Here is a 65,941-nt window from a genome sequence, read left to right on the forward strand (position 1 = left end):
ATAGGTTTTTATATTTCTCAGATTAGTCAATATGCAAATGATTTCTAATTAGAAAAAAATAAAGATATTAACCTTCAAATTATTCTCTATTCAGGCAGGCAAAAAAAAGAATGTAGTGCTTTTTGTGTTTTTTTTTTTTTTGGTGTACTGAAAATGTTTTAACTTTCATACCAAAGGCTTAAAATAAGCATTGGCTTATTTGTTTTCCTTTGGGAAAAAATCATTATCTTTTAGATCTAGAATTCATTCAGAGTCAAAACAGCTTTTGTTCATAAATGTTTCCTCAGATGAAATTGGAATGGTAGAATTTACATGTGAGGGAACTAAACAGTCTTAGAAAAAATATTTCGCTCACAAAACACACATAATTCTAAATGTTCTGGAATAATCACAAAGGTTATTTGGATTAGTTATAAACTCAAATGTACTTAGATCAGAAAGACATCTCTAAAATTGGATTAAAAAAAACGTACTGTTCCCTGGATAGAAAGATGATGCTACAGATCCCTTGTCAGAACATGTGTTTTTTGATTCTGTTGTTTAAAGTAGTGACTCATAATATGGACTGAACCCTTTGTATCCTATCAACGAATCTCCTGAGCAGTTGTATACATCATTAAATTGATGAACCAATTGTTTCTGGCCATGGAACAGAAAGAGAGAGAGTGATGAGGTTACATAGGGCCAGGGATGATAACTTATGTCTCTAAATTTGCACATTTATCATGATCTGAAGCACTTACACCATATGTCAGCACTTGGCATATGTCAATAAACTTGTCAAATTATGTTTTAACACATACCTTATGATGAAGCAAGGTGTTACTCAAGCTAACCTCACTGTCATAATTTACATCACTGATAGGCTGTGATTATACCTGGATAACTGGTCAATCTAGTCAAGATGGTGACATCAGCCATGTAAGTGGAGTAGCCTTACTGAACCATTGTTATTAAAATGAGAATTCTTTCCTGTGTCTGAAAGAAAATGTTAGAAAATTTCCTGCATTTCTAAGTCATCTTTAGCCTTATGCCTCACAAAGGATTCAAGTACAGGTCCCAAGGTATCTGTCTACTTTTATAATTACTAAGAAACAATAACAAGAAAGGCATCCTTAACTTTTTATTTCTGTAAAATATCCCATTGTTCATTTTTGAAAAATATCATTTGCTTACTTGTCCATAGAGAGAAATTATTTATATAGTACAGTAGAAAAGAATGATGACCTCATTCAATTTACTAATAACATAATACCAGTGGTGGAGTAAGGACATAGAATGGAGTTTGGTTATTTTTTTCTTCTTCCTTTTTTGTTTTAATTATTTATTTATAGGCATACAATATACTTAGTTGTTCAGTGAGTGAATCATCTTGCTGATTCTACCAAATGCTATCATCTCTACAAAATGAGAAATAACTTGTCCAGATCTCCTGAAAACTCCAATCCACTCTCTTATCATGGTCTGGAAATAACTTTGGGTTCTCAAAAGCTTTGCCAATAAAATGTATATTGGGCTCAAATACTAGCTTACAGATCTGTTGGCAAAGGCTCATCCAAGATAAATTCAGAGGGTGTCATCTGACCAAGCTATTGGCTGATGAATTTTTTGGTCATAGACACTTTTAGAGACATTATATGAATTTGTAACAGATTCATAATGTGAATTGGTGGAGGGAGTAACCACATTTACAAAATCCTTGCAATATTGTCTGGAGAGGGTATATACCAAGCAAAACTTGATAAGAATGCATTCTCTGGATGTCTTTTTTAACCAACAGGGCTTTAAAGTGAAGAGGATGGGGAAGGAGAAGACAGCCTATGCATAAACCTCCAATTAGATATCATGGAGTACCTTCAAAGGAGGAGGAAGGATAGCAGTTGAGGCATCCACAAGTTCATAGGAAACAAAATCCAAGAAAGAAGCCAGTAGTAAAAGCCATGGCCTCAAATACCTATGCACAAATCCCCAAGTTTAGGCAACAAACAAAAGTAACTAGGTGTCCTAATATAAGGAAGCAAATTTGATCATGTAGATGTTACTGAGACATGGTGGATGAAACCCATAATTGGATCATAGTTGTGGAAGGGTATAGATTATTCAAGAAGAATGTGCATATGTGTGCATGAAGGTGGTAACATTGTATATTAAGAAGGAATATTTATGTGAGGAAATCTAGGAACTAGAGAAAGGAAGAATAAAAGAGTGTATTTAGGTGAAGGTAAATAGAGGGATAAATAAATAATTTTGTCATTGGAGTATTCTACAAACATCTGGGCAGAAAGAGGGAATAGATTAGTAGTCTGAGAAACACAATAAGCCTGGCACAGAGGCATGATATAATAGTTGTGGGAAATTTCAATTATCCAGATATCTAATAGAATCTCCTCTGTCTCCCTCTCCCTCTCTTTTCCTCCTCCCACTCCATCCTCTCCCCTTCTTTCTTCCAAAGAATTATAAATAACTTCTTGATTTACCTTAATGATATCTTTCTTTCTGATAAATAGAAGTATGTACAGAATAATTTTACACACACACACACAAATTTGTGTCTAATGGTAGCCATTTCTAGGGTTGGGGAGGGGAAGGAAGAAAAAAAGGGAAAATGCATATGATAATTTTCTTGTATATTTGGAGGGAATAGTAGGTTGTACATGGTAGATTTGTGGTTTCATGTGCAATCATTTTTTTTGGTACCAGTATGGAAATGATTATTTTATTCCCCGAATTGAAAATAAAATATTTTTTTAAAGATGAAAGATCCAATAAGGGGAAATTTTATCCTAGTTCTGATTTTCAGTAACAAGAAAAAAGTAGTCACTTTAATGGAAATGGTGTGAACCTTGTTTGGGGTGGAGGGAGTGGGAAGAAGAAAGTGACCATTCTTTCCTAGAGTTTATGTTAGAGGAGAGGACATCTGTACGTAGCCTGACATACACCATAGATTTTGGGAAAGAACATTTTAACCATTTCTAAGGACAGATAGTTTCCCATGAACTAAAATTATATTGGGGAAGCCAGTCCATGAGAGATGGAAAATCCCCAAGAATGAAATTCTGAAGACACAAAGGGAAACAGCTTCAATGAGGAGGAAACATTGGTTTTGTCTAAAGAGACTGATGTACATGGAACTTGCCAACCAGTTAGATTTTTGAAAAGAAATATACAAAAGATGGAAGCAAGGCCAAGTAATGCAGGATGCATGGTATAGTACTGCAAAAGTAATGCTAGGAGTGCTAAAGCTAAAAATGAGATGAAGTTGATGAAGAAAAGCAAGGACAACAAAAATTGTTTATTATTATTTTTGTTCTATTTCAATAAAAGGGAAAAGGTAAAAGAATTGGGGTGGATGAAATGATGATAACTGATAATAGAAAGAAGGCAGGGCTTTTCTGTTCATATTTTGCTTCTGTTTTCTCTGCCAAGAAGAATGAATTTTGCATTGGAAATTAAAGAGGAAAAAATTACTAATGGAAAGTTGATAACTAAAATAAGGAAGTGGTAAGAGATTTTCTAGCTACTCTTAATGAATTCAAGTGTATTTGAACTATACATATTTAAAATGCCAGAGGTGATTTTTTGATCTGCTATTAGTAATATATGAGGGGTCATGGAAAACAAGAGGTATATTGGGAGAAAGCAATGCCCAAAATTAAAAATAGGAAGAGAATAGTGGGCAACCTATAGTCCAGGGAGCTTGACTGTGATTGTTAGAAAACTTATAGAATGTATCTTGAAAGAGATGGTTGGCAAACATCAGAAAAGGTAGTGGTGATTACAAAAAGTAATCATGGCTTCTTCAAAGATAAGTCATGCCAGGTGAATCCCATTTCCTTTTCCAACTAAATAACTAAACTAAGGAGAATAACTAGCATTAATGGGAATGGTATGGCATATCAGCAATGCAATATTCACAATGCCTACGACAATTACAGATATACTGATGTAGTTATCAATCACAAAATATATCAGGCTTTCTATATGGGGGATAAAGGGAGAACATTTATTAAAATACCAAAAGACTGAGTCCCTAAACCAGAAAGTCAAAGCCATTAGAGTAGTTATGAAATTGGCACAGGTAGATAAAGTAGAAATCACCCACATTCTCAAGCCTTTAAAACAGAACAGGCTACCTCAGGCAAAGGTCTTCCTCTCCCCACTCACAGCAACCACCCAGCATCCAGAAAGCGTGCTCCTAGCAGCTCTGGCCCCTGGCAGACCTCAGCAGGAGTCCTTAGCAGAAATTCTGGCTGGCTCAAAAAGGGGTTCGCGCCTCCACTTCGGCCGCTGCCTCTGCTGCTGCCTCTGCCACCTCCAGTCACTGCAGGAACTCTAGCTTGGCTTCCGCTTCCTCTTGCCCCACCCCTTCCTGCTACGTCAGCAAGTCCAATGGGGCATGGAAGATCTTTAAATCCCATAACCCTTACATATGGATAACTATATTTTAACAAAGCTTTGTTAAAGTATCTCATACTATTCATGTGAAGAAGATGCAGAGAAACAGATTAGAAAACACAAATCAGATGGATTCAGAACTGGTCAGATGGTCAGATTCAGAGTTAACAGTTTTATGTCAAAGTGATGGGAGACCTCCACATGTATACCCCAGGAATTTTTACTTGGCCCTGTGTTGTTTTATATTTTTATCAATGACTTGGATTGTGGCAAAGATTATACTTAACAATTTTGCTGATAGCACAATATTAGGAGAGGTAATTAACGCATTTCAATATAGAGTTGGGACCCTCCTCCCAAATCCTGGCAGGCTAGAATATCAGATTAAATGCAGCTAGGCAGCCCAGTAGATGGAGTAGTTGGGTCTAGAATCAGAAAGACCTGAGTTCAAATATAGCCTTAGACACTATCTGAGTGACCCTGAGTAAGTCACTTAACTCCAGTTTCCTCATTTATAAAATGGGGGTAATAATACCACCTACCTCCAAGGGTTGTTGTGAGGGTCAAATGAGATAGTAATTGTAGAACACTTAGTACAGTGCTTGGCACATAGTAAGGTTTATACTAGTACTTAGTAATCATGATGGTTATTATTATCAAGATCAAAGGTTAGATAGAAGTTGTTCTGAAAAAAAATTGGGGGGTTTTATTGCACTGTAACCTTAATCAGCAGAGTGATGTGGCAGCTAAAAAAGGAAATGTAATCTTGGGCTGCATTAAGAGAAGGATAGCTTCCAGGAATAGGCAGGTGATAGTCTCAAGATACTCTCATCATAACTTATCTGAAGCATTCTGTTCAGTTTGGGGTTCCACGGTGTAAAAAGGGCATAATAAATGGGAATTTCTAGAAGAAAGAATCAGGGTCGTGAAAGGCCTTTGCCCTGTTATATGAGTATAAGTTAAAGGATCTGGACATGTTAAACCAGGAGAAAGGAAAACTCAAAGGAGACATGATAGCCATGTTCAAGTATGTGAAGGGATCTTCAGTGGGTCTCAGTGGGCAGAACCAGGGTCGCTTGACCCTGTTACAAAGTTACAAAGAGTTACAAAGAGATCAATTTAGGGTAGATCTCGGGATAAATTTTCTTACAATTAGAATTGTCCAAAAGTGACATTTGCTGCCTGGAGTAGTAGTAGGTTAGACCACCTAGAGGTCTAAGTAGAGGCTGAATATGTAATAGTAGAGATTCTTTTCTTGCACGGGTTAGACCAGAGAGCTTTTGAGGTCTCTTCTCTTATTTCTGTGATTCCATGTGTCTGATTCAGCGTCAGAGTTTCTGGGGTTTAAATCCTGGCTTTCTAACTCTTTGGGTGACCTAGGAAATACTAATGAACTATTCTGTGGTCTTAATTTCCTCATCTAAAAAAGGAAGAGGCTGGGGTGGCTAGGTGGTGCATTGAATAGAGCACTGGCCATGGAGTCAGGAGGACCTCAGTTAAAATCCAGCCTTAGACACTTAATACTTACTAGCCATGTGACCTTGGGTAAGTCACTTAACCTCAAGTGCCCCTACCCAAAAAAAAGCATAAAAAGGAAGAGGTTGAAATAGATTCCTTTTTTTTGAAATTAATGTACTAGATGACTTCTAATTCTAAATCTATTATGTTCCTATGATGAGGCCATCCACATATCCCAACATTTGCAGGTAGTTAATTTCCTACTAGCTTTCTCATAGGACACTGACAAGTGGTAGATGCTGGAAACCCCCCCCCCCCCAGATTTCTTTGGGTTGCAACTAGTAGAATTCTTCTGTCCAGAAAAAACCTGCCTTCTTGTTTTCCCCTGCCATGAGAATGAAATGATATTTATCGTGCTGCTCACAAACCAAAAACCAATAATTGTTGAGCAGATAATCAGAGGAACCCTGAACTCATAGCAGGGTGCATTCGGTCTTCAGTTATCTTGTTTAAAGTAGTCTGCACATACCTGAATTTTCCTAGTCTTCCATTCAACATCTTGTGCCATGTATCATTCAGAGGCAAAGGGGTCAAATAAAAAGTTCTTTTACTAAAAACATATTCCAAGGTCCTCTATTAGTATTCTAGTAGTTTTCAAAGCAGTTAAAAATAATCTAAAAGGAGAAAAAAAGCAATTTGAAAGGATGATCCTTGGGGCTTCAGGAACCCTCCAACAAAATCCTAAAAACTTACTTTATGATCTTCTTGCACAAAGCAGCCACAGTTGGATAAGTTAACCCAAACTGGCCCAGGTCTGTACCACAACTTTTGCTTACAGCAGTACTGACTAGCATTTTAATAATGCTTGTGGGTCAACTCATGCCTCTCTTGGCCCACAACACCAAAGTATCTTGAAATCATCTGTTCTTCTCTTCGATATGTGGTCATTTTTATACATCAGAATTTTTCCATTCTTCTTCCATACCACATGTGGATGTACTACAGGATACTGTAGCAATGGTCTTGACTAATAATTCCTTCAAATAGCTTCTGAGGTCTTCTGTCTACGAGGGGTCAGATAGCTCTTGGAAAGGTCAGGAGTGAATTCTGTGCCTTGCACCACATCCCCATTTCTCTACCATTTGATAAGAATGCTTTAGTCATTTTGCTGAGTTCTGGTACCTGGTTAGCCTGGTAACTGACACACAGCACACAAAACATACTTGTTGTCTTATTGATTGATTCCTCAAATGACCCTTCCATGGTGTAGGCAGTGGAGACTTACCACAGCTGAATTCCAGGCCTTCTCTACAGGTGGAGGGTTCAGTTTTCTGTCAGCATAAACTGAAATTGGTTTTAGGCAATGCTCATACACTGGAGATACACTGAAGCGGCTTGCCCAGGGTCACACAGCTAGTATGTTTATGAGGCTGGATTTGGACTCAGGTTCTTTTTGTAATATAATTTTTTATTAGTTAATTTATTTATTTTTAGTTTTCAACATTCAATTCCATAAGCTTTAAATTTTTCCCCCTCCCTCCCCAAGATGACATGTAATCTGATATAGGCTCTACACATACATTCCTATTAAATACATTTTTACATTGGCCATGTAGCATAGAAGAATTATAATGAATGGTAGAAACCATGAGAAAAAATAATAAAAGAAAACAAAAAAGAAAATTGCCTGCTTCACTCTGCATTCTGACTCCGGATGAGGATGATATTTTCCATTGTGATGAACTCAGATCTTTTTGACTCCAGGCCTGGCAATTTCCTCATCTTCACAAAAATTCCAGCACTTCAACCTCAGAATCCAATGATTTCAGATGGAACATACCAAATGTTGGTACCTTGAGGATTACTAGTAACATTTCACAGCAGCCTCTAGTATCTGATGATACCCTATCTATTATTAGGGGTAGCTGGGTGGTACAGTGGATAGAGCACTGGGTTTAGAGTCAGGGAGACTCATCTTCATGAATTCAAATCTAACCTCAGATACTTACTAGCTATAAGTAGGCCCTGGACAAGTCACTTAACCCTGTCTGCCTCAGTTTCCTCATCGGTAAAATAAGTTGTAGAAATGGCAAACCATTCTAGTATCTTTGCCAAGAAAATCCCATCATGAAGAGTTGAATGTGACTGAAAAATGACAATATCTAGTACTTGAATGGTTTCTCCTTAGTATGACATGAGTTTCTCTTTACAAAAGAAAACAAAAACAAAAGAACTTTCCAAACTTGGGGTAATGAGGTCCACAAATTTGTATGAATATAATTTGAACTCCATCTCTAGCTGGTGCTCATCCCATAAGTATTGATCTCACAAGAAATCCTGCCCTCTCTCCTCAAATAATCCCTCATTATTTGACCATTTTTTACTCTCTGTAGGATCTTTTTATCCATGGATCTTGTGATCATTCTAGAGACACTCTTTCCAATTTTTTTCTCTCCAAGGATGCTGCAATGTACTATAGGTTAAACTAATTTATAGAAGGGACAGTTTCTTTTTCATTTTGGCACAATTTAGGAAGTGCTCTAGGTCTCTACAAATTATTCATAGGAACACAAAGAGCTCTCTTGATGTTTTTGTCCCCAATATCAATGGACACTCCAACACCCAGTGTCTTCTGTGAAACTCTAAGTACACTATTGTACACTATTTTGCTGATTTTCTTACTTAAATCACATGCAGCAACTCAACCAATGTGAAAATTTTATCATAGAACCATATAACAATGATAAGCAACACCCTACAACAATACCATATGAACAGAAGCAATAGTATAAAATTAGAGGCACAAGGAGAAATGTTCTTCACTTCATGAAAGTAATCCCAAGAGGAATAATATGACTCTGAACTGTCAATACAGTATAAAGCAGGAAAAAAATGAGAAAAATATTCCAACCAAAAGAAAAATATCTTCAGTCATGAAGAAATATAACCTGAAAACTTCTAAAGAAAATTGAATTCTAAAAAAAAATTGACCCAAACAAGTTTGCACATGTCACTGGTATTAGAGAATACTGTGGGTGTCAGTCAAGGTTAATATCCTCAAGGTACCTAGTAACTCTCTTATCAGCTCACCCATCAGCTTTGTCCCCTGCTCACTGAGGCATTTATTTACCAATCAAAATGTCTTGGCTTTTACCTACTTAACCACATCCTTCCCTTCACAGTTCTGGTTGAAATAATTTTGTATAATGGAATTATTTTAGTAAACAGTTTAATTGAATTAGATAAAAGAATAGCAAAAAAAGTGAATTCACACATGTGTGACTGAAGTGGCAATCATATCTCAATTCTTTTCTCCCAAGCAGGGCAGAATTCACCCTCACTAGCTTTAGCTTCAAGAATGAAATAAGTAGGGGCAGCTAGGTGGCACAGTGAATAGAGCACTGGCCCTGGCTTCAGGAGACCTGAATTCAAATCCAGCCTCAAACACTTAACACTTATTAGCCATGCGACCTTGGACAAGTCACTTAACCCCAATTGCCCTGCATTCCCCCCTCTAAAAAACCAAAAAATAAAATTTAAAAAGAACGAAACAAGCAGAAATTTTAGGTACTTACAAACATCCCAATTACTGTGAGCTAAGGGAGAGGGTAGATTTGTCACTGCTATAGACTATACTGCTGGGTGTTACAGTTCTTGCTTGAAACGACCAGGTGCCATATAATATCAATTTAGAGAAATTAATTTGGTCTAGAATAAATGGGAAGGTTCCTTGGAGGAACATAAAAGATGGGTAAGATATGGACCAGAAGAGAGAGAAGAATGAATTAAGCCTACCTTTGATAAACACCATAAACAGTGGTTCAGAGGCAAGAATGAGCATGCCATTTTTAGGGCTCAAAGAAGACATTGAGAAAAAGCAGAGACTCTATGTTGGGATACAGTAAAAGTAAAATTGGATAATTTTGGTGGGATTGGAATAAGAGTCTTGAATGGCAGAAGATTTTGACAAAAATAATGGAAACTTGTTAAAGGTTTTGAAGTAGGGCAATTGAAGTGTTGTTTTAGAAAGAGAACATGACATCAGTGTATGGAATTCATCCCAATAATCTGGGTTCAAGGTGAAAGAGTCCTGGACTAAGCTTTTGACAGTGATAATGACAAGAAGGTATGCATTTGAGAGATCTGTCAAAAGAAGAACCACCAAGACTTGGTGGAACTGAATAGAGTGGATGACCTTGGACAAGTCACTTAATCTCTCCAGACCTCAATTTCCCCATTTGCAAAATTAAGGTGCTGGTTATGAAGGCCTCTGACATTCCTGAAAGGGAAGCTGTATCTCCTTCTGTCCTTTCGTGCTTCTATCACCCTAGGGCAGGTCCTCATCATATTATGTTTGGACTATTGCAATAGCTTGCTGGTAAGTTGGCATGCTTCAATTTTCCCCCCTCCAATCCATCTTCCATTCAGTCACCACAGTGATTTTCCTAATAGCACAGGTCCAACCATGTCACCCCTTCATCCCCACTCAATAAAATCCAGTGATTCCCTATCACCTCCAGGATCAAATAAAAATTCTCTGTTTGGTTTCCAAAGCGCTTCATCATCTCTCTTCCCCTCACCCACTCACCTTTCCAGTCTTACACCTCACTCCTCATCATACATTCTTAAATCAAGGGACACTAGCTTCCTTCCTGTTCCACAAATAAGACTCTCCATTTTTTTTGGCTCTGGGCATTTTCTCTGGCTCTCTCCCACCCCCAGTCTGGAATGCTTTCCCTCCTTATCCCTGCCTCCTAGCTTTCTTAGTTTTCTTCTAAAATCTCATTTTCTAGAGGAAAACTTTCCTAATCCCACTTAATTCTTCCCTTTCTTAATTATTTCCTATTTATCAAGTATATAGTTTGTACAGATTTGTTTGCTCATCTCCTCCATTAGACTGTAAACTCCTTGAGAGCAAGGGTTGTCTTTTACCTCTTTTTGTTTCCCCATCACTTAGCACAGTGCCTGGGTACATTATAGACACTTAATAAATGCTTATTGACTGACCGGCTATTTGGTAACTAAGTGGAGGATGAATTGCAGATGAGAAAGATCTGGGGCAGGGAGACTAATTAGCAATTTTCTGGTTATCTAGGTGAGAAGAGAGGGCGTCTGCCAGGATTCTAGATGTTTGGGTGCAGAAAAGGGGGTAGACAGGAGAGGGTTAAGAGTGAGTTAACTGCATTGGATGGTGGTGGTGATGAGGGAGAGTGGAGGATAATGGATAAATCCAGTGTTCTAAACTAGGGTTTAATAGAATAAGGAGGTGTTTTTTTATTATTATGCTGACAGATTCTACATTTATTGGAGTAGGGAATACATTTGATGTTATATAATGTATGGTTGCTATTACAGTATGTTCTCCATGTGCCAAGTATTACTTTTCTTGTGAAAATGGGAGTTTAGGGATATGAAACATGACTCATCAGCCTGAAGCTCAAGGACATAGTAAGATTTGGGTAAGAGGAAAAGACATTTATAGATATAGATCTAGAAGATGCTTCAGAGGCCACCTAATCCAAGTCCTTCATTTTACAAATAAGAAAACCAAGCACTGGGGAATTCATTACTTGCTTAAGGTCTCAGAGGGAGCAAGAATCAGAGTCAGGATTTGAACACAAGCTCCTGTGATGCCAAAGCCAATGTTGTTTCTATTTCACCACACTAATTTAGTTGTCCAAAGTGGCATTTGCTCTAGCCACCTTAAAATTACCTGTTGACCAGGGAGACCTGGAAACTGGAATAATAAATAAACAAAAATAATAATAATTCTAACAACAATGAGCATTTATATAGTGCTTTAAGGTTTGCAGCTTTACTAATATTCTCATTTCAGGTGCTATTATCCTCATTTTACAGATTTGGAAACTGAAGCTGACAGAGATTAAGTGAACTGGTCAGGGTCATACAGCTGGCAAGTGTCTGAGACTGGAATTAACTCAGGTCTTCCTGACTCCAGGTCCAGCACCCTATCTACTATATTCCCAGGCTCTGAGGTCCAAGAAAACTAGTGAGGAGGCTAACAAGGTCCTAGGTTTTGAGCAAGAAGAGAAACTTGAAAGAGAATGGAACCCTAGAAGTGTAGAAAGAAGTCAGGCTCATTGTAAGAGATTATTGTGGCTTAGATTGAGTGACTCTGTGTCTAATAGCTTCCAGTGAGGAGCCCATAGTCCTGGATAAAATGAAAAGGGAAAACAGCTCCATGTGTATGACAGTGTCAACTATATAAGTAACTAGAGAAATTGCTGTAACTAAGATAGAAAAGAAAGAGTTAAAAGTAAGAGAGAAGGAACTACCAGGAGGGTGGAGCTCTGGGTCTTTAAAATAAGGAGAGATAATAGAGAGAAAATAGGGAGAGAGGAGGGTGTTTTTTTTTTTTGGAGGAGAGGAAGCAGGACAATTGGGGTTAAGTGATTTGCCAAGGTCACACAGCCTGTATGTATTTCAATTGTCTGATGCCAGATTTGAACTCATGTCCTCCTGACTATAGGATTGGTGCTCTATTCACTGTACCACCTAGCTTCCCCCAAGACAGAAGGTTTGAACCTCTGGGAAGTAAATCTTAGAACAGTCAGGGAAGAATGATCTTTCTCATTTAATGACCAAGGATGAAGACAAAACTTCTCTCTCAATTCTTGGTCAAGTACTAGAAAAGAGCTCACTGTTAGGAATGCACCAGAGAAATGGGAGAGGGGTATTTGTAAGGACAGAGAGTGACTAGAGGAATGGATTCTTTAAGGCTTGAGACATTTAAAACCTAATTCATTGTTACCAAGAAATGAAGAAATAAGTTAACATTTAGCTCAGACAGTGGATTGGCTGAATTTAAGGAAAAAATCAAGTGAATTTACTGGCTTCAATGATAGCATTACTAGGCTCATACTTCCAATGAGATCAAAGAAAGAAGGAAAAGAGTTATATGTACAAAAATATTTATAACAGCCCTATTTATTGTATGGAAACTAGGGGGTTCCTTTTGGTTTGAGAATGGCTAAACAAATTGAGGTATAGGAATGTAATGGGATATTGTTATACCATAAGAAATTATGAAAGGGTTAGTTAAATGTGGGAACTTGTATCAACTAATGCAGAGGGAAAGGAACAGAATGACTTATATAATAACAAAGTTGTAAAGAAAAACAGCTTTGGAGGACCTAACTCTAATCAGTACAATGACTAGCCATGATTCCAGAGGATTTGATGATGAAGCCTGCTACCCACCTCCTCATAGAGAGGTGATAGAACCAAGTAGTATACTTAGAAATACATTTTCTGATGCAGACAATTTGGGAATTTGTTTGACTTAACTATTCATATTTTATTACAAAAATTATTTTTCTTTTTTCCAATGGAGTAGGTAGGGGAGAAGGGAGGTAATGAGAAGGGAGCAAAAAATAAAGAAATGAAACAAAAGATTCACTGAATCATTTTGTTGAAAAATGCATGCATGAGTCCTGAAGTAAGGTCAGAAGTAAACATGAATAATCAGGATAGATTCGAAAGTTTTATGTTGAGGAGAGTTGAGATGGCAGAGAAAAGATAGGGACTTAACTGAGCTATCCCCCAAACTCCTTCAAAACACTTTAAAAATGAGTCAAAAGAAATTCTGGAGTGGCAGAATCCACAAAAGAATAGGGTGAAAGAATTTTCCAGCCCAAAGACAACTTAGAAGGTTGGCAGGAAAGTTCTGTTGCATCAGGGTGAGAGTAGAGCACAGTCAAACAAATAGTAGACCTTGGGGATGTCCGAATCAATAGCAGAAGTGGTAAATTCCAGACCTCTTGGCCCACAGACAATAATGGGGAGAGGGGTCAGACAGCTGATCAGAAGGATATTATTACGGGGATCCCTTTACTGACACTGAGGGCAGGACTCTGTTGCATTACCCAGATTTAAGTTTGGGTCACAGTCCCAGGGTGAGTGCAAGCATACCAGAGCTTGTGGTCACAAGGGAGCTGGGACACTGGTCACAATTCCAAGGAGAAAAGAGTGCTTGTGGTCACTCACAGACATGAACACTAACCAGGAGAGTAGTAAACACAACTGTTCCTAGATCATACCACTTCAGAGGAGAAGAAAATGTACAGTCCCCAGAATTATTTCTGAAATAGTTGAATAAAAATCCTGAAGCTTGAGACAGTGTCCCCTCCACTCTAGAAACAGAGCACCAGTTTAGCATAGAGTTAAAAGGTAAGAAGTTGGCTGGAAAAATGTTTGAATGGCAGGAAAAGCCATAGAAGGCTACTATGGTGACAGGGAAGATCAAAATGTAAATGTAGAAGAAGACAACAAAGTTAAAAATACCACATCCAAAGTGTCAAAGAAAAAATACGAATTAGTCTAAAGCCATGGAAGAGATCAAAGATATTTTTAAAATAAAGTAAGAGAAACAGAGGAAAAATTGGGAAGAGAAATGAGAATGATGCAAGAAAATAATAAAAAAAAGAGTTAGCTTGGTAGAGGAGGCACAAAAAAATACTGAAGGAAATAACACCATAAAAAAACAGAACAGACCAAATAGTAAAATTCTAATAAAGAAAAGAACAACTTGAAAAGCAGAATTGGCCACATTGGAAAAAGAGGTACAAAAATTCACTGAAGAAAAGAACTTCAAAAGAAGAATTGGTCATAGAATAGAAAAGGAGGTACAAAAGCTCACTGAAGAAAAGAATTCCTTAAAAATTAGAATTGGGCAAGTGGAAACCAGTGACTTTATGAGACATCAAGAAACAATAAACAAAATTAAAAGAATGAAAAAAATAGAAGAAAATGTGAAGTATCTTGTCAGAAAAACAACTGATCTGGAAAATAGACCCAGGAGAGATAATTTAAGAATTATAGCTTGACCTGAAAACCATGATCAAAAAAGAGCCTAGACATTATCTTTCAAGAAATTTTTGAAGAAAACTGCCCTGATATTCTAGAATCAGTGCATAAAATAGAAATTGAAAGAATCCACTGATCACCTCCTAAAAGAGATCCCAAAATGAAAACTCCAAGCAATATTATAGCCAAATTTCAGAACTCCCAGGTTGTATTAACAAGCACCCTAACACACTCAGGATGGCCTGCTAGCACAGCATCTTTGATCTGCTTTTTAAAAAAGCTTCAAAGGGGTCAACAATCTTACTTTAATTAAACATACATGTCATTCACTAGTTCCGGGGTAAGGTCAGCACCCTGAACAAGGAGAAAATGTAAGCAGAGAAACATAGAGAAATTAGCCCAGAGATCCGGTAGACATGACTCCAACTGTCTAAACAAAGTAATGAGACCAGGGAGCCCCAACATCTGAGTTCTCAAAGCTGGTAGACTCCTTAACAACAGCTACCCAGAGTCTTGTCTGGCTAAATCACAAAGAGACATTCTTCCCGTGAATGAACCCCAAAGTAAAATATCAACCTCCTAGTATATATAGTTTTAGATTAATAGACTCAGAACCAGATGGCATCACAACCTATGTGACTCGGTACACCTGTGAATTACCAGGGTTGAAAGGAGATTGATCCTTCAGATGTTTACAATTTGCATGAGGCTGGGAAACAACTCCAGAAAGAAAACAACAAAATCCCACTTTGCTTGTGTTCAAAAAGAAAATCTTGAAAGCAGTCGGAAAGAAACAATTCAAATTACAGTCAGGATAACACAAAATTTAATAAGTCCTACATTAAAAGATCAGAGAGCTTGGAATAGGACATTCCAGAAGGCAAAGGAGCTAGGGATTACCAAGAATCACCTTCCTAGCAAAACTGAGTATCATCTTTCAGAGGAAAAATGGATATTCAATGAAATAGAGGACTTTCAAGCATATTGATGAAAATGCCAGAGCTGAACAGAAATTTTTACTTTCAAATACAAAACTCAAAAGAAGCATAAGAAGGTAAACAGGAAAGAGAAATCATAAGGGATCCAATAAGATTAAACTTTACATAGTTTACATAGGAAAATAATACTTATAATTCCTAAAATGTTTCATTATTAGGGCAGCTAAAAGGAGTATACATAGAGTACATGGGTGTGAGTTGAATATGAAGGGATAATTATCTAAAAAAATGAAATTAAGGTATGAGAAAGAGGGATGCACTGGGAGAAAGGGAAAGGGAGAGATAAAATGGGTAACTTATCTTACATAAAAGAAGCATGAAAAAGAGCTTTTAGTGGAGGGGAAGATGGGGGAGGTAGGAAGGGAACAATGTTACTCTCATTGTAAATGGCTCAAAGATGAAATAGCACACATACTCAGTTGGGTATAGAAATTTATCTTATCATGAAGGAAAGTAGGAGGGAAAAGGGACAAGAGGAGAGGGTAGGCTAATAGAAGGAAGGGTAGATTGGGGGAAGTAAAAGTCACTGCCTTTAGCTATAAAGATGTTAAGGTTGAAGAACAGACAATGTGAGCCAGTTACTTGGCTAGCTGCTCCATGTTCCAAAGGCCCTAAGACTGAGGATTCTCCTTTTGGAGAGGAAAAGCTTATCATAGGCAAGGCTTTGAGAACAGAGAGACTATCCTATGGGGAGGAAAAACTAATGATTTTTCTGTAGTCCAACAACTGGATATGTAAGGACCCTGACTTTCTAAAAGATTTGAAACTTAAGCCTCTGGAGCCTAAGATACAAGAGAGTCCACACTTCCCCTAATGGAAATGGAGTGACACCCCATCTGGGAGCTCTTGTTGAAGCCAGAAACTAGAAGCAGAGAGAAATTCAACAGTATTGTATCCAGTAGAGCCATGTCTGGAAATGGCAATCAGTAATGACAGGACCAGCACAACACCATCAAGCAATGGTCATAAGAGACCAGGAGGAAGCACTAGCACTTATACACACACACACACACACACACACACACACACACAGAAACACACACACGATAAATACAGAGCAATTTTGAACTAATTGTGTCCTTCAGCTCACTGGGAAAAAAGTATATCAGTAGGCACTTGGAAGCAATGGTTTTTGAATGAGATGTATACCCATAGAGTACCTTAAACCTGGGGCAAGTTATCTGATGGCACTCATGCATGAATTGGGGTGCGCCTCCCCAGATGGTGAAATTATTTATATATTTATCTTATTTTCTTTACTAGATTATAAGTTCTTTGAGGATAAGACTCTCTCAGTGTTTAACATGATCATTTACAGAGTAGGGGCTTAAGTATATTCATCTGTTGATTTTCTTGACTGCAGAAATGACAATTTATGTAAATTTTGGAAGAGAAATCCTTTTTGTTAAACCTCTAATTTCCCTTGTATATTAGGCTGTATATAGAATAGGGGTTCTTAATCTTAACGTAAAACAAGTTCATGAACTTGTTTCTCTTTTTAATGCTTTGATTGTATTTCAGTATAATTAGTTTTCTTTGGAATCCTATGTATTTATTTCTATGCATTAAAATTACTCTGAAAAGGTTTTATCAGATTGCCAAAAGGATCTGTGAAACAAAAGTGATTAAGTGCCATTGGTTGAGATAATTCTCAAATAACCAGGTAATTCATTGAAAAAAAAAATGACCAATGGATCCGCTACTCCTAGGAATCATACCGTGTTTCCCCAATAATAAGACACTGTCTTATTAAATTTTTTTGGACAGAAAAACACCAGAAGGCTTATTTTCAGGGGAGGGCTTATTTTAATGAACATTGACAGCAATTTTAATAAACAGGTAAATGTGAACAAAAAAATGTACCTTTATTCAATAATGAATTCAATAAAGAACAGGATGACGCGCTCACTGCTGCAGCTCTGATTGGATGCAGCTTGGAGCGCGGCATGCGTTTCACCCGAGGGGGGGAGGGGGAGAGACGGTGCATACAGAGGGTACCATAATGTAGCGTGTAGCGCAGGGGATCACCTTCACTACAGTAGCAATCTCAATAGGGCTTATTTTCGGGGGAGGGCTTATTTTAGAGGAATCTTACACAGTAAGGGGAGGGCTTATTTTCGGGATAGGTCTTATTATCGGGGAAACGCGGGTAACATTTATGGATCTTGGAAGTCATTTATTCCCAGATTCTCATTTCATAGAAGGTTTTGAAGCCCAGAGTGACTTGGCCAAGCCCACAAAGGCAAAAAGAAACAGAATAAATGAGGATTCAAATACAGCATAGATGTTGTATAAGGATCCAAATGCGAGTATGACTAAGTTTTTCACTGTTTCACTGGCTTTATTGGCTCCGTAGATGCCTCGGGCTCTGGAGGGAAGGGAAGCGTTGACGAGAGACTCAGAATTGATAATGCATAACACTGGAAACCCGGGAGCAGAGCTGCCTGTGTGCTGACAGAGTGCAGGCCTGACACAGAGTTGGCCATGTCTGTATCAGCAATCACACAATACCTACCAGTTTATTTTTAAGTTGGTTTTTTTTTTCCTCTTTCACACCCTCTCTTTTCCCCCTCCCTACCCCCTTTTAGGTTTTTCAGGTCAGTGAGTCAGTAGCCTGAAAAGATCATGGGACCCTAATGAATTGTTTACTCATTTTGTGCATATTCTGAAGAACTGCTACATATAGCAAACCTTGATTCTACTATTTGTTTGCTGGATGAATTTTTCTATTTTTTTGTGAGGGAAGATGAAACTGCTTTACAAATCTGGCCCTTACTCTGGTATGGCCTTGTCACATCTAATTTTATTTCATTAACTACTATCTTATTCACCTTTTGTATTGATATTTAGCTTATTTGGGAAAATAAATGAGACTATTCTCTTAAATTTGACAGTTAAGGATAAATGATGTGGGAGGTGGGAGTATGGAGTATGTATATGTGAATGTGTGTATATGTGTGTGTGGCAGGGGAGAGATAGGAAGGAGAGGTAAGATTGTTGATTTCCTCCTTTTCAAAAATCAGAAATCACTCAGACCTCTCTAATTCTAGCTACTTGGCTGTGGGACTCCACCATTATTTCTTATTAATCTATCAAATCAACAAAGCCAAAAAGCATTTAGTAGGGGCCTTCTATGGGGCAAAGCAAGGGGCTAGGGAGGCAAAGACACAAATCAGTCTTCTCCTTCGGGGAGTGGAAATTCTACCATGGAAGACAACAGGTGTGCATTTTGTGTACATAAAGTGTATTTGAAATACAAGATGATATTCTGGGGAAGTAATAATGGCGGGGGGGGGGGTGAAGGGAGATGAAAATGTGCTTCATATAGGAGATGGCAGCCAAGCTGAACTGGGAATGAAACTAGGGATGCTGAGAGACAGAGGGGAAAAAAGGAGTGCATTCTGAGCATGGGAGACAATCTGCTCAAAGGCATAGATGTGGATTCTGGTTCCGTTTCAGAATCACCCACATCTTAAAGAAAGAAATTATATTTGACTGGGAAAAATGAGCTTTGCCTTTTTGACTATTTTCATTATATCACCAAATTACATGTTAGAAGTAACTGGGGTAGTAGAAGGAGGCCAGACTTAAAAGTTGAGTCCTGGGTTTGTACCATAGCTTTAAGACTCACTAGCTGTGTGACCTTGGGCAAGTCAATTAACATCTTTGAACTTCAGTTTTCTTCTCTGTAAAATGAAGGTAATAGAATTTGTATTATTTCTTTCACAAGATTGTATTGGGGGAAGTGCCGTGTAAAACTCAATTAGCTATAAATATGAGTTGTTGTTGCTATCACAATATATCAGGATTATCTTGACAGTCTTGATAATTAAAAGGTGGAAAGAAACAAATCCCAAGGAAACCTTTTCTTACAATTAAATTGAGAAAGACAGCATGGATTTTAATATCTAAGAACATTAATTTGTGACCATTTATGATGTGTATTTGAGCTGTGACTATAATGTCACCATAATTAATCATTAAAAAATAAGAATGAAAATAAATCACCCACAATATAGAAAGTCCATAGCACAAAAGGGATTACATTTATATGCTATGTATTTTTTTCTTTCAAACAACTGAACAGAGTGGAGTCAACATCTTTAAACATCTGATTGTGATGTCAGGATACTCAGCAGGTATCAGTATCCTTGGCAAGGTTCTCAAATATACAAACCAAGATAAAAAATGAGCATGTGGTTGAAACACTGTGTTACTGTAGAAAGATCACTGATTTGGAATCTGAAAACCGGGGTTCCAATCCCAACTCCTCCACCTGTTGTGACTTTGCAGAGATTAATTTATGAATATCGTGTTTCATCTTCATTCTTTTGGATTTGTAATTTTACATGGCTTTAGTCAGAGTTCTAACGTCATTCAAAGCCATTTTTCTCTATAATGTTGTGATTGTGTAATTGTTCTCCTAGTTCTGCTCACTTCTCTCTGCATCAGTTCATGGCAGTCTTCCAAATTTCCTCTGGAATTATCCAGTTCATCATTTCTTTGGCACAACCATATTCCATTCCATTCATATACCAGAGTTTGTTTAGCCATTCCCCAAATATGGGGCATCTCCTTATTTTCCATTTTAGGACTACCACAAAAAAACATGGCCTTAAAAGTTTTTGTACATATTGGATGTTTTCTTCTTTCTCTGATTTGTCTTGTAGTGGTCTAGGTGGGTTAAAGAGCATGTATAGATTGGTGACTTTTATGCACACTTTCAAGTTGTGTTCCAGTATGGTTGGACCAATTCAAAACTCTACCAACAAGGAACTAGCGTACCATTTATTTCTATGATTTCTAGAGTTTTTGATAAAAAGGGATGTTGGGTTTTCCAAAGCTTTTTAAACATCTATTGATATAATTATAGTTTTAATTATTCATATTGTCATGGTTATCATATTTACAATCTTCCGTATTTTGAACTAACCTTGCTTTCCTGGTTTAAATCCAACCTGGCCAAGTTGTATGATATTTCTAATAGGCGGTTGTAAATTACTTGATAAATTTTATTTAAATTTCATATCAATGTTCATTAGGGATATTATATCATTTTCTTCCTCTGTTTCTTTTTTTCTCCCTGTGGTTGCCAAGGAAGAAAGGAAGAAAAGAAGGAAGGAAAGAAAGGATTGAGGGAGGAAGGAAGGAAGGAAAGAAGAAAAGAAAGCATTTATTATATGTTTAGTATAAATCCAGTAATGTGCTATTAAGGTCATATCTTCATAACAAAAATTGCAAGGATGCTTTAAAAAAATATTTTTACAAGCAGATTATGTGGTAGTGGAATTCATTATTCTTTAACTGTTTGATGAAATTCATTTGTAAATCTACCTGGTTTGGGAGGTTTTTTTTTTCCCCTTTGAATATTCACTTATAGATAATTCGATTCTTTTTCATCATAGTGGTTATTTAAATAGTATTTTTCTTTCTTTTTATTAATCTGGGTATTTTATATTTTTGTAAGTATTAATCTATTTCTTCTAAGTTTTAAGTTTGGTTCATGTCTATGATTGGGCAAAATAATTGCTAATAATTTCCTTTGTTTCTAAGGTCTCCTTTTTCATTTTTTAAATAATCAACTTGGTTTCTCTCTCTTTTTAAGAAAGAAAAATCAGGTTTTCTGTTTATATTACTATTTTTTAATAAACAAGATCTAGTTTTATTTATGAATTCAATGGTCATTTTGCTTTCAATTATATTAATCTTTTAAATGTTCATAACGAATATGTATTGTTATTTAGTTGAAGATTTTTGATCTATTGTTCTTTCAATACATACCAAATTCATTGATATATTCTTTCTCTCTTTTTTGGACAAAAGCATTTAAAGATATAAAATTTCTCCTTAGCACTGCTTTAGCAACATCCCATAAGTTTTAATATGTTGTATCTTTTTCATTTTTGGATGAATTTTTCTATTGTTTCTTTAATTTCGTTCTTTGGCCCACCAGTTCTTTGGATTTCTGTTACTTAGTCTCCAGTTAGTTTTAATTATTTCTCTACATGCCCATTATTGAACATAATTTTATTTTGTTTTTATATGTTCAGTACTTCTATTTTTTTACTTTTTTTGCAAGGTCTTTATGCTCTGATATGAGATCTTTAAGTACCTTTTATAAAGATGTCATATACAGCCTAGTAATATCTAAATTCCTTGCTATTTTTAACTAATGATTGACAAAGATCTATCTTTTTTTTCCTTTTTCAAATGCTTTATTAACTTCCAATTTACATCATTCATTTCTGACAGATTTTGAGTTACAAATTTTCTCCCCATTTTTCCTCTACCCACCTCCCCGAAATAGCAGTCCCACAGAGATATTCACTCCTCCAATCTGCTCTCTCCCATTTTTTCTCCCATACCCCTTTCGATGTTTCCAGGAGGGCATGGTGGATCTCTATGCCCCAGTGCCTGTATATCTCATTTCCCAATTACGTGTAAAATAGTATTAATAATAGTATATATATATATATATATATATATATATATGTATATATATATATATATTTTAAACATTTGATTTTAAAACTTTGAATTCCAGATTCATTCCCTTCCTCCCTTGTTACCCACCCTTACTGGGAAGATAAGCAGTTCAGTAAAGGTTGTACATGTGTAGCTAATGCAAAGCATTAACATAGTATATTGTAAAAGACTGACTATATTTCCTCCTTCCTATCCCACCTCCCACTTGTTCTATTCTCTACTTTGATCCCATACATTTTCAAAAGTAGGTGCTTCCAACTTCCCTCCCCCTCAGCCTGCCCTCCCTTCCATTATCCCCCCTCTCATCCCCTTCCCCCCGACTCTCCTATAGGGTGAGATACCCTATTTAGTGTGTATTTTATTTCCTCCCCAAGCCAAATTCAATGAGAATAAGGTTGACCCATTCCCTTTTGCCTTCCTATTCTTCCCCTCCATTGTAACCATTTTCCCTTGCCTCTTCTGTAAGAGATAGTTTACCCCAATCTGTCTCTCCCCATCTCCTCTCATTATATTCCTCTCTCACCTCTTAATTTCACCTTTTAAGTATCATCCCTTCCTGTTAAATTGGTCCTGTACCCTTTATTTATGTATATCTGTAAACATACATACACACATTCACATATGTATTCATATGCCCATATACCCTCATATATAGACATATATATTTCTAATCCCTTCAACTACTGAGAAAAGTTTCATAAGTTACAATTATTGTTTTTCCATGTAAAAATGTTAATAGTTCAACTTTGATAAGTTCCTTATGATTTCTTTTCCCTGTTTACCTTCTTATGCTTCTCTTGCTTCTTGTACCTGAAGGTCAAATTTTCTATTCAACTCTGATTTTTTCAGCAAGAATGCTTGAAAGTCCTCTATTCCACTGAATGATCATATTTTCCCCTGAAACATGATAACTCATTTTGCTGGGTAGGTGACTCTTGGTTTTAATCCCAGCTCCTTTGACCTCTACACTCTGCAGACCAGGAGCTGAAGCTACCACATGGGGGCGGCTGCACAGCTGCGGCTCCTCCATGCCTTCTCGCCCCAGGGGCAAAAGCCAACACATTCCCACTTACTGGGTCCCATAGTCCACAGTGCACTGACCCCTCACTTTGTCCTTAGCATCTATGTGTTGATATTCTGGATCGCCACAGCTGCTGATGATCTGGAGTCCTTCCAGCTGGCAGCTGGTCAGGCCAGCCCTGGGGCTAAAACCTCCCAGAGCGCTGTGCTGGCTGATTCCTGCCAGTCTGCTGGGATGTCCTCAGTGGGAGGTTAGCTTCTCTGTGTCATTTTGTGGGTGCTGTAGCTCCAAAGTTTGTTCAGAGTCCCCTTTTACATGAATTGGGGAAGGTGGAAACTGGATCCATGCGGAGGACCTGCTTCTACTCTGCCATCTTGACTCCGCCCCTCTATCTTTTTTCTAAAATTCTATTCATGTCTTTAACTTCTTTCTTGTTTATCTCCTGGTTATATTTATCTAGGTCTGAAGGGGCACCTTAAGGTCCATTACTACTATATTTCACTATTTTTCTTCCAATTTAACTTTTATTTTAAACATTTACATATAATGGTATTGTTATCAATATCAAGTATTGATATGGATTCACTATCTGTGTGCATTTAATCATAATGTAATTTCTTCACCTATCTCATTTGATGAAATTTCTATTTATTCTAGGTATATTTGAGATTATGCTAAATTTTGCTCTAGCCCCTCACCTTAACTCTGTGGATTTTTGTTTTTCAAACATGTTTCTTGTAAATGATATATTGTCAGTTTCTGCTTTCTAATCCATTCGCATCCTCTTCTGTTTATTATGTGAGAGCTCATTCCAGTCACATTCACAGATATGACAGATAATTTCTTTCCATCCTGCTCTTCTTGTACATTTTACTGTCTTTGTTTGCATCTCTCTTTTTACTAATGGTGCTAAATGATAAAAGAATTTGCAACCATTGGTTTTTTCACAACTGTTTCTTCTCTGTTCTAGTTCTCTTCTCCTCACACTGCCCTGATTCCAGGTTTTTACTTTTTTTCTCTTCCTTTAAACCTTTTCTTCACATTCCTCCTGCTAAGATTTTTTTGTTTTTCTCCTGGCTATTTTCTTATTATCCTTTTCTTGTCCTTGTCTCTATTTCCCTTTTGAGTTTAATGTATTTATATATCAAGATCTCTGTCTTTATGTGTGTGAGGATGAGGTGAGGATGTGTAATTGTGTTCAATCTTTCTTTACCTGACTAGGGTGAAAATTGGTTTCATGGGAATGCCCATTCCCTCCATCCTTTTCTCCATGACAATATATGCTTTATCATTTGCCCCTCTATTCTATTATGCAATAGTGATTTCCTTCACCACTTTCCTTCTGTCCTCCCCAGCACAGTGCCTTGTCCCTTCCTTTTTTATCTTCTCCTAAGACCATGGAACAAAATCATCCACAGGCGAGTCCTCTATTATTTTTATCTTTCTCTATGACCCTTAAAGATATTAAGGTTCTGAAAAGACATTTATTTCTAATCCCTGCATTAACATGTAAACAATTCATTCCCACACATTCCTTTTATATTAAACAAATATAGGTACCTTTTTATGATTCTCTTGGTCCCTAAATTTCTATTTCAAAATGTTTATTCAATTCTGGCATTTTTATCAGGAACACTTAGAAATCCTCTATTCCAGTAATTTAATCAATAAATATGTATTAAGTTCCTACCATGTGCTAGATACTCCTATAGGATTATACTTCATTTTGCCAGGTAGGTAATCTTAATCTCTGGCCTTTTGGAATATCATATTCTAAACTCTCTCTCTCTCTCTCTCTCATTATAGGTGCTAAGTCTTATGTATTCCTTACATAAGTACATACAAAAAAGTCTTTTTTGGGGGGAGTGCTTGGAGATTGCTTTTCTTTGGCTTGGAAGCTGTGGATTTCAGCTCTGATGTTCCTAGGAGTCTTCATATGTGAGTTTTCTTCTGAAGTGATCAGTGGACCCTTTCTCTTTTTCATATTGTCCTCAGTTCTAAGAATTATTATCAGTTTTCATTTATAATTTCCTGAAATATCACATTCAGATTTTGTTCTGGTTGTAGCTTTCAGATTATCTAATAATTCTTACATTATCTCTTCTGGGACTTTTTTTCTAGGCCAGGTTTTTTAAAAATTATATTTCTTTGATTTTTTTTACTCCCTTAATGTTTTGGTTTTGGTTTGATATTTCTTATTGTCTTGTTAAGTTGTTTTCTGTCTGGACCATTATAATTTTCAGGGCATTTCGGTCAATCATGGATCATTTTTTAAGCACCTACTATGTGACAGGCACTATACTAACCAATGCGAAGCATTTCAGTGTTTAACTGATGTTTCCCACTGATAGTTCTAAGATATCTGTTTTCCTTGATATTCTTTCCTCCATTCTGTAGCTGTTTCATTTCTCCAGGTACTCCTATACCCTTAATGGCATATATATATATATTTATACATATATGTATCTACATGTGCACACATAGGTGTGCATGTATGCAGACATGTGCATATACACAGATTCATTCATTCATTCGTTTGTTTTTGTTTTCATCCACTTGTTTGTTTGTTAATCTCTTCCCTGAGGCTTTACTTGGATTTGCTGTGGGGTTGTTATCCTCTTCTGAGATTTAAGCCCCTGGGCTTCTCTCAAGCTAACCCAGTTCACTCTGAAGCTCAAAGACTGGACCACAATAGGTCCCTGGCCAAACTCCACTCAATGGCTGTATTTTGGGTGCTCCTTATTAAGAGTGAATGTCAATGGTACCTGTTTCTCTTTGGAACAGCAACCCTGAGGGTCTTCCCCTCCAGCTTGATTTTTTTTCTAATTAAAAGCACCATCCCTAGACTCACTTCTTAAAGAGGCCTATTCACTGAATGGGCCTTACCTCACTCTATCTGAATAAGTGAAAAGACCTTAGCCTAAAAGGGCCAGAGTCTCCCATTGCATCCTGGGACACCTCCAGTCATCCTGATGAGTATTTGGTCACTGGACCTAGAGGGTTCTGGAGGAGAAAATGAGGCTGGTGACCTTGCACAGCCCTCCCTCACTCAAATCTAAGTCAACTCCAAGTCATGTCATCATTTCCCTGATGCCATGGTCCTCTTAAAAAATGAAGGACAAACACATAACTATTTTTTCCTCATGTTATTTGGAGTTTTCCTTGATTTACGCACCAGAGGAGCTGTACTTGAGTCAAAGACGTGGTCAGGTCTTGCCTAGTCCTGAGTATAGCCAGCCAGATGAGGCCCCTCCTTCAAGAGGGTCTCCAGAGCTTTTTCTGTGTTGGGCTCTGCCCAGGGGCACAAGGCCTCTTGTCACAGGGCTCTGGGACCTCTTCCTGCTGTAAGCTCTGCCTGGAGTCCTTTCTTCCTCTGTTGCTGTGCTCAGCGGATGCTTCCATGCTGGGTTTTAACCATAGACTTCACGGACAATTCAGACTGTATTTTGCTTAGGGCCTTTCTACCACAGCTGGTCTGGAACAGCTAGTGTCTCTGTGGAATTGCCCCAAGGCCCTGAACCTAATTTCCCAGACTGGGCTCCTATAGTCTTAAGTTAGGCTTCTGGGGAGGAGCAGACGACTCTCAGGTGCTATTTGACTGAAGCAGGGAGTTCTGAGCTGGACTCCAAGTTGCTCTATCTGGCTGGGCTTTTTTCTGCCTCAAAGTTGTTCTCAATCTATGACCACAGCCTTAGGGAAGCTCTGCTGCAGATTTTAGACAGAAAGTGTTGAAAGGAAGAAGCTTCCAGGGGCCACCAGAGCTCTGCCACCTGCAACAGTAAGCAACCTAGCATACCCATGATGACTGCTAACAGAGGTTCTTTGATCTGCTTTTCTAAAGGAAAGCCACTGAAAGGAGGGTTAACAATCTTACTTTAATCAAATATATATAATTTTACTTAGTTCGGGGGAAAAAGTCAGCACCCTGATCTACAGAAAATACAAATAGAAATTACAAGCAGACAAAAATACAAAGAAAATAATACAATTCAACAGAGTAACAGACAGGGCTTCTAGCTGTCTGACATTACATACATACAGTGTTAGTTACTGGAGACAGAGGCTACATCATCTGGTTTTTCAAAGCTGGGGGGCTTAATGGTTGCCTAGAGTCTCATCTGGCCAGATTGCACAACTCCTCCATAAGGGAGCCCTAAGGCAAAGCCTTACCTCAGAGGGATATATATAGCCTTCTCCAGGGGTCAGAGAACATCACAACCTTTGAGACCCACTGCCTAATTACAAAGTAACAAAATGTGGGCCTTCCTGAAAAATAAGCCTTCCCTAAGTAAGCTTCTCTTGTTGTGCTCCAAGTGAGGCCCATTAAGTGGCAGGGAAGATCTTCCAGTTCCCTTGCCATTATACCATCCTTCCTCCATCTTCCTACTTCCTATCTCCTAAGTGACCCTGCTTCAGGATCTTTGTAGGACTCTAAGATTTGCTTTCTGGATTCCTGGTTTGCACAGGGGAATCTAAAGGTGATTTTTTTTTCTAACTCTTACAGTCATGGTTTGTTTCTGAGCCCCTGAGAAGTATTTTCAGGGTATCTCTTCCTCTCAGCAGGCCTCTGTCTTCCCACCCAAACATGTATATTCCTCAGCTTAGCCAGTTTTTAACTCCAAGGCTTGGGTTAGCATGGGCAAGGAAGGCAAAAGAATTAGAATTTTATTTTGTTATTTTAATTTTATTTTTCTCAATTAAATGGAAACAATTTTTAAAATTCTTTAAAAAATTTTGGAGTTCCATATTCTCTCCCTCTCTCCCTCCCTTCTTCCTTCCTAGATTTAAGATTTTAAATTTTAAGAGGACTTACCTCTGGTCACCAGTCCTTAAGTTCTACCATCATTCTTTCCTGATTAGAAAGATGTTTCCTTAGTCAATTAGAAGAGACTGAAAAGATTGCTCTGTGTTTTAGGGTAAAAGCACAATGGATTTGATTAGCAGGAACCCTTAAATTTTAAAAATAGTTTAGTGAAGTTTTAGTTTCTTTAATCTGATGAACAAGAGTATCCTTTGTGGCTGAGAATTCAGCAAATGCTCACCTTTCTAAAAATGTCCTGGGTGTTCATCCTAGTGAAATGTGCTATAGCTATCTTGTGTTGTTGTTATTCAGTCATTTCAGTCATGTCCAACTTTTTCATGACCCTATTTGGGTTTTCTTCGCTAAGATACTGGAGTGGTTTTGTCATTTCCTTCTCCAGCTCATTTTACAAATGGGGAAACTGAGACAAACAGGGCTACACAGCTAACAAGAGTCTGAGGTCAGAGTTGAAGTGAAGAAGAGGAGTCTCCCCAACTTCAGGCCTGGAATTCTAGCCCCTGTACCACCTTGCTGCCCCATCCATGGGAAAAGTGCTAGGTTTAGAGCCAAGAGACCTGAGTTTGTATCCCTTCTCTGCCATTTAACAGCTGCTGTATATGGTTTCAGGCAAACCCCTTAAGTTCATTGGGCCTCATTTTCTTTATCTATAAACTGTTTCTTCTGATGTGTTGTGAGAATGAAATAATAGATAACAAAATGCTTTCTCAGCTGCTAAGCAAACATCAACTGTTATTGGGCACAATATTTGCCAGTTACCTCTCAGAGCATTGATGGTGTAGAAGTGTAGAATAATGCGTAGACAGCTGGTCTTGGATAAAAAAGTCCGGGGTTCAAGTCTGACCACAGCATATTACTTAAACTCTCTGTTTCCTAGCAATTTTCTAAAATTATGAGTTTCAGAGCAGTTGCTGAGGGATTTTCTTTGCTTGAAGTCCTCAGTATTGATGAAATCACAGGTCTATTCCAACTAGCTCATCGTCACTTCATTGGGCTTCAATTTCCTTATCTGAGAAATATGAATTGGGTTATAGCTCTGAAATCCCCTTCAGCTTTAAAATGCTACATTCTGCTATCAGAATGTGTATGTCTGCATATTGAGTTTTCTTAATTTAGTCTACACCTATATTATTGCAAACCTTTTTGCATAGGTTCTCTTCCAAGGAGAATTTATATTGCATTCATGTACATATATCATACATGTGTTTAATATATATTTAATATAATATGTAAATATAAACACATTTTATATGAGTATATATATATACACGCACATATATTCATATATCCCCCTCCCCCATTTCACCATATATATGATCAGAGACTTCTTTTTCTATTACTAGTAAATATTATATGGTTTTTGTAATTGCAGGTACTGTTAGAATCTATCTCTTCTCAATGTCTAGGATCTGCCTTTTTTTTCAGAATGTAAGATCAGTGTGTAGTCTATATCGCTTCTTTCCAAGCAGAACTCCCTAAGAAATCATGTATGCTGTCTAGTGGGGTTTAGCAGAGGAGCAGAGGAAACATTGAACCTGGGAACAGAAGGCCTAAATCCAAATTCCTGTTCTATTGCTTGTATTCCAGTGTGACCTTGAGAAAATCACCTGTCTATTCCTTTTTCACTTGTTTATCACATCTGTGACCCTTTCACTGAACCTCAATTTCCTTATCCTTAAAATGAGAATAATAGTTACATCTATTGTTTTTCAAATTGTCTTAAGGATCCAGACTCTTTGGAAATAGTAAAGAGTTAAACAAATGTACTATATGATTCTGAGATTATAATGATCAAAGATTTTCTATAAGTTAAACCTTTCATATTGTCATTTCACGACATCCCCTTTTACTGAAATACAAAAAGGACTTTTTCATAGCCTGATGTAAAAAATGAAATGAATTTAAATGGTTTTATATTCTTTTTTCCTTGGGGTAATATTTGTTAAACTTTAAAGTGTATCAACTCAAAAATCAAATAGACATTGAGTTAATATAGTTCTCCTGTACATAGACTTAAAAGGAAGATACAAGTTTAAAAAAATTTTTTTTTAATTTTTTGGAGGGGTGTTTGGGGTTAAGTGACTTGCCCAAGGTCACACAGCTAGTAAGTGTTAAGTGTCTGAAGTCTGATTTGAACTTAGGGTCCTCCTGACTCCAGGGCCGGTGCTCAATTGACTATGCCACCTAGCCATCCCCTAGTTTTTTTTTTTAAAATAATACTCAAAATACTAGTGGCATACACATAGATACACAGACACACAGACACACAGACATGGACACATACACAGACACATATGCAGACTCACAGACACATACACACCCTCCCCTACTTCTCCCTGATTTTCAGCTGCCATGGTCCCAAAAAGACAGAGCAACACATATAGCACATAGTTCGAAATTTTTGTATTAAAACTATACCAATGATCTCCTAGAACTTTTTTGTGGAGGGCGTGCCCTATTCTAAACTCTAGGTTTTGTCCATTTGGTGACAACAATTAAAGGTAATGCTGAAAGAGACTTTTTCAAATGAACCCATCTGGACCTAAGTAGCGTTTGAATATACCAATCATGAGTCATGATGCAGAGTGATCAGTAGATCTGTGTATCTGAGGGTGAAAGGGTCCATAGACTCATGAATGTAGAGCTGGAAGGTTCCTTACAGGCCATATAATCCAAGCCCTTGCTTTCACTGGTTCATGATCATTCCAGCTGTTTCTGTCTGCCTACCTGTGATTATCTCTCTCCCCTCAGAGGGAAGGGGCCCAGTATGACTAGACTGCATAAACATAATTGCATTCTCCTCCAAAAAAAGTTCCAACCATTGGCATGGTTTGAATATAAACATTTAGCAACTAAATGACTTTATCCATCTACAATTCCTGTGCTCAGCAGTTCAGAAGAAATCAGTAGCTTAACCAAGGCTCATTTTTGCTGAGCAACCAGGCACCCAAAATAAAACATCATTGCATCAAACTGCAGACAAACAAAAATCTGAATACATTTGCTCTATTCTGTGCCTAAACAAGTGCAGCTGAGGCCTGTGACATCAGGATGTTCTTGGCTATTAGGCAATAGTGTCGATGATTACCAAGCAACCCAGAATGGCATTGTCATTTCTTGTGAGCTGCAGTAAAGAGAAAGGTCAGGGAAGGTAGAAAACATTTTCTAGCAAAATGGAATGCAGGGAGCTTTGACAGGTTTCTATGACATTTTCAAAGGCGGGCAAAATTCATGTGTGCATTAATTATTCCGATCAAAGCTTAGGCTGGATCTCAGTGTACCTGATTCAGTATCTGCATCTCCATGAGAAATACAATGGTGAATATGAGGGCTAGAAATTAATCAGAAACATAAGTTTTGTTACATTCTGCCTCTGTGCTCATCAATTAATTTATTTCTTTGTTCACAGTATCTTATATGTAGTAGGTACTTAATAAATGCTTATTGTTTGATTAAATCAATAGTAGCTAAGTGCCTAGTAGGATCTCTCACATGATGGCTATTTGCTGATTTGCCAATTATGATATAACATTTGGTCTTTAAAATCAGCAAAGGTAAAAAAATAATAGTCTAAAAATGTCATTTCAGATACTCAATTTTTAGAGACCTATTTATTCTGTTCATTTTTGAAACTTAAAAAATGCCATACTTGATTTATACTTTCTTGTTTTCCTGGTCTGAGAATATCAAAATCTAAAATGGATTGTTTAAATAACATGACATTTTCAAAGTCATAGACCACTTAAAATGGAAACTACATTAAAAATCACAACTCTTTTAACAGATAAAGAAACTGAGGCTGAAAGAGGTTATATTTCCTGGATAGATCCTTAAATATGAGATAAAACAGTATCTCTAATGCTATCTTCCACTACCAAAGCCCACCCAGGATATAACATTCACATGAACAAATTTAGTTTCTCACAGAATTTTCCCTTATTTGCCAAAACTTACATTACATGAGCTATTATTTTGCATATAGATATGAAACAGATTGCTGTTGTGCATAATGGAGTAAGATTTCAAAATTGCACAAATGGAAAATATTATAGAAATGTGTGAGTTAATTTTAAAAGTTGATATATGATTATCAATATCAAATAAAGTCAGGCATATATTCACCAAAGATATCCCCTGTTGTCATGGTGGATGTCTTACATAGAGTCCAAATAGAAGATGAACTTCTTATTACATAGTAAGATTTTCCATATGCCTCTTTTTACTTGTGATAATAATCAAAGAGCATATTTATGTGGAGCTTTAAGATTCAGAAGTACTTTATATAAAAATATACTAAAAAAAACAGATTTCATGTCCTACCTAAGTCTCATCCAGCTTAGGCATCCCCATTTCCTTCAACCTGTCCTCCTGAATGAAAGATTACTCACCCCCCTGGTTGCACTCCTCTGATTGCTCTCCAGCTTACCAATGTCCTCCCTAAACTGTGGAACACAAGATGGAACATGATATTCTAAATTTTCTCTGAGTAGGGGGGAGTAGAGAGAGATGATCATCTCATTGTTCCCAGAAGCAACATCCTTCTTAATGGAGCTCAGGAATACATTAGTATCTTAGGCTACGACATCAAGTTGTTAAATTATATTGAGCTCCCAGTCACTAAAACCTCCAAATGTTTCTTTAGAAACCTTAGTCATTGTAATTGATCTGAATTTAGTTGTTTTTTTTTTTTTTAAATCTCCATTATTTTTACTCCTGTGTTATTTTTTCCAATTATATGTAAAGACAATTTTTGACATTCATTTTAGAAAAGATTTTGAGTTCCATATTTTTCTCCTTCCCTCCTCAAGACGGCAAACAATCTGATATAGGTTATACATGTGCAATCATGGAAAAATATTTCCACATTAGTTATGTTGTGAAAAAAGAAATAGAACAAAAAGGAAAAAAAAACCATGAAAAACCTATCCCATAAAGTGAAAATAGAAAGCTTCAACCTGCATTGAGACTCCATCAGTTCTTTCTCTGGATGTGGGTAGCATTTGATCTCCATTATTCTAGTCAATGTGTTTATTGTTCAAGTTTTGTTGACTTCACTTTGCAACATGTCATACAAATATTACCATATTTCTCTGTTTTTCTTATGTGTCATTTTTAATTGCACGATTATATTCCCCTCATATGTGGCAACTAGTTTACTTATTCTTTAATTTCATGTTTCTTTTTCCCCCTTTCTTTTTTGCTAACATGAGAAGTTCTGTTATTCCCTCTTTGATAAATGTGTGCCATCTTTTTTGTTTTTGTCCTCCATGGGGTATATGTCCAGTGGTCAGGCACCTGACTTTATAAAACTTAACATTGATTTCCCCTGTGGATGGCAATGCTTATCACTCTGTCCATAAAGGCCTAAGCCCCATGGATGCATTTTGAAGGAAGTGACTATATTAATTACAATAGATTGTTATAACAAATTCAGATAGAAATTCTGCAATAAATGACATGACCAGCTGTAGATCAATTAAGTCATCACTTAATTTGCTAAGTTCTTGCTATGTTCTGTGCACTGTGCTGTGACCTGGGGATGCAAATACAATAAAGGAAACAATCCCTTCAATACCCAATGAGAAAAGGTAAAGAGATGAGGGGATGCAAAGGGAGCTGGAAAAAGCAGACCTCTTTGATTTGATGCCTTTGGTTGTAGTCAGTGTGGTGTAGGAGAAAGAACCATTGGTTTTAATTTCAATTCCACCACAGACTAACTTCAAGATCTAAATTACTCTGGATCTCAGTTTCATCACCTGTCAAATGAAGAAGGGAAGGTGGGTAGACTACATGATTTCTAGTTAGATTACCTTCCAACTATAAAATGTGTTCTTTATCCCCAAATATAGCAAATTATCCATACTATGTCAGCAGAGTGAAAAAATTATAGAATCTGCTTGTCTAAATAGTTCACATACCTCAACAGATTTCATAGATAAATTATTGTAGAGTAATTTATCTATATGCCACTGTACAGTAAGCAGAGGAAAATACATTACCTTGTAATGACAGGAATGCTATCAAGACTTTGGGCACTTTTTAGTGCTTTTTTAAATGCTGAATATGTAATTTACTAAATGTTATCTAGTGGCCCAAAAGAGATTCCTTTCATGCTTAATACATTTCCACATTCCAAATAATTGCTTCCCATTGTTCAGAAGGTCAAAGGGAGGCAGCATAATAGGGAGATCTCAAATTCTGTCCTTTTATAACCAAGTTGGACAGTATTCCAATGTCTGAATTTTTCAGTGCTGGTGACCTTGGAATGTCCTAGTCACTGACCACAGTAGCCTAACCCAGCTGTTGTGAGTAGAATTCTCTGTAGAAATCACATGCAAAAACTGCCTGACCTTTTCCCCCTTCCTCATAGTGAATTTGTCCTAAAGTTGTCCACTGCTAAACAATATTCCATGGTGACAGAGGATTTGAGCTTCACCACAGAGGATTAATCATATACTAGGAGCCTATATTGGCAGGCTATGTCATGACTGTTCAGGTCATCTCTTAGCATGTTTGTAACTTGTCTCCAGAGTATGTAGGTAGTATAAGGCTCTGAGTATGTAGGACTCCTGGGGATCAGTAGGTGGGTGGGTTAGAAGCTGAGAACTGTTATATGACCTGTTACAGCAGATAGAGACCTAGGTGTGGAATCTTGAGAATCTGAGTTCAGATTTGGCCTCTGACACTTACTAGCTCACTGTGTGACTCTAGGCAAGCCACAATCTGTGTCAGCCTCAGTTTCCTCAGCTGTGAAATGGGAATAACAATAGTATCTACCTCCCAGGATTGTTAGAGGATCAAATGAGATATTTGCAAAGCACTTAGATAGTGCCCTTAGTAGGCACTTAGTGAATCATAAATTTGGCCAGACTACATTAGCTTTGAAAGCAATACAAAAGTAACTTACATACCTGCTTTCTTTCTAGTATTAGTGAGTTGAGAACCTGCTGCTCTCCTTTCTCCCCCCCCCCCAAATCCTTTACTGTGATGTCCATTGCTAACATAATTAAATTTCTTAAAATCCCCTCTGAAGCAAAGATATTGATTTAGGGATAACTTATTTTCGCCAATTTTAAAATGTAATTTTAAATAATCCCTGCCTATAAATGGGCAGCTAGGTGGCACAGTGGAAGACTCATCTTTATGAGTTCAAATCCTGCCTTAGACATTTACTAATTGTGTGACCCTGGGCAAGTCACTTCACCCTGTTTGCCTCAGTTTCCTCATCTGTAAAGTAACCCGGAGAAGGAAATGGGAAACTACTCCAGTATTTCTGCCAAGAAAACCCTAAATGTGTTCATGAAAAGTCAGGCACAATTGAAACGCTCAACAACAAAGCCCACCAATATTAAATAATGCATTCAGCTGGCACTAGATTTCCTTCCCAGGTAGCTCTCAAGAGAATCAGACAGAAGAGGGATTTCTTTTCCTCCCTCAAGAACTAATTGTGCTATTATTTCTTGAAGAATTCAAGTTTAAAAAAAAAGTGTGAACCTTTACTCACAACTACTGTTTTAATTAACAGGTTAGTTTCCTCTACAGTTTTTTTTTTTTAGCAATCTGACATCCTAATTTTTTTTTTTTTTACATTTCTGCCCACTTTTGTAACACTGTTCCATTGTAACCCACGTCCTTCACTTACTAGGGCATATTTGTCATGGCTCTTGTGAGAAAACTCAGAATAAACTAAACTTGAGAAGACAGTGTAAGTCTGTTATGTTTCTAATGAGGTTTGAATCATACAGACCAACCCAGCAAACTGACAACTTCTTTCTCACCTAAGCCTTATTCTAAGTCTATTCCTGAGAGGCCCAGTAAAGGTATCTTGGGGTAATGTAGGTGGGCAGCAGCCAACCAGAGCGATATTACTTCTCCATCTAGTGGCCTAAAAGAAAAATGCAGGTTTCCTGACAAGAAATTAAATGAATTCGGCAAATATTTTTTTCCCCTCCAAGTATCTTATTCCCATCCCCCCAATTACATGTAAAGATAGTTTTCAACTTCACTTTTGTATGATTTTTAATTCCAATTTTTTTCCCTTCCTCTCTCTCCTCTCCCCTCTCCAAGATGGCAATCTGACATAGGCTATACATATATATTCATATTAAACATATTTCCATATTAGTCATGTTGTGAAAGAAAAATCAGAATGAAAGGAAAAAGACATAAGAAAGGAAAAAAAGAGAGAAAATACTATGCTTCGAACTGCATTCTAACTTTATAGTTGTCTTTTTTTCTGTAGCATTTTTCATCATGAGTCCTTTGGAATAGTCTTAAATCATTATATTGCTGAGAAGAGTCAAATTCATTGAAGTTGATCCTCACACAATGTTTTAGCAAACATTTCTCAAGGATGTTACCAAGTGGTAGGGGAATGGCATATATTGCTCTAGCATAGAATTGCTCTAATAATAAGATAATTGGCACAGAGAAAGTCGGGCAATGTTTGATGACAAATTTTGAGGAGGTAAAGATCATTTTTAACTAGGCAGGAAAGAGTGTGGGGGAGGAATCTCTCTCACTGAGGATGAGAAAGTGTTCCCTGAAGGCTTCCTGGAGGAAGTGGCATCTGTGTAATGCCTTGAAGGAAGGGAGGAGGGTCTGTATCCTATTGATAAGTGTGTGGGGAAAGAAGTTGTAAGGAGGAGGATTATTTCTGCCTTGAGGGACAGTATGCTCAAAGGTGTAGATATTGGAGGGGGCTAGATGAGAACAAGGGTAGCTAGGTAGTACAATGGATGGAAGTCAGGAATGGATGAAGTCAGGAAGACCTGAGTACAAATTTGGCCTTAGATACTTACTAGCTGTGTGACACTGGGCAAGCCACTTCACCCTATTTGTCTCCGTTTTCTCATCTGTAAAATGAGCTGGAGAAGGAAATGGCAAACAGCACCAGAAACTTTGCCAAGAAACCCCAAATGCGGCCATGAAGAGTCAGACACAACTGAAATGACTGAACAACAAGTGATGAGAGCAAAGAACAGAAAACCACTCAATTTATTTCGACTTTGAGAAAAATGGAATAGATAACTTTTGAGTAGTTTTTCAAAATGTCTTCATTAAATTCTCACCCTGTGGGTGGGAAAACAACTGAATAACAGTTATCTATCTATAATGAGCTTATGCTCTCCTGGGGAATGGGGATCTTATGGGAAACAACATTTAAACAGATCATAAATTTAGAACTGGGAGAAATGTTGTAGTGCCTACACAATATTCACAGCACCGATGTCCACTGTAAATATGCCAGTATAGTGCTCAATTGCAAAATATAACAGACTCCCCACACAGAAGACAAAAGCAAAACATTTATTCAGACACCAGAAAGCCGAATCCCCAAACCAGTAAGCCGATTCCATCATAGTAGCAAAGAAGTTAATAGGCCATAATGTCACAGAGAGTCACAACATCCTTTAGCCTTCCCACAAACCAACATTTATTCATAAGCCTAACTGTCTCCCTGGGGTGTGTTCTCTCTCCCCCACCATCTAGCTTGCTCTGACTCCCAGCTTCCTGTGGGCTCTCTGCTCCACCCTCTGCAAACTCCTCCCACCACAGGCTCTATGTGATTACATTCAGCCTTTTAGGGGGCTGCACATATCTTCAGAGCAGGGAAGGTCTTCAAATTCCCTTAGGCTTTTATAGAGGATCATGGAAGATCTTCACATTTCCATTATCCCTACAGATGTTAGAGCCATTAAAATTAAATTTAGTATCATAGAATTAGGGATGCACTGTTGCCAACTTGAACTGCTCTTTAAGCCAATTGTTAAATTATCAGTGTGAGCATTTCCACCTCTGAAACTGGGAAGCACTGCAAATCAGGACTTGATTTATTGTTTTGTTGAATGTCTAGACTTAAGAAAGTGAGGGGAAAATGTTCATAATGCAAGTTAAATTTAAAGTATGCTGTAGGTATATTTCCCCCTCAGAAAGCCAGTTGTTAAATACTTTCTAGCATCGCCCCCACTTTCAAGCAAGTTTAGAGATCAACTAGTTCAACTCCCTCAATTTATCAATTATTAAGTTATGTGAAGCCTAGAAGTAATCTAAAGGTTCTAAAGAATGGAAGTGAAGAGGGAGTGTATAGGGAGGCCAGGTATAATGGGCAGGCCTGAAGTTAGAAAGACTCATCTTCTTGAGTTCAAATCTGGTATCAGACACTTATTAGCTGTATGATCCTGGGCAAGTCACATATCCTGTTTGCCTCAGTTTCCTCATATGTAAAATTAGCTGGAGAAAGAAATGACAAACCATTCTAGTATCTTTGCCAAGAAAACCCCAAATGAGGTGATGAAGAGTTGTACATGACTAAAAAAAAAAAAAACAACTAAACAACATTCCAAGCATTATGCGAGGCACCAGAGATATTAAAAAAATATGAAACTATCCCCGTTCCTGAGGTGCTTATATTTTATTGTCCGAGACAAAAATTCACATGGATGTGTGTATTCATAATAAATATATACAGAATTTATGCAAAATTAATGCAAGGCAATTCAGAAGGAGAGCACCAGCACTGGCAGTGGTATTGGTGACAATCAGGAAAGGTTTTATGTCAAAACAAAGAGAATATGAATGGCTCAAAGACATTGTGAAGCCTGGAAAAATAATTCAAAAGAGCCATCCTGGCATGGCAGAAAGAACATGGGCTTGGAGTCAGAGGACGTGGGGTCAAATCTTGAGTCTGTTCCTTGCTACCTGTGTGAACCTGAACCCTTAAAGCAAATTTCTCTGGGCCTCAGATTCCTCATATCTGAAATGAGATGTTTGGAATAAACATCTTCTGAAAACTCTTTCAGCTCCAAATCTGTGATCTCAAATGCATCTTACAGAGATGGTGTGTAGGTCATCACAGCTTTCTATACATAACTATGTAGGCAAAGCCTCCTTTGACTTTATGGCATCATAAACATTAATTCTCGAAGGTCTTGAAAAGCAGTTGAAAGATTTCTTGTGCCAATGCTATTTTTGCCTGCTGATGAATCCTAATCCCATTTTAATCTTGGCAAGCCACATTAAACAAAAGCAGAAGCTCAAAACCTTGCAACAGATTAACCCTGACCTCACAGAAATCAGATTGACTAAGTAATCAGTAATCAGATAGTCTTAAATTGTCACTGAATAGAGGCTTAAAACAATAAGGTACACCAGTGACAAATGCAAGAGAAAAAGAGTGCATCAAATTAGGTTTGAGTCCTAAAATGGATCATGTCCATTTAGGTAGCAGGTTTGGTGAGTAGCACACTGTGGGCTTTTTGCATTCAGCACAGCTTTATCTTGGAACAATGGAATGAATATTAAGGTTATTACATAAGTAGAAGAAAATGTTTACCTATGTGGGGATGACATATTACAATGTTATTATAAGAAAGTCAATCTACTTAGGGATTTTAAATCATCCTGAGTCTTTTGAAAGTGCAAAAAATTTCACATAGGAGGACAAGGGTGTCTCTATAAACTCTCTACCCTAAAATAGGCCCCCTGCTGGGCCTGGCACAAAATTAATGTGAAATTAAGTCATGAAGACATTTAGATGGGACATATCTATAAGTACAGCTCACTAGTATGAGACACTACCAGGCATTGGATAATGAATATTTCCAGAGTCTGAAAATGATTAATGTTATGATATTGTTGATATTAATAACCACAATAATATTTATGTAGCACTTTTGATCTTTCAGATCAAGAGTTTTTTGAGTGGGTGCTGAGTCAAAGCCTACTTTGAACCTGAGGTAGCTTTCTAAGGGCTATAATTGAAGGGGGACCAAGTTACAGATGTTTAGTTAGGAATTCTATTAACCTTTAGCATCGAAAGTTTTGATTTAGAGAACCTAACTATCTTCCTATCCCTGAAAAAAAAATCTTTCTGAAAAACATAGATGATAGTTATTAAATAAATCATCTAGCAACTCTTTGTAGAGTGTGTTCTATGTGTTTGGAATTATAAGGGAAAAAAAGGCATACATAAGACACGATTCTCATCCATAAATTGTGGAAATGATACAGATATACCTGAACTAGCAAATTATACAGGCCAATATATATTTAACTTCTAAATTAATATGGTAGTTGACTTGCTGTTTTTATAATAAGTGATATTTGTAAAAGATTTTATAAACTTTAGAGTATTACTGATGAGGTGCTTGGGATCTATGTCTGTAAAATCAATTTGTAAAACCAGTCTATAAAATCACATTTCCCCCTCCCTGGCCTCGGAGCCTTAACTGCCCCTTCCCCCTGCCAGCACTCTGCCCAGCAACAATTCATGAATTGTTTATCTCTGCTTGGAACAATAACAAGCTACACCTATGAATCCTTCACTAAACCATCTATAAACATTTTAGCTTAGGCAAATGTTGTCTCCCCTTAGTATAATGCCCAGCTGCATCTATGAATCCTTCAATGCACTATCTATAGGTTAACTCCTTAGTCAATTATACACATACTGAGTCTCCTTTAGCCTCGGTTCCCAACATCCATCTTGTCAAACATGACACCTGTGGGTGGTAAATTAGGCACTTCTCAGTCAGCCTTGACAGCTATCTGACTTAGTGACGTTTCAAGCCTAAAACCACACCTCCAGGTAGCCCCCCTTTGGGCTATTTCCTAGTGAATTATGGGCAATGTGCCTGTGCAGTTGACATTAAAAGTGCATGTTCCTTTAAGCACTGACCACTATTTAACTCCTCCCTAATCCCACCCTTACTCACCTAGTTAGTATAATTGACACCTAATTTACTGTCTTGACTCCTTAAAAACTATATCTATGTCTTCTTTAAGTTTGCAGGTTCCCTAAGAACTCTTGCCCACTGTAAAGTGTAACAATAAACTTTTACAATCTTGACTTCAAAGTTTGCTTGGGCCTAGTGAATTCCTTCCAGACTCAGGGACTCTGGTCATCGATTAGAGCCTCCCATATAACCTATTGCCATTTCCCCATCATTACTACCTGTGTGAACCTGAACCCTTACAGAAAATTTCTGTAATGCTCTGAAGTTTATAAAATCTTTTACAAATATCACTTATTAAAGAAGTATTAATATTAAAAATAATAAAATAATATAATTATAAGTAAAAATATTTATAAAATATAATATATTGTAAATATATACATAAATAAAACATAATGTATCTAAAATAAACCTAAATAATTATTAAATGATTGTAAAGTCACTTAATTATAAATGTCATTTATATAGTTGATAAGCAGAAGTAGGTGCTGGATTTTCAAAGACAAAAATAATAAGAGTCCCTTGCCCTCAAGAAATTTATATTCTGCCAGGGAGAAACAACATGCACACAGATAAATACATACAAGATATTTACAAAATAAATACAAAGTAGTTTAAGGGAGATGAAGAGTACTGATAATTGGAAAGGGAGGTGTCAGTTTAAAAGAGCCTGAAGGAAGGGAGGAGGATGAAGAATGTTTCAGGCATGGGCAAAGGCAATATAGGTGGGAAATAACTGTATGAAGAGGCAATAGCAAATAGGCTGGTTTTATTGGAATGTAGAGTGTATGAGGAAGAATACTATGACCTTTAGTCTGGAAACAGAAGCTGGATCTAGATCATGAAAGGGTTTTTGTACCAAACAGAGGAGTTGGTATTTTATCCTAGAGGCAATATGGAGTCACTGAAGGTTCTTGTTAGGAGAGGCAGTGGCATGATCAGCTCTATACTTTAGGAATATTGATTTTGCAGTTATGTGGAGGATACATTTCAGGGGAAGTAGAGCAGATGTATGGCTATCAATTAAGAACTTATGGTATTTGTCTAATGAAGGGATAATGGTCAAAAGTAGGGGTGGTGGAAAGGTTTGGGGAAATTGAGAGTATCCTGCAAAGGTTGCAGAAAGATGACAGTATACTAGGAAAAAGAGGATCCCAGAGGCACTCCATGGACCTTAAACATGAAGGAGTCTATTAAGTCATAGGGAAAAAATCATCTCTAGAATCTCCACCCCAATCTAGGAATCCATAGAAGGGCTCCTGGAGTCCTGCAGAGATCCTGGGATAGGCAAAACTCTAGATCTTTGCTGGTGATGGAGTAAAGGAAGCCACCACTGAAGCTTCCAAGGTTGTTCCAGCCCTTCCTCTGGAGTACCCAAGCCCTGCAAGACTATCTGAAAATTATGATAAGAAAAAAGTCTGGATATCATTTTGGGGAAAATTAGGTGAAAGTTACCCAGCATTCTTAGAATCAGAGAGAAAAGTGATAACATAAAGAATCTATCTGTCCCTTCCAGAAATAAATTTTAAAATTAAAATCCTCAGGAATATCATAGCCAAACTTTTCCAGGTCAAAGGAAAATTACTCCAAGCAGCTAGAAACTGAGTTCAAATATACAAGACTTAGTAGCTGCCAATTTAAATAAGAGCAAATATTAGAATTTGATCTTCCAAAAGGCAAGTGATACAACCAAGGACAACTTATTCAGCAAGTCCTGTAGGAAAAAAAAATTCTGCAGGGAAAAAATATACTTGTAATGGAATAGAGGATTTCTAAGCTTTCCTGATGAAAACAACAGAAATGAGTAAGCTTTTCAATATGGAACTGTAGGTATGTGTATGTATACACCCACATTAATGAAAAGGGAATGGCTGATAATGAATTGTTTACATTTTAATAGGGGGATGAAATGGAAACATGTTCTTATAATTCTAATATCTTTAAGTGTCATAAAGAGAGGTTAGAATGATGGGTGATCTGTGGACAGTTTTGTTCCGTTTCAATAGTTTTATAAGACAAAAATAGGAGAGTCAGAGGATTATACTGTAAAACAAAGGAGGAAAGCACTATTGGATAATACAGGTACACAAGATGAGTAATATATTGACATAGAGGAAGTGTTGGAGGAAATGGACATCTCATTAACTTTGTTGTCATCTGAATTGGATAAAGGAAGATTGAACGCAATTATACACATTCACACAGATCTTGATATATAATTCCATCAGCTTCAAATGAAATACATTAAACTAATTAATACATACTAAAAATAGGAGACAGGAACAAAGAATAGAAAGGTGTCTAAGTGGGAGGGTGGGAGGGAATATTTCTAAGTAAAACAAACTCAGAAGTTGGAGAGACAAACATGAGAGGAGGATTAGAAGGAAAAGAGTAAAAATCTCAGATTAAGGCAGGGTAAGAAGAGAATTACAATAGAGAATAAAAAAGGCTGATGTACTTGTAAGATCATAAATCTCAAGCAAACTCATTCTCTTTTGCCACCTTATTTTTATTTGTAAAGAGGGAGGTGGGAGAAAAGAGAAAAAATACAAAAGGATAAGATGGAGAGAACTACTCAGTTAGTAATGGTAATTGTAAATGTGATTTACCCATAAAATGCAAGATAACAGAATGAATTAGAAAGTTGAATCCAACAATGTGTTATTTACATGAAACACAAAGATTAACAAAAAGTTAAAATTAAAGGATAGGGCAAAATCTATTATATAGCAGTTGAACTAAAAAAAAAGATGTAGATAAAATTTCAGATAAAACTAGAGTGAATATAAATAAGATAAAGAGTTACAAGCAGAGAAATTGCATCATACTTAAAGTCACCATGGATAACAAGTCAATAGCAATACTTTATATACATATATACATGTATATCTCTGTGTATGCATATATATCATATATATAGAAACACATATGTATATATATGTATGTATGCACATAAATCTATATATGTCTATATATCTATTTCTATATCTACTTAATATTGAACCAGCCCCTGCATTCCTGATATAAATCCCACCTGGTTATAGAGTATATCCTCATGATAAGTTGATATAATCTCTTTTCTAATATTTAATTTTAAAATTTTTATCTATATTTATTAGAGAAATTGGTCTATAGTTTTCTTTCTGTTTTGGCTTTTCCTGGTTTAGGTATCAGCACCATATTTTTATCGTAAAAAGAATTTTATAGGACTCCACCTATTTTTCCAAATAGTTTGTATACTATTGGAATTAATTATTCTTTAAATGTTTGATAGAATTCACAAATCTCACTTTCTATAGGACACTTTTCTCAGCCCCCAGGGGGCTGCTAGTGCCTTTCCATCTACTCTTTATCTATCTTGTATGTACATAATTATTTTCTTGTATATACATAATTATGTTCTCTATTATATTAGTTCTTTGACAACTACAACCATGCTTTTATGTTTCTTTGTGTCCTGTCAGCTTAACATATTGTATGGCACACAAACGCACATAATAAATGTTTTTTAAGGACAGCCAGGTGGTACAGTAGATAGGACGCCCAGCCTAGGGACATGAAGACTTATCTTCCTGAGTTCAAATCTGGCCTCAGACACTTACTAACTGTGTGACCCTGGGCAAGTCATTTACCCCTGTTTGTATCAGTTTTCACATCTGTAAATTGAGCTAGAGAAGGGAATTTCAAACCACTATAGTATCTTTGTTAAGAAAAACCCAAATGGGGTCATGAAGAGTTAGACACAATTGAAACAACTGAACAATAACAGATGCATTTTAACTGACTTTGTTGTAAAGTGCCTTGTCTATGGCCAAACAGTATGGATGTAGAGGATAGACAGAGACAGAGACAGAGAGAGACAGAGACAGAGGGAAAGACAGAAAGACACAGAGAGTGACAGACACAGAAAGAGACAGACACAGAGACAGACAGACACGGAAGAGAAACAGAAACAGAGAGACTGAGATAGAGGATAAGACAGAGACACAGAGAGACAGAGCGACAGAGAGATAAAAGGGAAGAGAAGAGAGAGAAGAAAAGAGTATCAAAGAAGCATTTTGAAATACACAGAAGAGACCAGAGTGGTTAGAGGAAAACACAGATAAGCAGAGAAAAGTTGGTATTACCATGTTAAATTGAATGTATATTAAAGGAACAATGTGTAAATTCTGCAGTTTCATGTACAATTCTCAGTTGCCAAATGTATGTGTACTGTGTATGAAAAATTTCACGTTTATTCAGGTCAGGAATTTTTGCACATTCAGCAAATTTTCCCCTACAAACTTCATTTATTAAATGGAAAGCAAAGCAAAAAAAAAGTTTCATGTTTGCTAATGATTTTTTAGTTCATGATAAAACATTTACTTATTCTGTGTGTGTGTGTGTGTGTGTGTGTGTGTGTGTGTGTGTGTTAGTTTTAATGATTTGGGTGCAGTTCATTTCATTTATAGTTTTCTCCAGGATATTTTGAGTTCTAATTCATATATATAGAGTGTGTATATGTATTATGTGTGTATACATACACATGTATATGTATTCATATATGTGTATTTTTCTGTATATATACATATAAACACACACATATACAGAAAGAGACAGAGAGAGAGAGACAGAATGAGCAGGTAGGTGTCACATAGGGTATCACAGTGGATAGAGTGGCAGTGCTGGAGTAAGGAAGACCTGAGTTCAAATCCAGTTTCAGACATATACTAGCTGTGTAATGCTGGGTAAGTAATTTAACCCTGCTTGCCTCAGTTCCTCTTCTGTAAAGTGAGCTAATTTTAACTTTTTCTGCTTATATTTCTCTTTTTATGCTTATGCTTTTCTTTTTTTCTGTTACTTATTTTATTTTATTTAGATCTTTGGGGTTTTTGCCACAACAATTTCTCTATATACCCCATATTGATTTAAACCTTCCAACAGTGAAAAACAATAATGAAAAATGAGCCACAAAATGATCAGAAGTGACAGCATCTGTGAAACTCTGTACAGATAATGCCTCACCTTTCTACTGAGAGGAAGGAAATGCATTTCAGCATCTGTTCTTAAGGTCTTAGGTTCATAGATTTGGAACCAGAAGGAGCCTTAGTGGCCATATAGCCCCACTCCCCCATCAAATCACTGTTTTAGAGCTCTAAATGAATCCTGAGATTATTTAGTCCAATGGTATTATTTTAAGGTGAAGGAAACTGAGGTCCAGAGAGGTAAAATAATTTGTCCAAGGTTACACAGCTAAGGAGTGGTAGAGTACGATTTCAAATCCAAGTCTTCTAAATCCCAACCCAGCACTCTTCATTGTACTTTGTGTTCAAGATTGTTCATTATAATTGAGCTGAGTTTAGTTGCCTTTTGATGTTGATTTCATTTATATTACTATAGTCATTGTGTATATTATTTTGGTTTTGCTTACTTCATTCTTTATCAGTTTATACATTTCCATGAATCCATATTTGTCCTTTTTATTACACAATATTATTAATTCTCTTCATATGCTACAATTTGTTTAACAATTCCTCAGTTGATGAAAACCTGCTTTGTTTCTAGTTTTTTACTATCACAAAAAGTTCCTCTATGAACATTTTGCCCTTTGTATTATGTCTTTAACCACCTTTGGATACTAGTATCATGTTGGTCTTCTTGAAATCATAGAGCTGAGTAGGAATTTTTCAAATATTTCTTCTTTGGAGATTTTCTCTCAACCCTCAATGACTTCTAAGGATTCTCTTTTATCTTTAGATCTCTGATCCTATGATTTCCTCATCATATGATTTATTTACTTCTCAATATTCTGTAAAAAAAACGGTTTTCAATTGGGGTTGAATTGTTTATGTTTTTCTTTGCACTGCTTTGGATCCTTGTATCATGTTAACCTTTTTGATGATTGCTTATTTCAATTCTGATTAAGAAAAGCTAGAATTTTTGATATGGTATTATTTCTAGGATTCTTTCCTCTATCTTTTTTTGTTTCCGTTTATTGAATAATATGGTGTTTGAGTGTTATTCTGCCCATACTACCTACCTATTGACATAATTTTCCAATACCTTTGCATATATCTTCACTAGTTCCCATAAGTCACATTTGCCCTGGTTGTTTTTAACACTTGCCTTTACGAGTATCATCTAATGGCTCTATTCCCCCCCCCCCCATGCTTCTTATATTGGAAACACTGCAGATACAGACATTTTTTTTTACACTTTTTGTCAAATATTGGAGAATAGCATATCCAGTACCAGCTTAAAAAATTATTATGGCCTACTATTTTGTTTCATGTCACTAAACTTTTTTTTTTTCTCAAAATTCCAACCTAAGCATGCTTATCTTTTCAAAATCCTTTGGAAACAGTTTTTTTGTCATTCATTTTTATTATTTTCCAGAGTTTGAATTAAGTGATTATTTTCAATGACTTCAGGGTATTTAGCTTTTCCATCTTCAGATTTTAATGGCTCCTCAACTTTAGGGCCACAAGAGACAGCTTAGCATAATGGGAGAGCTAATCTCAAAGTCAGGAAGCCTTGATTCCAGTTTTTTTTCACATATTAGCTATGTGACCCTCTTCAAGTCACTTAATATTTTAGTGCTGTAAACATTTTTCTCAGATTATAAATTACAAACTGAAACACTAATACATTGTTGGTAGTGTTGTGAACTGATCCAACCATTCTGGAGAGCAATTTGTAAATATATACAAAGGGCTATAAAACTGTGCATACCCTTTCACCCAGCAATACCATTTCTAGGTCTGGATCCCAGAGAGATTATAAAAATGGGAAAAGGACTCACATGTACAAAAATATTTATAGCAGCTCTTTTGTGGTGAACAAGAATTGGAAATTGAGGGGATGCTCATCAATTGGAGAATGGCTGAAAAAGTTGTGGTACGTGAATGTAAGGGAATACTATCACTCCATAAGAAATGATGAGCAGGCAGACTTCAGAAAAATCTGGAAAGAACTACATGAATTGACGCTGAGAGAAGTAGTAGAATCAGGAGAACATTGTACACAGTAAAAGCAACATTGTGCAATGACTAACTTTGATAGACTCAGCTTTATTCAGCAATGCAAGTACCTTAGACAACTCCAAAAGACTCATGATGGGAAATGCCATCTATATCCAGCAAAAGAACTATGGAGTTTGAATGCAGATGGAAGCATACTATTTGCTCTCTTCCTCTGTCTTTTTTCTTTCTCATGGTTCTTCCCATTGGTTCCAATTCTTCTTTACAACATAACTGATGTGAAAACAGGTTTAATATGAATGTATACTTAGAGCCTATATCAGATTGCATGTCATCTTGAGGAGGAGGCAAAAAAAGTAGAACTCAAAATCTCATGGAAATGAATGTTGAAAACTAAAAATTAATTAATTAAAAATATAAGATTTAAAAAAAGATTATAAGTTACAGTAAGGCTGAAATTTCCTCACCTGCGAATTCTATATACTAGTGAAACTACAATTCCAGTACCTTTTATCCCCATTCTAGGTTTAGGAATAAATTGGCTTTTTGTCTATTGATTTTTTTTGCCTTTTTTTGGGAGGGCAATTGGGGTTAAGTAACTTGCCCAAGGTCACATGGTTAGTTTTTGTTTTAAGTGTCTGAGGCTGGATTTGAACTCAGGTCCTCCTGACTATTCACTGTGCTACCCTGCCTCCTAGCCGCCCCTGTTGATTTGTTTTTAATGATTGCCCTCATTGTTGTGTTACTTAGAAATGAGAATACTACTGTCAAAAATAAGTATGGAGTCTTTGTCTATAAGTGATGACTCATTCCATTTCAAGTGTACTCTTGCTTTGCTTGCTTTAGTGGTCAGCATTATTTGCACTGAAGCATTTCTATCAGGTGTGTTAGTATTTCTTATTTGTTCCAATTTACCTTCCTTTTTTTTAGTATCAGAATGTGAAGGAGCATGCCCGTCTTGCTCTGATGTCTACCTTATTAAGCTGATCATCATAATAGTTTTGAGTAGGACCAGACTATGACTGGGGTGCCAAAGTCCAATTGCCAGTGTCTCAGGGTCCCAGACCTTGTCAGGTACATCACAGTTTCAATGCACACAGATCCCAGCTGTACATAACAATGGCTGCCATTCTCTTACTCTGTCTTTGTCTTCTCCTAACCCCTTCACAACATGGAAGATGGGTTGTGCTTTAAGGGAATTACTATTATTGTTATTATCATCATATCTTGGAACAATCAAAAGGTAAAAAGTCCTAGATGAAACAAGTCTTCTTTGATGCTGCATCCTAATATGTTTTTGAGATTTAGACCTAACTTACTGGATTCTCCTAGTGTCTGTCTGCTTTGAGTGCTACTCAACAAAAGCCAGACCAAGATTCAGGTATATGAAGACAATAATACATTGGAAGTCTTTCTGTTAATGATAGTAAAATAAAAAGTGTATCCCTACTTCTGCCTTCCCATCAACTCAGCTATCTTTGCTGAGCAGTTTTTCCAACCATGGTGCCACTGCATTAATTTCTTTGATAATAGCTTATTTCAAATCTCAGTCCTTTGGTTCCTTGGGTCTTGGTTGCTTTCTGCATTACATCTCCACATGGAGAATAAATAGAGTGAACCTGAAATAGGAAGATTTTACAAATTCCTAGCAAAGATATGAAGGGAAAAGAAATACTGGTTTCTAGGTAGAGCCAGAAAAAATAAGCCAACACTGCACTCTGTTAGCAAAGAACATGTTTACTCTGACAGAGATTTTAATTGTGTCCTACACATTCAAGAAATTGCTTGGGACTGGGGAATTTCCAAATGCCCCTTGGTACCATAGCTTGTAGATCAAGCAGAGATGCACATCTGTTCTTTAATTACATAGTCCTTCAAATAAAAAAAGGAAGCACATAAATAAAATAGGGTCGACTGCTTCCCCAATTATGACATTGGCTCCATTGGGCAGACTAGAAAGTCACATTGTACACCAAAACCCCTGGTGGTACCTAGAAACCCACTCCCCCACCCCGATCAAAACAACTTAGTTTCTTAGGTCTGGCTGGAGACTTGCTGTAGCTATAGGCGATTGGCAGCAGATGGCAGAAGAGGAATACATTTCTATAAAATGCTATTGTGCTTATTGCACATTGCAGACAGAAGCAAATACCACCTTCAATTTTTCTTTCTTTCCCAGGTCTCCTTACATATCTTCTTAGCATTGTCTTTCCATATCTTTTTTCCTGCCTTTGTTTATTTCTCACCAATGTATTTTTTGTTTTACTTTCATATAGAATGTGTATAGGGAGCTTCTTCCTTCCAGGAGAAACCTATGGCTCTATTTCCCTTGAATCAAGATACCTTTTTCCTGAACAGATGATAATGGTTTTTAGGGATATTCTCTTTCTTGAAGATTGTGTTTCCTACCAACAGTTACCAGTTTCACCCCTTTACTCAGTTATGTCCACCTGCTTTGACTTTCATTCAATTGATATAAAATGTTATCCAATTTGTGAATATCATGCTATTTTATATGGATATACAATTCAATTTTTGTTGGTTTGTAGAAAGTGGAAAATGACCTCTTCTATCACTAACCAAAAGACAGTGCTTATTTGCTCATGGGGGCAAATTGGAATAATATTAGAGACTAATTAATATTGAATAGTAGAGTAATATGTCCTAAACCAGAAATAGACATTATATTATCTTATCAATAAAAAAAATCATGTGAATAAAGAAAATAATGAAAGAAAGGATGAAGGAGGAGAAAGGGAAAAAGGAAGGAAGGAAGGAAAGAAGGAGGGAGGGAGGGAAATTTTAGGGGAGATTCTGGAGTACATAATTCAATTGTTTGTTTTTTCACTTAAAGAGAAAATATTTCTGAAGGGCATGCCATTTTTTTTCTTTCAAATTGGGTATGAAAGAAATAAAATTAAAAATTCTTTTAAATAAAAAAGTAAAATAAAAAAATTAAACCTAAAGTATGATAAATAAGAAATAAAAACAAAACAGAAGAAAAAAAAGACCCATTTTCCCCAGAAACAAGGAATAAGCTACAATATAGGACTTTGCTACCACCCAGTGGAGTGATATAGAAGAGAATTCCCCAACTCAATTGCCAAACCTCACTAATTAGAGGTCTATGTTTCCCTTGAAGCAGATGTATAACTTCCATTAATGGTAATGGGATTTATGTACATGAAGAGGAGAATCTAATGCTAAATTTACCATCTAGACTTTTCACACAACAGGAGTTATTGAATTAGATCTAGTCCTACCTTATCTTACCAGACCTAGAATCCCCAAATTATTGCAGTTGGAGTGGGGAAGACTCAGAGGTCATCTGGTCTAGTTCCACATTCAGTGAAGAAGCAAACCCTCTACAAGATGCTTAACAGATGGCCACCTAGGATCTGCTTAAGTACTGTCAATGAAGGAGAGGGAGCTCACTATCACCCATGGCAGTCTGTTTCCTGGGACATCTATTCAGACCAGAGGTTGGAAGCTTGCCTGACCAGTCAAAAACACCACATCAAATCATAAGTAACTTGGTACCAAACTGGAGACATTTTGTAATGAAAACCTGAAGCCAGGTGTGTCTCACCTACATGAAGTATGATTATTATGAAGCAGAAAACCAGTCTGGTGCCTGACATAAATCAGAACAATTTGGGTAATGTCATGTCAAGATCCTTGCCTCAGCTTAGTTCCAATTGTGCAATTTATGAAATTTGGTGAGAACCAGAACTAATTCAGCTGTTTCAGTTGAACTTCCTGGAATATTTTCAAGTTGAATATAATGGAGTATAAACTGAAACCTCAGAAACACTTGTCCAGCTTTTCTGAAAACCCAAACCACTGGTAGGAGTAAATAGAACATAGATCAGAGCAAAACATCTCTTTCTTGAAGCTCTAAAAGATCACAGTAAGTATGATGTTTTGGGAAGGATGTCCCAACCACCATGCCTGAAACAGTAATGGATTAGGGCAGTTTTGTTTCTCTGCAGCAGGACCCATATGTCAGTTAAGTCAACAAGAATTTATTAAGCACCTAGTATGTGACAGGCATTGTGCTAAATGCTAGAGATACAAAAATAAAAAATAAAAAAGAGGTACAAACAAGATGCATTCATGTTAAATCAATAGAGGGAGCATGCTGGCATCATGAGGGATTGGAAAAGACTTACTGTGCAAAGTTGGATTTTAACTGGAACTTGAAGAAAGGCAAGAGGCACAGAAGAAGAAAGGGAATGCCAGACATGGGAATTCAAGCCAGTGAAAATGCATGGAGTTGACATAGCTCATAGCTACATAGAAATAGAGGCTCACAACAGAACTCAACTCTCAACTCTCCCCTGACCCATCCCATCTCATCTACTCCATACTGAGGAAAACCAACAGGCAGAAGTTTGGTTCTAAATTTGTTCTGAGACAGTAATGAAGCAGGGCTCTGTGTTGCACCCAAGTGTAGCCAAAGGATTTGGGGATAGAAGGAGCTGAAGAAGGACACAAATATGATACAACCCTGAAGGAAACAGCCCAGCATCCAGGTGGGGCCAGATATGTCCCTCAAGAAGTCACTTGAAGACAGACAGATTGATGAAACTACCAAGTCAGAAAATTAATGATAAAATAAAGGAAAAAAAGACTGAGAATTTAGATTGAAACATATTATTTCACTTTATTTTTTGTGTTTTTTCTTTTGGTCTGTTTTTTTCTTTCACAACATGACTAATCTGAAAATGTGTTCACACATGTAGCATATATCTAATTACTTAACATCTTAGGAAGAGGGGATGTGAAGAAGAAAGGGAGAAAATTTGGAACCCATAAATTTTTTAAGAAATTAATGTTAAAATCTGTCTTTACATTTAATTGGAAAAATAATATGCTGTTAAAAATTTTCTAAAAGACTGAAATTACTAAAGATCTCAAGAAGAGAAAAACTAAATTAAACACTTTGAGGATAAACATATAAGACAACAAGAAAGATATTGATAGCAGGAGAGAATATCATACCAAATCAGGTAAACATGTCTAGATATCTATGAATAAATGTTGCAAAATTAAGAAACATGAATCAACATGTGATGAAGCAGAGGCTCCTGTGGGTTCCCAAGAGAGCATGGAATATATTCCTGAATGTTTTAAAAGGATACTAAGAATTGCAAAAGCAGAATTTATGACCTACTCTGCAAAAGTAATTGGCAGAAAAGAAAAACTCAAATACAGGGTGGCAAGTATTATTAAAGAAATAAAAGAGGAGCCCTTTCCCTGCAGCGAGATACAGTCCTTGCTGGCGCTGGCGCCAGGGGCCATCGTCCCGCCCGCTGTTATAGGTACTGTAAAAATAAGCCGTATCCGAAGTCCCGTTTCTTCAGAGGAGTTCCTGATGCCAAGATAAGAATCTTTGACCTTGGTAGAAAGAAAGCGAAAGTGGATGAATTTCCATTGTGTGGCCACATGGTGTCAGATGAATATGAACAGCTGTCATCTGAAGCCTTAGAGGCCGCTCAGATCTGTGCCAACAAGTATATGGTGAAGAGTTGTGGCAAGGATGGCTTTCATATTCGTGTGCGGCTACATCCTTTTCATGTCATCCGCATCAATAAGATGTTGTCGTGTGCTGGGGCTGATAGGCTCCAGACTGGCATGCGGGGAGCCTTTGGGAAGCCTGTAGCCCGTGTGCACATTGGCCAAGTTATTATGTCGATTCGAACCAAGGTCCAGAATAAAGCACATGTGATTGAAGCTTTGCGTAGAGCCAAGTTCAAGTTCCCTGACCGCCAGAAGATCCACATCTCCAAGAAATGGGGTTTCACCAAATTCAATGCTGATGAGTTTGAGGATATGATAACTGAGAAGCGACTCATTCTTGATGGCTGTGGAGTTAAGTACATCCCCAGCCGGGGCCCCTTGGACAAATGGCGGGCACTCCACTCCTGAGGGGTGTATGCTGTGACGTCTACCTTTTTGCAGGTATAAATAAAGTAGACATGTTACCTTCTAAAAAAAAAAAAAGAAATAAAAGAGGAAAAACTCAAATACAGGGTGGCAAGTATTATTAAAGAAATAAAAGAGATTTGAAATTCAAATATACAGAAGTAAAGGACAATCTGGAAGAAGAAAAGTAAAAGCAGTGCCATTAAGTGAAAACATGATTTCCATGCAAGCAAAGCATATTGATCTTGAAAGCAGGACGTGTCGAGAAAACCTAAGGTTTATATGTCTCCAAGAAGAATACTAGTTTAAAAAAACAAACAAACCCCTGAATGCCATGCTGAAAGAAATAATCAAAGAAAACTGCCTATAATATCTGAGACCTAAAAAATAAGTGCCAATTGAAAGAATCTGTAGATCACTTCCAGAAAAAAAGGGAAAAAAATAGATACTGAAAACTCCAAGATACATAGCAGTTAAATAAGTAATTCCCATGATCAACAACAAATTCTTCAAGTAACCAAGAAAAAAGTCCTTCAAATGTAAAGGAAAATAAAATTAAGTAACTCAAGACTGGTTTGAATCCATTAGAAGTCACCAGAGGTGATGCTTTAAAAAGCAAATGAACTAAAATGCAATCCAAGGTGCCATATCCTGCACACTTGTACCTAGCAATTTAGTGAAAAAGTGACATACAGTATAAAAGAGTCATTTAAAGAATACCTAGAAAGAAAACCAGACCTGAACAAAATATCTGCCTTTAAAACAAACTAGGCAACAGAAATATAAGAAATTATTTTGTTCAATATTCAACAATAACCAAGGAAAACAACAAAGTAACACACACTAGAAAACAATTTTTTTTTTAAGTATGGAAAGAGAAAAGGGTGAAAGCAGAAGTCAAATAGAAGGGATGGTGGAGAAACAGTCTTGAACCATCATTGACTCAACTTTAAAACACTTTGCCTGTAGGTGAAACAATGTTTTCATGGGACTAAATTACAGATATGAGAGGACACATGTAAGGAGAGAGGTGAAGAAGGTAGAAGCTAATCTATGATGTATCATAATCAAATCAAAGGTTAGAAATGAAGGGAAAATCATTCATGTAGTCCCTCAAGAAGAAGAGATCTTAAAGGAGAATAGTCAAGGAGGTAAATGGAAGGATTAAAGAAGGTGGAAAAAAGGGAGAAATTTTGTTTGTGGTGGGAGGGAGTATCACTGATAAACATTCCCATAGAAGGAGAGCAATAATCCATAAAACAGGCTGAAAACCCTTTAATGAATATCTTCTGTAAGGATTTAGAGAGACTACTCATCCTGCCTCAAAAAAAGAGAAATAACATCACCTAGGGCAATTGAAACCAAGAAGAGCATGAGGACATGGGTCCAAGAATCATATTTCATGGAAAATGGGGGAAATGATCAACAGGAGTAAAATATTAATAAAGAACTACAATTGGAGATGTAGAAAAATTTTTAACATGGTACAATATCCTCTCTGCCTCCTGTTGGAAATAGGATTTATAAGAGTGAGGCATAACAGAAAAAAAAGACTAAGGAACAAGATCTATAAAGCAATAACATAGAAACTGTTTAAAAGAGGAAAGACAAAACAGGCACCACAGAAGCTTTAATTCCATGAGGAATACAGAGACTAAAGGACTAAACATGCATAAGGACTACAAATCAAAGAATAAAAGTCTAGAAGAAACAGAAAGATAAATAATGAATAAAATGAGAGGAAAATACTTGGGAGAAAAAATGTAGAAAATAAAAAATTGAAAACAAATGAATAAAACAAGTTGAACAGGAGGAGAAAGGCAATTTCACTTACGTAATTTTTTTAAAAAAGAAAAGCATTGAATAACTGATAAAAAAAACAACAAATAAAAAATGAACTAATACATTAAGCAAAACTCCAACATTAGGGAAAGGAGCAACAAATGGGAAAGGTGAAAGAGGCACTTGTGAATGAGAGGGGGGAAAAGTTAATGGGAATAGAATTACTTTAAAGTAAATTAAGTTAAAACAACTGAAGAGACAAAGTTATGTATACAGAGAAAGATAGGAAAAAAATCATTATTTGGAAAAAAACAATTTTAGAAACAAATGGAAGAAACCATAAATCTCTCATTGCTTTAAATGTAAATGCACTAAAAATTCAATAAAATGTAAAAGAATAAATCGGATACCAAAAGAAACTTCCAGGCAGCTAGGTGGAGCAGTGAATAGAGGACCAGTGGCCCTGGAATTGGGAGGACCTGAGTTCATATTCGGCCTCAGACACTTAACACTTACTAGCCATGTGACCTTGGGGAAGTCACTTAACCCCAATTGCCCTGCCTTCCCCCCTCCAAAAAAAAAATAAACCTCACAATTTGTTGTTTAAAATAAAACCCCATATATGTGTGTGTGTATGTACATAGAATAAAATTAAGGCTTAGAAAAAATTTAGTATATATCAGGTAAATAAAAAAGCAAGAGTTGTATTCAGTCAAAGAAAAAAACTAACATTCAAAATAAGTGAAAGGAACTATAGAAAGCATACCAATATTGGTATTATATTTATGTGCTCCAAATCCCTTAGCACTCAATTTGATAAAAGAAAAGATAAATCAACTGCAAGAAGACAGCGACATTAATACAATTAATAAAATAGTATCAGAAGATTTTAGTCTTTAAGTTTTTGAGAAATCTCACAGAAAGATAAAAGAAAAATCTAGGATTGAGTAAATTGTTGGAGAAAAACCAGAGTTAATATATTCATGACATCTTCTAAATGGGTCTGCTAAAGAATATACATCTCAGCACCCAAGGAACTTTTGCAAAAATTGACCACATATTGGGACATAGATATCTAGTAAACAACTGCAAAAAAAGGCAGAAAGAGTAAACACTTCCTTTACAGACCATAATACAATAAGAATAGTAAGCTGTTCAGGTTACACAAGTATAGACTCTGGTGAAGACTTAGCAAAGAAATTCTAAATAATGAATGAGTCAAAGAACAAATCATAGAAACAGATAATAATTTGAAAAAATTATAATGACGAAAAAGAGAACAACATTTCTGGTATTCAAGACTGCTAATAAGCCTCAGAGGAGGAAATCACATTCCTACAAGCATACATTATCAAATAGGGAAAAATGAGTAAGTGGGTAATTTTTAAAATGAGAATGCCAACAATTAAACAAACCTAAAATATTTCACAAAAGACAGACTTAAAATTAGAGAATAAATAAACAAACTGGAAATAACATATAGAAATGAAAAATGAAACCAAAAGCTGGTTATTTGAAAAGATTGATAAAATTGATAAGCCAACATGACTAAGAAGTAAGTTAAAAAATCAAATCAACAAAATAGCAAACAAAAAAGCTGAAAACACAATAAAACCAAAAGAAATAAAAATAATTACCAGAACTTACTATGTTCAATTATAAGCTGACAAAACTGAAAACAACTAAAGAAATAAAGGAATACTTTCAAAAATATAAAATTCTCAAACCAATAGAGGACTAAATAGAAATCATAAATAATCCAATCTCAATAATGGAAACAGAACATTGTAAAGTAATGCTGTGTGTGTGTGAGTGTGTGTGTGTGTGTGTGTGTGTGTGTACACTTCCTGATCTTGATGGATTCTACCAGACTTTTAAAGAACAGTTAATACCATTACTACCCAAATTATTCACCCCAAAAAGATGCTGAAAGGGCCTTTGAAAAATTACAACACTCTTTTCTTCTAAAATTCTATAAAATATAGACAGAGAGGGACTTTTTTTTTTAATATAAAAAGCATCTATATAAAACTAAAAGCAAACATCATATGTAATGGGGACAGACTAGAACCTTTTCCCAATAAATATTGGGGCAAAGCAATCACTATTTTAAAAATATAATTCTAGAAATGTTAGCAACAATGATGAAAAAAGAGAAAAAAATAAAGGCATCTTCAAATTATGTTATAGGTAAAAAAGATATAAAATTATTCCTATTCTTCATATTGCTGTTTTTGTCATTTCTGCATTATAAATTAGAAGTAAAGAAAATATAAAACTATTGCCATTTTAGGACATGATGCTATACTTGAAAAATCCTAGGGAATCAGCAAAGATACTAATTAAGATAATAGCTTTAGTAAGTTGCAGACTATTAAACAAACCCTAAAAAAATTTATATACACATACATACATATATAATAGATACATATATATATACATGCATGTATGTATGTATATTCCCCAGAGGCAATATCTGGGACTACCTCTGTAAAACACACAAAAGACTATAGATTTAATTACAAAGTACTCCTCAAAAAAAAAAAGAACTTATATAACTCAGGTATATTCAATGCTCACAGCGGGGCCAGGTTACCATAATAAAAATGACAATATTTCTAAAGTCAGTTTGCATTTATAATGCTATGTCAATCAAATTGTCAAAAGGATATTTTGTAGAACCTGACAAAAATAAGCAAAACTTTTGGAAAAGCAAAGCATCTGTAATATTAAGGGAAATGATGATGAGATAGGGATGAAGGTGGAATAACACTTCCAGTCCTCAAACTATTTTATAAAGCAACGATCACCGAAACCATCTATTATTGGTTCAAAAATAGAGAGTTTGAACAATGGAGTAGACTAGATAAGGGAGAATCAGAATCGATGGAACTCAATTACCAAAGCAGAAAACAAAATTACTTAGGAAAGAACTCCCTATTTGATTAAAAAAAAACTAGGAAGGAAAACTGGAAAGTATTCTGGCAAAAATTAGGCTTAGACCAACACCTTACACCATATTGCACAATATATTCTAAATGGATAAATGGTCTTAATTTTAAAGATATACTACAAAAAAATTATAAAAGAAGCAAATAATATGCCTTTCACAAGTATGGGTAGATGATGTATTTTTGACCATACAAAGGATAGAGGCAATTACAAAAGATAAAATAGATAATTTTGATCATAGGTACTTTAAAAACTTTTACATAGATAAAATCAATGCACTTAGGATAAGAAGGGAAGTGGTAGAATAGGAAAAATAGCTGCATCAAATTTCTTGATATCTAAGGTATATAAACAAGATATACATATAGATAGATCTCTATTGAGATATTTTGTCTATATGTGTATATATAATTCATTTTGTATCAGTCTGCTTACCTATTATCAAAGGCCACTCCCCAAAAGATGTAATCAAAGGATATGAACAAATAATTCTCAAAAAAAGAGTTGTATGTTATTAACAACTACATGAAAGAATGCTTCCAATCATTAATATAAGAGACATGCAAATCAAAACAACCCCAAGGTTGAATCTCATGCCCCACAAGCTGGCAAAAATTGGCAAAAAAAAGGAATAGTCATTAATGGAGGGGTTGTCAGAAGAAAAGCACATTAATGTAATGTTGGTGGGGATGTAAATCATTACAACCATTTTGGAAAGCAATTTATGAAAAACAAAATCATTAAAATGTCCATACCTTTTGACCATGATTCTATATTATATTTGTGTGTGTGTTTGCATGTGCATATATTCCCAGTCATAAACTGGAGAGCTTTTGCTAATGTATCCTAGAGAAAAGCCATGATGAATGGACTTCAGTGCATAGGCTGCTGCACAATCAAATGAACATCTCTTCAGCGATATACTGTTATCATTTTTTAAAGACTACAGACAGCATAATAGTTTTGTTCTCACTGTTTCATAATGAATGATATCTTCAGAATGGAAAAATTGTTACATGTTTGGTGGTATTTCAAGTAGGGGATGGAAGTGGTTGAATGATTTCTTCAAAGAAAGTATTTTTTTTTCTGGTCAAAAGGATATATTTCATTGTTTTCTGTATGTTTTCTAGTATGGCTCATTTTACTAAACTGATTCTAGATCAAGCTTCACATACATTCATCCTGGACATTTTCTCATCTGCCCTGCAGCTGCACTCACCTATCTCCTTGTGGAAAGATGTCCTCCTCTAATACCCTCTATCCTCTGGACCAATCCTTCAGAGATCATGAAAGGGTTAATTGATTCAGCTTTGGAACTTCACCAGAGATTTAAGGTCTCCTCATTGGTGAATGAGTGTAAACTCACTTAATCCACTATATTGAGCCTATCTCAAATCATGCTTGTATCTCTCCATCTTGAACATCAGGGACATTTGCAGTGTTTCTATACATCTATTCTCCCCTTCCCCACCCCTTTCTACCTCCTGCTCTGAATACAGTAATCAAATCAGTACAACAATTGGAAAAGGAGTGAAAAATTGACTGCCTGAGAAGTCAGTCTTCTCAGACCAAAACTTCCCAGCCTAGCCACCACTCACCTAGATAAATTCCTCCCTCTATTAGAATGTAATATCCTTGAGGTATGGACTATCTCTCTTTTTAATTTGTATCCCTAAATACCTAGCTCAGTGCCTTCCGGGTAATAGGTACTTAATACATAATTTTCATTCATTCATTTAAGAGTCTAAAAAATTCATTAAGAACAAAAATGAAACCTAAGTTCTCAAGAATAATTTTTAGCTGTGAATATGATGATGTAATGTTAATAGATGACAGAGAGAAGATCATTCTTATCTTCTTCTAATTCCAGCAATAAGATTGACATAAAGCTTGAAAGGGCCAAATGAGTATTCTTAAGAGATGATTAGAACCAAAGATAAGTGAGAAAATAGTGAAAAAGCATCTAGTTGCTTTAAATGAAATAAAATCTTTAATTCAGATGAATTATATTTCAGGGTGCTAAAATAACGTTTGATGTGATTATAGAACAACACCAACATTTTTTGAGAGAAATAACAGAGAATGTGAAGCACCAGAAGATTGGAAGCAACAACCTATGAATGATGGACAATTAAAGATTCAGATTTTCAAAATATTTATTAAAAATTTACTCTGTGCCAGGCTCTGTGCTAAGTTCTAGGAATAAAAAAAAAAAACCAGTCACTGCATTCAAGGTGCTCACATTCTAATGGTGCTAACTGCATAATCCTTCCCCATAGAATGTCTTCCTGGGTTTCCAGAATATAATGTTGAGGTGGAATTGGTGGAAGGTCTCTATCATTTTGGGGGCATGGACAAACACTAGTATTTATATCTCTGAAAGATGAGAGTGAGTTGGCAAGGTTGTAGCAAGCCTACCACCTATTCCCACTGGGTCCTTAACCTGGACACATGATTCAGTTGGATATACTCTTCACATCATATCACAATTTAAACATAAAGTTGAAAGTGAAGAAATAGGCTGGAAAAGTGAGGAAACAAAAACAAAAAGAAACTGACCATAAAAAAGCTACTATAGCAACATATTAACACACAAACTAAGAAGATAATGATGTCAAAATAGTGCAAACAAAGCCTCAAAGAAGGAAACATGAATTAGATACAAGCCCAACAAGAATTCCTAGAAGAGATAAAAATGATTTTAAAGATCAAATAAGAGTATTAGAGGAAAAATTGGGAAAAGAAGCAAGAGCAATGCAACAAAAGTATAAAAACACTTAGTAACTTGATAAAAAAAAAGGGTACCAAAAATACTAAAGAAAATCTCTCCTTAAAAAGCAAAATTGGCTAAATGGAAAAAGAGGTACAATAGCTCACTGAAGAAAATGACATCTTAAAAATTAAAATTGGGCAACTGGAAGCTAATGACTCCACAAGACATTAAGAAAGAAAGTCAAAAGAATGAAAAAAATAGAAGACAATATAAAATATCTCATCAGGAAAAAAAATTGATCTGGAAAAATCAGTGTGTGTGTGTGTGGGAGGGGGGAGAGTCAAAATGACAGAGTAGAAGCAGGACCTCGCCACTGCTCCAGCTCCCACCTTCCCCAATTCATGTAAAAAGGGGACTCTGAACAAACTTTGGAGCTGCAGAACCCACAAAATGACACAGAGAAGCTAACCTCCCACTGAGGACAGCCCAGCAGGCTGGCAGGAATTGGCCAGAGCTGAGCCCAGCCCCATGCCAAGGCTTTAGCCCCAGGGTGGGCCTGACCAGCCGCCAGCTGGAGGGACTCCAGATCAGCAGCAGCTGTGGCTGTTTCCAGATTTATCAACACATAGATGCGAAGGACAAAGTGAGAAGTCAGTGCAGTCTGGACTTTGGGACCCAGTAAGTGGGATTGCATGGCTTTTGCCCCCAGGGTAAGAAGCCACTGAGATGCCAGCACAGCCAGCCAGTGCCAAGTGGCAGCTTCAGCTCCTGGGCTGCAGAGTGTAGGGGGACCAAGCGACCAGTCTGAAGGGTTTAACCTCTTGCTTTAACCTGCTTGGATCTAGATTGCAGTCTAGGGTGGAGGTCCTGGGGTGTGTTACCAGCTTGCCAGAGTGTGTGGAGACCTCAGAGAGGGGACCCATCTAATACCTCCGGCAGCTGAGAAAACCCCAGTGTTTGGGATGAAAGCTCCCCTGTCTGGTGGCAGTCCTACTGTGGCAAAAAGCCCAGGGGTCAAGTGACTGAGGGGCAACATGGCCAAGCAAAGGAAACAAAGCAGAGAGAAGATTCCAACATTAGACTCCGATTTTTGGGGCAAAAAGGAGCAAAGCATGGAACAGGAGGAAGACAGTGAAGTAAGAACTCCTGCACCAAAATCTTCAAAGGCAAATACGAGCTGGTTACAGGACATTGAGGACCTTAAGAAGCAGATAAGAGAAGTGGAGGAAAAATTGGGAAGAGAAATGAGAACGATGCAAGAAAATTATGAAATGAGAGTCAACAGCCTGACTGAGGAAACTCATACCTTAAAAAATAGAGTAACACAATGGCAAAAGAGGCTCAAAAAGGCAATGAGGAGAAGAATGCCTTAAAAAACCAAATTTGCCAGATGGAAAAAGAATCTCAAAAGCTCAATGAGGAGAATCATTGGTTCAGAATTAGATTGGAGCAAATGGAAGCTAATGGCTTTGTGAGAAATCAAGATGCTGTTAAACAGATCCAAACAAATGAAAGAATAGAAGGAAATGTGAAATATCTCATGGGAAAAACCACTGACCTGGAAAATAGATCCAGGAGAGATAATTTAAAAATTATTGGACTACCTGAAAGCCATGATCAAAGTAAGAACCTACAAATCATCCTCCAGGAAGTTCTCAAAGAAAACTGCCCTGATGTTTTAGAACCAGAGGGCAAAGTAGAGGTTGAAAGAATCCACCAATCACCTCCTGAAAAAAGATCCCAAAAAGAAAACTCCTAGGAATATTATAACCAGGTTCTGGAATTCCTAGATTAAGGAGACAATATTACAAGCAGTCAGAAAGAAACAATTTGAATATTGTGGAAACACAGTTAGGATAACCCAGGATCTGGCAGCTTCTACACTGAGAGATTGAAGGGCTTGGAATATGATATTCCAGAGGTCAAAGGAGCTGGGATTAAAACCAAGAGTCACCTCCCTAGCAAAACTGAGTATCATGTTTCAGGGGAAAATATGGTCATTCAGTGGAATAGAGGACTTTCAAGCACTCTTGCTGAAAAAACTGGAGTTGAATAGAAAATTTGACATTCAGATTCAAGAAGCAAGAGAAGCATGAGAAGGTAAACAGGGAAAAGAAATCATAAGGAATTTATCAAAGTTGAACTATTAACATTCCTACATGAAAAACCAATCATCATAACTTATGAAACTTTTCTCAGTAGTTGAAGTGTGTGTGTGTCTATATATGAGGGTATATGGGCATATGAATACATATGTGAATGTGTGTATATATGTTTACAGGTATACATAGATAGAGGCGACAGGACCAATCTAAGAGGAAGGGATGATACTTAAAAGGTGAAATTAAGAGGTGAGAGAGGAATATAATGAGAGGAGATGGGGAGAGACAGAATGGGGTAAACTATCTCATATAGAAGAGGCAAGGGAAAATGGTTACAATGGAGGGGAAGAACAGGAAGGCAAAAGGGAATGGGTCGACCTTATTCTCATTGAATTTGATTTAGGGAGGGAATGAACTAAATAGGGTATCTCACCCTCCAGGAGAGTAGGGGGGAAGGGGATGAGAGGGAAGATGATGGAAGGGAGGCCAGGTTGGGAGGAGGGGAGTTGGAAGCACCCACTTTTGAAAAGGGACAGGATCAGAGTAGAGAATGGAACAAGTGGGAGGTGGGATAGGAGAGAGAGAAATATAGTCAGTCTTTTACAATATATCTACTATGTTATTGTTTTACATTAGCCAAACATGTACAACCTATACTGTACTGCTTATGTTCCCAGTAAGGGTGGGTGACAAGGGAGGAAGGGAATGAATTTGGAATTCAAATTTTTAAAATCAAATATTTAAATATATGTATATATATATATATATATATATAAACTTTTATTAATACTATTTTACATGTAATTGGGAAATAACATATACCAGCACTGGGGCATAGAGATCCACTGGAAAAGTCAAAAGGGGTATGGGAGAAAATATGGGAGAGAGCAGATTTGAAGAGGGGATATCCTGTGGGACTGCTATTTTGGGGTGGTGAGTAGGGGAATAACGTGGAGAAAATTTGTAGCTCCAAATCTGGCAGAAATGAATGATGTAAATCAGAAGTTAATAAAGCATTTGAAAAATAAAAAAAAAACACAACACAAAAAAACAAAAAAAAAGAAAAGAAAAGAAAAATCAATCCAGGAGAGAAAATTTAAGAATTATTGGGCTACCTTAAAGTCATGATTAAAAAAAGTCTAGAAATAATATTTCAAGAAACTATCAAGGACACCCACTTTTGAAAAGGGATAGGATCAAAGTAGAGAATAGAACAAGTTGGGGGTGGGATAGGATGGAGGGAAATATAGTCAGTCTTTCACAATATATACATTATAGAAATCTTTTGCATAGCTACATATGTGCAATCTATATTGAATTGCTTATCTTCCCAGTGAGGGTGGGTGACGAGGGAGGAAGGGAAAGAATCTGGAATTCAAAGTTTAAAAATCAAATGTTAATATATATATACATATACATACATACATACATATATATATATATATATATATATATATATATAACTTTACATGTAATTGGGAAATGAGATATACAGGCACTGGGGCATAGAGATTCACCGTGCCCACTGGAAACTTGGAGTGGGGATGGGGGAAGATATGGGAGAGAGCAGATTGGGGGAAGGAATATTCGGTGGGATTGCTGTTTTGTGGTGGTGTGTAGGGAAAATGGGGAGAAAATTTATAACTCAAAATCTTGTGGAAATGAAAGATGTAAACTAAAAAAGAGAAACTATCAAGGAAAACTGTCTTGATATCCTAGAACAAGGGAGTAAAATAGAATTTGAAAGAATCCACTGATTACCTCCTGAAAGAAATCCCAAAATGAAAACTCCCAGGAATATTTTAGCCAAATTACAGAATTCCCATGTCAAGGAGAAAGTATTGCAAGCAGCCAGAAAAAAACCATTCAAAAACATGGAGCCACAGTCAGGATCACAAAAGATTTAGTAGTTGCCACATTAAAGGAAGAGAAGACTTGAAATATGATATTCCAGGAGGCAAAAGAAGTAGGATTGCAACCAGTAACAAGTTACATAGCAAAGCTGAGTACAATCCTTTGGGGGGAAATATATATTTAATGAAATAGAAGACTTTCAAGAATTCCTGGTGAAAAGACAAAAAATGAATAGAAAAATTTCTTTCAAATATAATTCAGAAGAAACATAAAAAGGTAAGCCTTAAGGAAAAATCATAAGGTACTCAATAAGGTTAAACTGTCTATATTCCTAAATGGGAAGATGATAAATAGACTCCTAAGAACTTTATCATTATTAGGGTAGTTAGAAGGAGTCTATATGGACAGAGCATATGGGCATGAGACAATTATTTTGGAATAATCTCAAAAAACAACAACAAGGATGAATGAGAAAGAGGGATGAACTGGGAGAAGCAGAAACAGGGAAGAAAAATAGGGAAAATTCCTAAATAAAAAAAGGAATGCAAAGAGGAGCTTTTATTGTGGTGAGGAAGGTAAAGGGGACAATGTTTGAGCCTCACTCATTGGAATTGGTTCAAAAAGGGAAGTATGTATGTATACATACATACATATTTACATACATATACACACACACTCATTTGAGTACAGAAATCCATATTAACCAATAGGTAAGTAGGAGGTGAAGGAGACAGAGAAAGGGGGTGGTGATAAAAGCAAAACAGACTTTTGATGAGCAGGGGGGAGAGACAGAGAGAGAGAAAGAGAGAGAGAGAGAGACAGAGAGAGAGAGAGAGAGACAGAGAGAGAGAGAGAGAGAGAGAGAGAGAGAGAGAGAGAGAGAGAGACAGAGAGACAGAGAGAGACAGAGA

The 65,941-nt window shown here is 36.6% G+C and overlaps 1 protein-coding gene across 2 annotated transcripts; it reads left to right on the forward strand.

The window, feature by feature from the left end:
• The first annotated feature begins 15,863 nt into the window (after positions 1 to 15,863).
• On the forward strand, positions 15,864 to 53,714 carry LOC138161231 (large ribosomal subunit protein uL16-like). 2 transcript variants are annotated; one of them, XM_069088049.1, is made up of 2 exons: positions 15,864 to 15,868; positions 52,948 to 53,714. In XM_069088049.1, exons 1-2 carry the CDS (start codon positions 15,865 to 15,867, stop codon positions 53,628 to 53,630), a joined length of 687 nt encoding a protein of 228 aa, XP_068944150.1. In that variant the 5' UTR covers position 15,864; the 3' UTR covers positions 53,631 to 53,714. The 2 variants fall into 2 exon arrangements, with proteins under 2 accessions (XP_068944150.1, XP_068944151.1); XM_069088050.1 differs by having other exon boundaries at positions 52,951 to 53,714.
• The last annotated feature ends 12,227 nt before the right edge of the window (positions 53,715 to 65,941 follow it).

The sequence above is a fragment of the Petaurus breviceps genome, unplaced genomic scaffold (assembly GCF_028583685.1).
Source record: "Petaurus breviceps papuanus isolate PSGF00001 unplaced genomic scaffold, PetGlider_PUasm1.0 184, whole genome shotgun sequence".
Taxonomy (NCBI): domain Eukaryota; kingdom Metazoa; phylum Chordata; class Mammalia; order Diprotodontia; family Petauridae; genus Petaurus; species Petaurus breviceps.